Source organism: Liolophura sinensis, chromosome 8, assembly GCF_032854445.1.
Source record: "Liolophura sinensis isolate JHLJ2023 chromosome 8, CUHK_Ljap_v2, whole genome shotgun sequence".
Taxonomy (NCBI): domain Eukaryota; kingdom Metazoa; phylum Mollusca; class Polyplacophora; order Chitonida; family Chitonidae; genus Liolophura; species Liolophura sinensis.
The window spans coordinates 33,842,132-33,905,312 of NC_088302.1; the positions used below are offsets into that span (position 1 = coordinate 33,842,132).

The 63,181-nt window shown below is 39.5% G+C and overlaps 4 protein-coding genes across 4 annotated transcripts; 2 read left to right on the forward strand and 2 right to left on the reverse strand.

Annotated features, from left to right (window-relative positions):
• Positions 1-3,369: 3,369 nt before the first annotated feature.
• On the forward strand, positions 3,370-19,371 carry LOC135473743 (46 kDa FK506-binding nuclear protein-like). Its single transcript, XM_064753621.1, has 13 exons — positions 3,370-3,430; positions 4,912-5,004; positions 5,440-5,577; positions 5,886-5,984; positions 7,429-7,479; positions 10,285-10,388; positions 10,650-10,704; positions 14,992-15,197; positions 15,655-15,777; positions 16,759-16,893; positions 17,857-17,983; positions 18,777-18,825; positions 19,182-19,371. The coding sequence occupies exons 1-13, from the start codon at positions 3,394-3,396 to the stop codon at positions 19,258-19,260; spliced, it is 1,296 nt and encodes a 431-aa protein (XP_064609691.1). The 5' UTR covers positions 3,370-3,393; the 3' UTR covers positions 19,261-19,371.
• Positions 19,372-26,418: 7,047 nt separating this feature from the next.
• Positions 26,419-27,174, reverse strand: LOC135473443 (D(1A) dopamine receptor-like). The gene has a single exon (XM_064753294.1). The coding sequence runs from the start codon at positions 27,172-27,174 to the stop codon at positions 26,419-26,421; it is 756 nt and encodes a 251-aa protein (XP_064609364.1).
• Positions 27,175-30,777: 3,603 nt separating this feature from the next.
• Positions 30,778-42,373, forward strand: LOC135472523 (snurportin-1-like). The gene is made up of 9 exons (XM_064752066.1): positions 30,778-30,866; positions 31,749-31,921; positions 32,309-32,453; positions 33,539-33,643; positions 34,450-34,546; positions 37,209-37,306; positions 39,118-39,195; positions 39,747-39,824; positions 40,136-42,373. Exons 2-9 carry the CDS (start codon positions 31,764-31,766, stop codon positions 40,691-40,693), a joined length of 1,317 nt encoding a protein of 438 aa, XP_064608136.1. The 5' UTR covers positions 30,778-30,866; positions 31,749-31,763; the 3' UTR covers positions 40,694-42,373.
• A 5-nt stretch (positions 42,374-42,378) lies between these two features.
• On the reverse strand, positions 42,379-59,466 carry LOC135473444 (WD repeat-containing protein 41-like). Its single transcript, XM_064753295.1, has 17 exons — positions 59,319-59,466; positions 58,474-58,583; positions 56,469-56,517; positions 56,090-56,218; positions 55,446-55,508; positions 54,838-54,946; positions 51,759-51,824; positions 51,350-51,475; positions 50,266-50,420; positions 49,542-49,666; positions 48,791-48,919; positions 47,849-47,938; positions 47,403-47,565; positions 46,788-46,900; positions 44,832-44,922; positions 43,730-43,798; positions 42,379-42,499 (listed from the first exon to the last, which is right to left on the reverse strand). Exons 1-17 carry the CDS (start codon positions 59,379-59,381, stop codon positions 42,425-42,427), a joined length of 1,725 nt encoding a protein of 574 aa, XP_064609365.1. The 5' UTR covers positions 59,382-59,466; the 3' UTR covers positions 42,379-42,424.
• Positions 59,467-63,181: the final 3,715 nt, after the last annotated feature.

Sequence of the window (63,181 nt, forward strand, 5' to 3'; positions counted from 1 at the left end):
CCGCTTGATTCCATCGCTTTAATGCGTATACATGTAGATCTATAGATGCACTCACCGAATGGACCTTGAAACACAGTATATCAAAGGGAAAAGGCGGATGTGATGTTACTGATACTCTCCGTGTCACTACAGGTCACATTTGATTCTGATGTTTTAAAACCTTTTTACTCTTTTTAAAAATTCGAAAAAAATAATTCGGACTATTTTCATAGACAGTGTTTAATGGTCTTTCACCTGACATACGCTTCACTTTAGTGTTTTCTTTGCCTTTCAAATGTGGAAAGCTGCTCGATACCGATTAGTCAATACATTCTGTGTACAGCTGTGGATGTGATGCATGCCTAAAGACAAAAGGCAGTATATGTACCAACTATGTACGCGCGACATAATGCAAAATTGCATGATAAAAGAAACTGAATTTGAATTTAAAGTATTTTACTTCTTCCATCACCCTAAGAGCATGAGGGTGTGTATGTGATGATCGACCTTAACGATAGCGTGAAATTTATACTTCATTGTGATCTGTTCGGTTAACTGATAACGTTTGGTTGGTTCAGTAACCCGCTGTATAGTTAAGCTTTAACTTCTCGCTGGCAGAAAATGACTGTGCAAAGAAGGGTTACCAAATGCTGAAATTTGGCGAAGCCATGCATGCAGATAGATGACTGACAGCCGCCATCTTGAATCACGTGAAAATGTGTTCTTACAATTAAGCGTATCTCTTACACGCATGATCGAGGTTGAAACCTAGACACCTAGATTAGTTTTCCGGATACCACATGGGTTCACTAAATGGGTAATTCTTTAATGATAGTAAATATGCCAGACAGGGAGTTCAGGGTACAGCTATATAGGAAACTCGATCCAAAACCAGATTCACCATTAAGAAGGAACCACCCAAGTTATATATATGATACAAAAGACTACAGAGTGTGGGGAGTAAAACCAGATCAGCGATGACCGAGTGACATACCTCTTTCGAAAACAGCCACAATAACAAACCGGTAAAATCTGGCCCCTTGTCAATTTGCCTGAGTTCTGGTTTTATTCTAACTGTTCATGTATACATGTCAAAGTAGTCATAACTTATGCAATCATCAAACCACCACGGACTGAGAAGTAGGTTTTTTTTTTTTTTTTAAAATGTTGTGATATTAATTGCAATCTGTTACACTTTACACTTTACAGGTGTAGAATCGCCAAATTCAATAAACAGTATGAAGGAAGCATATAAATATAGGGCTTGGGGATGCTTAGCTAGCCAGTAGAATCCCGGCTTATGCAGGCCAACGATATACAAAATACCACTGAAAATGCTTGAACAGTAGCAACTATACACTGAAACCATCAGTATATAAGTATATGTTTTCACGATATTGCAGCAAGATGGAGAACTGTATAACCACTAGGCTGTTGGGATTATATTTAGCTATCTATAAAACCAGTAATATTCGCTACCAAAATTGCCTTTCTTCAGTGACAGGTGAGAATACAAACTCCACACATTGATATGTTGTACGTCTCTATTATTGCAAGGAAAATACAGTATAATACCTTTTCTCATTCAAAATGCTCAACTCCATAAGCCTTGTTTCGACACCAAGAAGTCATGGCATGGACATCTCCTATAACACATGACACAGGACTGGCCAGATTTGTAGCTACATGACTCTTTGATATGCTTATGTATGATCTGAAGAAAACGCGTTCACGGAAAATCTTTCGAAAGGAAGCCAGCATGATTTGGACTTGAACTCAGAGCAACCACAATTATTGAGAGCCCCCCTGCGCCATTACGCCATTTTAGTCATCTGAAGGCCAGAGGGGCCCCTGTGCATATATAAGCACCGTACAAAATACATATGTGTGGTCGAAAATGTACATACGTTCCTGATCACAACTCATGCATATCATAATGATTATGCGTATATATATACCTGCATCCTCAAGAACAAGCCGAATTAGGAAGACAAATGTATTAGTATTCCCACTTCATGGATGGTTTATCGACCAAGTCGACACAGTCTACTTCGTGCAGACCTCTGGGCGACCTATACTACACATTAACACCATGAAAGGCAAGAACCAACAGCAACGGGGATCATTTAGACCGTGCATAACTCGGCTTAATTAAGTTGCAAACAGCCACGGTCACATCCGGTATATAAATCAAAGTTTCAGTTCAGGCGGTTAGAATGGGTCTCTTGTTCATTGAGATTTAAGCCATTTTGCTTAATTCCTTTCCATTAGAGCATTTTATGCTTCCGCTTTGCTTGGAACCATAAACAAAGGGTCTTGGTTTCTAATGCGACTTAGACCCGTCGTACGGCTGGTTTATATTCGCTCCATCTATATAACCACAGGGGCATATATAGCTCTACCTGGATCGTCCAGATGACGAATGTTCGTCAACTATATAAATACATCCTCAACATGATATATGACATATATGTTCCATGTACACAGAAAGGACACAGTAGCTTTTTTATAGGTTGTGTATATATTGGGCATATTGGCAGATGTAGATATATATTGCACGTATGCATGTGGACAGCTATGAGTATAGGGCTTAATTTACGCCACGTTGTTGATATTATTATGTCGGCCACTGCATTTAAATCTACATGACATTGGTCTTCTTTTGGATATCCCCCCCTCCCATGTATGCACATTTCCCCCTTTGGCATTACACCATGTTAGTCTACGCATAGTAAGTTGACCTGCCAAACTAGCGACCATGAATTTTACGCTGGGCGTGCATGGTATAAGGATAAACTGCAATAATAAAGCTACATCAAATTAAAATACAAAATGTGTATTTGAACAAAACATTTGCTGGTTATATATATATATTAGGGGAAAATGTCCAGAGGAAGAAATGTCGTCTATAAGGAGAATTTTCCAGCGGGAAATGTCCATCTATATGCCTAAAGGGAAATGTCCGTGTACCGAAATAAACAGACAAAGGTAGGGCCTACCCTTTCTCAGAAAAGGGTGACAAATTTAGTATAATGGAATGAGAAGCTCTCTGAAACCTTAGGCGAAGCCTCCTGGGAAGTGGTAGTAATCTATAGCACATAAATATATTCCTGACCTACAGTTAACATACATGTATGTGACTAAATATTTAAAGTTAGATATCAGTGTTCAAAAAAATTTTTGTTTTGTTTTTTTTTCCCTGGTTTTTGTGAGTTGGTGATCATGCCATCACGCTTACAGTGAATATGTGTCCAATCAAATCAAATTTAATTTATATATGAGCTGAACGCGTGTTGGACATTTTGAGATCTCAACAAACATGCAATATGTGTTTTCACTTTACGACAAACACTACTAAGCGGACCACTTTACGGCACAGCTGGATTCAGTGATGAATGCAAGCCGATGAGTTAAATGGTGGTGGTAAGAGAAGTGAGAAACATGTTTTGGGGTAAGATTTAGGTCCCGCATTCACCTGACGTAGCAGCCAGCATCAGTTTGGTATAGTTTTTGAAATGTGCCGTATACATTTTAGTGCCTGTGGTTAAATGCAGACGCTATTTTTAAGTAAGTGCTCGGAGTCGTCTTGCAACAACAACACACGTGGGGTGCCCACCACGTTGTCTGGTTTGTAGGTGTCACCGGAATGTGAATGATCGAGTTATGCATCCTGGCAATTTGATGGTCAAGTTTGGGAATTTTAAATTTAAGATTGCTGTCACGTGGTAGATGGACGCCAATTCATTAAAGAACAAGCTTTTCACAATGAACATCGGAGAAGGGGCTCATTCATTGTCTGACATAAAAATCCACCTAGTCTTTACAACTGCCCCAGCCACATTAAGGTGCACTGTTTGCTTTCTCGGCCAAACAGACCACGTGATTCGCAAATTCCTGTTTACAGCAATGCTCCAATATTACAAATATCACGTGATAATGTGTGAAAAGCAGATAGTGCACATACATGTTGATCCAAGGCTACTGATAATATAGTTTAATTGAATTAAATGTTGAGGTCTATTTTCAACAATTTCTGTTATTTACTAGCCTTAACTTTTAATCATTGAACTGAAAAGTCAAGTCGGTTGATAAGCATGCAACAGAATAAAGTTGGCCTTAAATGCACTCTAAAACTAGCCTTGGATGAGTATTCTGCGCTTCTGTATATTTGTACTGACCAAGCGACAGTACAAATATGAAAGAGCAGAAAATAGTTATCCAGGGCTATCTAAAATGGCAGGACACGCCAATTTCTGGTGTGGATTGAAGAAAATAGAACCTTTATTGCCACCCCTGCAAACATAAATCCATGCCTGGACCACAAAGCAATTCTGAAATGACAAGTTTAGCAACAGTGGTTCACTCAGTGTGGCGGTACAGTAGTATGGAAAGATCTGTCAGCAACCTATTGATGGTCCTCAGTTCCCACGGACCCTGCCCAGTTTCCATCCATAATACTGAGCACATTTGTTTGTTATGAAAATGAATTATTTTTGAGTACAGTGTTAAAACATCAGGTAAATAACATAACTAATAGGAAGCACAACTTGTCCAGTCAGCCAAGCATAATGGCCAAACTTCACTGACATGCGGTTTGCTCCAATCTTGCGGTCTTACTTATGATTTAGTTGTGGTCATATTTGTGACATTATGTTGGAATAAATCACATACTGCCATGTTCAGACTTGGCTAAATAAAGCCTTCGCTTAAGCGGTGCAATTTTTAAAAAAAGTATTAATTTCAGGAGATTTTGTACACTTGGATCAACAAAAATGTTTTTATGAGAAGGCCAGAATTTGAAGGCGAGACAATTTAATTTTCATTTATGGGTGAATCTGTAAGCAAAGTTCTTGAAGACTTGAAGTTGACCCATTGTTGTGCATGTTCGTTGATAAGATCACCATTTACAAGGGTTGTACCGCTCCGTTCCAGGTGTGACAATAGATGGGGGAAAGCGGTACAGCCAGACAGTGGAGAGGTCCTTCCATATCTCCATGGCTGCCTTGGAACCGAGTTCAGCTAAAGGTAAGATCGAGTCTGTTCATTGTAGTATGTCAGGCACATAGTAGGTCCTGACATTATAGCAGGGTTGAAATGTCGCCTGTCTGCCTAGCACCGACTTGTAAATCTTACAAGAGGGAAGTACAAACATTTTAATAGTAGTAGTATCTACAATGTCGACAAGTCACTACAAGAGCAGTTGCAAATGTTAGCAGTTGGCTGTGAAGTTACCTCCCTTGATCGCACGTGCAGCGGTGAAGTGTAAGCTAGGTGACGTATACTGTCAGACCTGAAGAGGTTGTCGTAACCAATGTAAATTACAGGTAGCAAAACATGGGGCAGATTTTTAAAACTAACAGCCTTTCTGAACTTAATGCACTACATTTGATCAAGAATATAGCATGGTGGCAGAGTTTGTACGAGTCAGGAAGGCTAGTTGACATTCGTGTTCTGTTGTAGGATGTGTGTCCCTTATGATACAGCATGAAAAAGCCGAGTTTCTGTTGTGTACGCTTGACACCAAAAACATTTACCAACAGCCTCTGGATCTGAACTTTACTGAGGGAGAGGAAGTGACCTTTTTCTTGACAGGATCAGGTTTGAACACCATATTAAATAAGTGAACAATTTTTAATCAAAGCAATAAGCTCCAGTCAATCTATCAGTCCATGGATCAATTTTTGAAATTCAGTTATTCAGTTCAGCAGTTTTGGTGCATCATTGTACATCAGATTGAAAATTACATATTATAATATTCTTCAACCTAGCAGAGAGTTGATGGAAAGTGTTCTACAAATTTAATTTAAATAGTCCTCTAGGTTTTCACTGAGACTAAGAATTGGCTATTTACTAATATATGGAACTCTTCATTCATCATGCAAATTTGCTGTCTTCTTGGTTTTCAGGAATCATTCATTTAACAGGCTTTTTGGTGGAGGATGAAGAGGAAGGCATGGAGTATTCTCATGACATGGACTCCTCAGATTATGACTCCTCTGATGAAGGTGTGAAGCCACATGTGTAATGAATGATTGAAGCCACATGTGTAATGAATGATTGAAGCCACATGTGTAATGAATGATTGAAGCCACATGTGTAATGAATGATTGAAGCCACATGTGTAATGAATGATTGCAGAGATGTTTTAAGGTGTGATCAATCAGCTTTCAAGGGGCCCCCGTGGCTCATCTGGTTAGCGCACTAGCACAGCGTAATGACCCAGGAGTCTCTCACCAATGCGGTCGCTGTGAGTTCAAGTCTAGCTTATGCTGGCTTCCTCTCGGGCCGTATCTGGCAGTAACCTGCGGATGGTCCTGGCTTTCCCCCAGGCTCTGACCAGTTTCCACCCACCATAATGCTGGCCACCGTCGTGTAAGTGAAATATTCTTGAGTACGGCATAAAACACCAATCAAATAAATAAATAAATAAATAAGTAAATAAATCAATCAGCTACATGTAGAAAAGCCAGACATTCTCTGTGTTGGTTCGTCAAGATCAAGGCTTTTTTTTGTTACATCCTATCTTCCAACTTGGGCTTCCTATCTATTACCATGGACCTGCTATCTTTAAACATGGACCGGCCCGGATAGCACAGTTGGTAGAGCGTCAGCTTCGGGACCGGTAGATCCAGGATCAATCCTTTATCGAGTCACACCTAAGACTTTAAAAGAGGAAGTTGTAACTTCCTCGCTTGACGTTCAGCATGAAGGGGATAGTGCAACAACTGGTTGACCCGTATCAATATAATGGCTCGGGCGGGGCGGCTTACTTGCCTTCGGTAAGTCGTCTCAGTGAAGCCGCACTAAATAAAAGAGCGGTGGAAATCCGTCCTGCAACAAGGAGGCACATTACATGTACATGCACCCTAATGATTCCTTCGTCGTCATATGACTGAAAGATTGTTGAGTGCGACGTTAAACCCCAAGCACTCACTCACTCTTTAAACATGGGACCTCCTTGCACTCCTATCTTTTAACAAGGGTCATTCCCTTAATGAGGGCCCTGTGTGCAAGATGACACCAAAGCCAAGATAGGGCATTTCACTGACTTAACAGCTATTGCCAATTTGTGTATGTTTACATGTAACTAGACAACAAAACTCTTACACTTTACTGTATAAATACACACTTTCACTGTTTAAAAAACAGAAAGAAGCTTCATAAAAACTATTGTTTAATTTTGAGGCATTTGCTGCTCCGCTGGATCTTGACAATGGAAGCTGTAAGGTTTGAACCCAGGTTCTACTACATCTTAGAAGTTAGGATGATTGCCACCTACCAGATGAAGGGAGCAGTGGGTTTTATCAATTTGAAGACAATCTGCTTGTTCAAATAAGAACTGTTCGTAGTAGTATTGAATATAATTAGTGTAGTTGGGAAATGTAGATCGGATTTGCTTGAAATTAATGAGTTACATGTACATTAACACAGATTTATTGACTTTTTCAGAAGCCCCAGAATTGGTAACACCTCCATCTTCTGCAAAAGTCAAAGCATCAGGTATGGTTAGGAATTGTTCATTGAGTCTTTTAGAACTGTGAATATGAAGCATTTACCACTGTTTGAGAACAATGGGCTGCAGGCCTCCCAAGTTCTCAACAGTGCGGCCACTCATTCTCAAACAGTGGACAACTCTCATCTGCTGTGCATTATCTCGGTGATTTGAACATGGCAAACTACATTTTTTTCCATTCTAACATATCGTTATGAAATAATGGAGCCAGGAAAGGAAAAAATAACACCGAAAACTACTGATCTTTACTCTTTGTTAACATGTCACGGTCTAGCTTGTGCTGATATGATTTTGGGCAAGTCCATGCCAGTGGAATGTGTGAGAAATAAATCATCCAATCAGAGCAAGGCACAAGAGAATTATTGATCATTAAATTGACCCCACCCATACCTCTCCATGTCAGTTTGAGCTCTGAATTCGAACATAACAGTTTTGCATCGGCAGAGGAATGATGATTTTAAGTCAGGCTTATAAAAAAAAAACTGTCAGAAGTGAACGATTTATTTTGTGGAGAAACTTGTAGATTGGGTTGAAGCTTAAATGGAAGGTGCTTCCTGAGATGGTAGCATTGCTGAGAATTTGATGACCATGTGGAGCTGATTTCGGCAGACTCACAACTTCTTCATCTTGGGTCATGCTCTGTCTAGGTAACGGTAGGTATGGAGCAGGTGTGTTGACACAAGTCACAGAGGTATCTGACAACTGGGAGGAAACTGCTCAGTCAGCCATATAGCTCTGTGACTCCTCAGGCTGGACTTCCGATGGCCAGTTACGGACACTATCCCCTGTATTACAGCACCAGTGTGGCTCAGAACAGTGGCTGCAGTGGTGCAGAGACAGCAGTTTGTGTACCGCCGACTGAGTCTTGCATCACGGGAGATGTCTGCCATCATCGAGCACAAACTGCCCACTCCCATCACTTGCTTGTAATACCAGCAATCCGCTGTTTTGGAGGGGTTACTAGTAAGAGGACGTTGAAAAACCCCATCGTTTGCCATGTTGTGCTCATGCAGATATAGTACCTAGATGCTTGTTGTTTGATGCGACCTCTTTATATCTCATATACAAGAAAAGTTCCTTTTGGCCACATGATGTTGGTAATGGTAAATATTTCACATTCAAAGTTAACTGCCTGACCAATTATATGTAAATTCATTTTGCCTTTGTCCTCGCAAATGTGAGCTGTGAAATTTTGAAGAAAACAGACGTTTTGACAATACAACCCAGCCCCCTATTTTACTAGCAAAATGGAACCATTCCAGCATCCATGACGAGGATGGCAACTGTGTATAGATTATTAATTCTAGCAGACTTCGCTCACCATTGTGTTTAGTGATAAAGTTTTTGGAGGTATGTTAGAATGTGAATTCAGTCTGGCTCACGCTGGCTTCCTCTCCAGTTGTACATGAGAGCTTCTGTGAGCAATCTGTGTATGGTTGTGGGTTTCCCTGGCCTCTGTCAGGTTTCCTCTTGCCGTAATGCTGACTGCCATTGTATAAGTGAAATAGTCCTGAGTACGGCATAAATGACCAGTCAAATAAATAAATAAATAAATAAAACTGTGAATATCTGTAAAAGTCTACAGTAAATAATAATTAAGAACCTGTTCATCCTAGCTTGATCTGAATAAGAGTGACATGTAACTTGTTGACACTCTTGGACAGAAAATGGTCAAAGCCAGGATCACACCCCAACTGGGTCATACTAAAGTCTTTAAAAATGGTATGTGTTGCTGCCTTGCTTGGCGCTCAGCACTGAGATGTTAGAGCAAGGAAACAGGACTGGTTGGCTTGGTGTCAGTATAATTAAATGTGACTTGGTGAGATGTCCGATCTGGTGTCTTTGGCATGATGCTTCGGTGGCGACAGCACTTTGGCAGCATGGACTGCTCATCGTCATATGGCTGAAAAATTGTCAAGTATGACAAATAAACCCCAAGAATTCATTCATTCGCAAAATTGAACTTCTGTATGTGGCCGAATAAAGATTTTCAGTGTGTTACTGATAATCGAAAGAATCATTATGGAATTTTATTATATTTCATCTTACCATAAACCTGACCTAAATTATGTAAGTGATAAGATAAAAAAGTCAATAAATATCTCTTTTCTGTTTGCTTTTGATAGTTATTGAGAATAGTACAGTTAAAATGATATTTTTTAAGTATTTTTTGTAAGACCGCTCCAATTTAAATTGATGTTTTAAAGGCAGATCATATCTTTTTACAATGTCGTCAGACAAGTCTAGACAACAGAGATCGGGACATTTGCCATTTCACTGACGTCAACACTCTTATTCGCTCACACACAGCGGTGAAATCATTGTTGACGTAACATGGTACATGTAGTTCATACAAAACTCTTCTTCATAGCCTCATAAGTCCAAATTCAGGTTTTGTTGACATTATAATTCACAATTTGTATACGCTGTGCACACAGTAGTGTTGTGTTATATACTTTAATTTCTGATTATCAGCCATGTTCATTTCCCGTACTTTTCCATGTTAGCTTTCACCTCGTCATGTGCTTGAGGCTGCCTTGTACGAGTGATGTGCTTAGATATCTGCAGTCTCCAGTCATAGCCAGTCAAACTTTGACCAGTGAGGTCAAGGCTGGAACCCAGTTTTGGACCAAGCATTATTTTATCTAGCCAGCGAGGGACAGTGGCCTACTTCACATAGTGATGACCGCCATCTTATATGTGAAATACCAGATTAACCACAGCCAGGTGCATTGTAAATAAATAAAACTTCCCAGAATTATGTTGTAATTGATGTTGTATGTTTTCCACAGATATAAAGCGTAAGCTGACCAACACTTATGATGCTGTGCCTGCGAAAAAGACGAAGAATCAGCAGTTTTTAGATGACAGTGACGATGACAGCTCAGACCCAGATGTGAGGCCAAATTAAAAACTTGAGCAGCAAAAATAATCAGATCATGCTCTTTCTAGCATATTGATTTCCAGAAAAAAAAAAGTGCTTTTGTCACTTTCCATTACCCCTTTTGGAGCATAGATTAATATGAATTTGGTGTTAATCACTTTAGTATTCATATTCATTTTAATAATATGATAAATCTCATGGTAAGAGTGACAACTTGATCAGTCCGACTAGTCAAACTAGTGTTACACATATGACTTTCCTCTTTGGTTTCAGTATATGGATGAGAAAGAATCCGATGAAGATTCAGAAAGTGATGAGGAGGATGAAGGTACAATTTGATTAGTCTTCTAGTCCTGTAGTTTTCACTATCCCTTCTGATTTCCTGGAAATGTGTGTAATCTGTGTGGTGTGAAGTTTGTGGGTAAGACAGAGATAGTGTTAAACACTAGCGGAGAATATGCTTATATGCTACATTTCATTTTATACTTGTGATGACGATGTGTACGTTTCGTGTCTGTAAAATTGCCAGTATATATGTTGGAAGGTATGCATAATGCATTTCCATGCTTTGTGGGAAGATAGTTAAGTTGTGTGAATTAACTAAGACTGGTGGAAAGAAACATGTAGATATACTATATGGGAATATAGACAAGACTTGTGTATTTCTGAGACTGATGGGAAGATATTAAGCGATGTGCATTTCCAACACTGGTGGAAAGATACATGTTGACATTCCATGGGCATTTGTAAGACTGGAGGGAAGATATATAAGCCATGTGCATTTCCAACACTCGTGGAAAGATACATGTTGACATACCATGGGCATTTGTAAGACTGGAGGGAAGACATATAAGCCATGTGCATTTTCAAGACTGGTGGAAAGATACATGTTGACATACCATGGGCATTTGTAAGACTGGAGGGAAGATAGATATGCCATGTGCGTTTTCAAGACTGGAGGGAAGATAGATATGCCATGTGCATTTCTAAGACTGGAGGGAAGATATATAAGCCATCTGTATTTTCAAGACTGGTGGAAAGATACATGTTGACATACCATGGGCATTTCTAAGACTGGAGGGAAGATATATAAGCCACGTGCATATCCAAGACTGGTGGGAAGATAGATAAGCCATGTGCATTTCTAAGACTGGAGGGAAGATATATAAGCCATGTGCATTTTCAAGACTGGTGGAAAGATACATGTTGACATACTATGGGCATTTCTAAGACTGGAGGGAAGATATATAAGCCATGTGCATATCCAAGACTGGTGGGAAGATAGATATGCCATGTGTATATCCAAGACTGGTGGGAAGATAGATATGCCATGTGCATTTCTAAGACTGGAGGGAAGATATATAAGCCATCTGTATTTTCAAGACTGGTGGAAAGATACATGTTGACATACCATGGGCATTTCTAAGACTGGAGGGAAGATATATAAGCCACGTGCATATCCAAGACTGGTGAGAAGATAGATATGCCATGTGCATTTCTAAGACTGGAGGGAAGATATATAAGCCATGTGCATTTTCAAGACTGGTGGAAAGATACATGTTGACATACTATGGGCATTTCTAAGACTGGAGGGAAGATATATAAGCCATGTGCATATCCAAGACTGGTGGGAAGATAGATATGCCATGTGCATTTCTAAGACTGGAGGGAAGATATACTAGCCGTGTGCATTTTCAAGACTGGTGGGAAGATAGATATGCTATGTGCATTTCTAAGACTGGAGGGAAGATATATAAGCCATGTGCATATCCAAGACTGGTGGGAAGATAGATATGCCATGTGCATTTCTAAGACTGGAGGGAAGATATATAAGCCATGTGCATATCCAAGACTGGTGGGAAGATATATAAGCCATGTGCATTTCTAAGACTGGAGGGAAGATATATAAGCCATGTGCATTTTCAAGACTGGTGGGAAGATATATAAGCCATGTGCATTTCCAAGACTGGTGAGAAGATAGATATGCCATGTGCATTTCCAAGGCTGATGGGAAGATAGATATGCCATGTGCATTTCCAAGACTGGAGGGAAGATAGATATGCCATGTGCATTTCCAAGGCTGATGGGAAGATAGATATGCCATGTGCGTTTCCAAGACTGGTGGGAAGATAGATAAGCCATGTGCATTTCCAAGACTGGTGGGAAGATATATAAGCCATGTGCATTTTCAAGACTGGTGGGAAGATAGATATGCCAAGTGCATTTCCAAGACTGGTGGGAAGATATATTAGCCATGTGCATTTTCAAGACTGGTGGGAAGATAGATATGCTATGTGCATTTCCAAGACTGGAGGGAAGATATATAAGCCATGTGCATTTCCAAGGCTGATGGGAAGATAGATATGCCATGTGCATTTCCAAGACTGGTGAGAAGATAGATATGCCATGTGCATTTCCAAGGCTGATGGGAAGATAGATATGCCATGTGCATTTCCAAGACTGATGAGAAGATAGATATGCCATGTGCATTTCCAAGACTGGAGGGAAGATAGATAAGCCATGTGCATTTCCAAGGCTGATGGGAAGATAGATATGCCATGTGCGTTTCCAAGACTGGTGGGAAGATAGATAAGCCATGTGCATTTCCAAGACTGGTGGGAAGATATATAAGCCATGTGCATTTTCAAGACTGGTGGGAAGATAGATATGCCAAGTGCATTTCCAAGACTGGTGGGAAGATATATTAGCCATGTGCATTTTCAAGACTGGTGGGAAGATAGATATGCTATGTGCATTTCCAAGACTGGTGGGAAGATATATAAGCCATGTGCATTTCCAAGGCTGATGGGAAGATAGATATGCCATGTGCATTTCCAAGACTGGTGAGAAGATAGATATGTCATGTGCATTTCCAAGGCTGATGGAAAGATAGATATGCCATGTGCATTTCCAAGACTGATGAGAAGATAGATATGCCATGTGCATTTCCAAGACTGGTGGGAAGATAGATATGCCATGTGCATTTCCAAGGCTGATGGGAAGATAGATATGCTATGTGCATTTCCAAGACTGGTGAGAAGATAGATATGCCATGTGCATTTCCAAGACTGGAGGAAAGATAGATAAGCCATGTGCATTTCTAAGACTGGTGGGAAGATATATAAGCCATGTGCATTTTCAAGACTGGTGGGAAGATAGATATGCCATGTGCATTTCCAAGGCTGATGGGAAGATAGATATGCTATGTGCATTTCCAAGACTGGAGGGAAGATAGATATGCCATGTGCATTTCCAAGGCTGATGGGAAGATAGATATGCTATGTGCATTTCCAAGACTGGTGAGAAGATAGATATGCCATGTGCATTTCCAAGACTGGAGGGAAGATAGATAAGCCATGTGCATTTCTAAGACTGGTGGGAAGATATATAAGCCATGTGCATTTTCAAGACTGGTGGGAAGATAGATATGCCATGTGCATTTCCAAGACTGGTGAGAAGATAGATATGCCATGTGCATTTCCAAGACTGGAGGGAAGATATATAAGCCATGTACATTTTCAAGACTGGTGGGAAGATAGATATGCCATGTGCATTTCCAAAACTGATGGGAAGATAGATATGCTATGTGCGTTTCCAAGACTGGTGGGAAGATATATAAGCCATGTGCATTTTCAAGACTGGTGGGAAGATAGATATGCCATGTGCATTTCCAAGACGGGAGGGAAGATAGATAAGCCATGTGCATTTCCAAGACTGGTGAGAAGATAGATATGCCATGTGCATTTCCAAGACTGATGGGAAGATAGATATGCTATGTGCGTTTCCAAGACTGGTGGGAAGATATATAAGCCATGTGCATTTTCAAGACTGGTGGGAAGATAGATATGCCATGTGCATTTCCAAGACGGGAGGGAAGATAGATAAGCCATGTGCATTTCCAAGACTGGTGAGAAGATAGATATGCCATGTGCATTTCCAAGGCTGATGGGAAGATAGATATGCCATGTGCATTTCCAAGACTGGAGGGAAGATAGATAAGCCATGTGCATTTCCAAGGCTAATGGGAAGATAGATATGCCATGTGCATTTTCAAGACTGGTGAGAAGATAGAAATGCCATGTGCATTTCCAAGGCTAATGGGAAGATAGATATGCCATGTGCATTTCCAAGACTGGAGGGAAGATATATAAGCCATGTGCATTTCCAAGACTGGAGGGAAGATAGATATGCCATGTGCATTTCCAACACTGGTGGGAAGATCAGCAATGTGCGTTTCCAAGAAAGGTGAGAATATGGACAAGGCATGTGCATTTCTAGGATAAGTAGGAAGATAATATGCCATGTACATTTCCAACTCTGGTGGGAAGAAAGGCAAGGCATGTGCATTTCCATGAGTGGTAGGATGATAGACAAGGCTTGTGCATTTCCAAGACTGGTGGGAAGAAAGGCAAGGCATGTGCATTTCCAAGAGTGGTAGGATGATAGACAAGGCTTGTGCATTTCCAAGAATGGTGGGAAGATAGACCAGACATGTGCATTTAACACATTAGCAGAAAAATATGCCCTGCACTTGACCCTGTGGCTAGATATGTATATACATAAATTTTCACTCATATGTAGGACTAGTTCATGTGACCTGTTCTATATTTAACAGATGACATCCCAGCTGGGTGGGAGGAAGAGGATGACGATGATGATGACGATGAAGATGATGATGACGATGAAGAAGAAGAAGAAAGAAAAACTCCAACCTCCGCAAAACAAAAGTCCAATAAGGTCACAAAACATGACAAACAGAAACAAACACCCAAAAACATGTCCAAAGTCAGCACTCCAAAATCGGCAGCATCAGCCTCAAAGGTTTGTTCTAAACAATGAGACTGATTTCTTTTAACAATTCAGTTTGGTAATTGGTTTTTGTGCTATAACTACTTCGAATGTTATCCGATTTTCATAAAATTTTGTCTGCTGATTCAATTTGTGCCTCTTCACATGTGGACACCTTGCTTTCTTGAATGTACATGTATTCCTAGGGGGGGCAATTCTCACTACTTCGCCCTAAAGTATGTTTGTTCAGACGCGCATGTAATAAACTGTATAATGAAGGCTACAGTCTCAGATTCCAGGCCACAGCCTCAGATTCTAGGCTACAGCCTCAGATTCCAGGCTACAGTCTCAGACTCCAGGCTACAGCCTCAGATTCCAGGCTACAGCCTCAGATTCCAGGCTACAGCCTCAGATTCCAGGCCACAGCCTCAGATTCCAGGCTACAGTCTCAGATTCCAGGCTACAGTCTCAAATTTGTTGCATGTTTCAGTCTCCTATGCCCAAAACACCTGTAACAGACAGCATGCCTGAAGCGGGTGACACGACGGAGGGGAAGAAAAAAAAGAAGAAGAAGAAGAAAAAGAAGAAGACTGATGGAGAAGGACAGTCTGCTGTAAGGAATTGAATATTGATAAAAAGAGTGGTAAAAACTGAATGTTACAGGCTTGTTACTTGATGGTTTGTGTGTACACATGAAGCTGTTGATTGCACAGCCTAATGTTTCAGTTTGCACAGTCTGCTGTTTCAGTTTGTACAGTCTACTGTTTCAGTTTGAACAGTCTACTGTAACATGCATGACGTGCATATCGGTACATACATGTAACATGAGAGAAAGTTTGTTTCTACATGTTATTAAAATATTGAAAGGTTAATGATTGTTATTAATTCCATGGTATTGTCTAACACTTGAATCCAGAAGTAATACAGGGAAAGATGCTGGAAACTGAAAAGTATAAAAATGTTCTATATTATTAGTAAATACCAGCACTTTCAAAAGGTGAACTTCCTCTCCTGTGGTACATGAGAAGTTGTGCCAGCAACCTGTGGATGGTCAGGAGTTTCCCTGGTTTCCTTCTGTCATAATACTGGCTGCCATTTTAAATAAAGTTTAATATTCTTAAGTATAACCTAAAAGACCATTGAAATAAATAAATCAAACAATCAGAAGGTAAATAAAAGATTGTATTGCCTCCAATAAAGTAAATGAATCTGTAAAAAGAAAGATGAAATAGTCTAGGTTCATGGACACATCCCATGATTTTGCTGGAGACAACAAATACACAATCAAAAGCTTAGTTCCCGTTTTCTGTGGCTTGGTTTCACCTTCACACCAGTAATGTTTTTATCCAGCTAAAATGTGAATATTTAGGCTTCTCTGTGCTCTAATAACAGTGAAACATGATCACCATGTGAAATAGTCAGTCAAAAACACCAGTCACCAATCAAGCTATGAAAAAATATATGTAACTGAGCATCGTGCAGAAAACATAGAAAACATCTTAAGAAAAAAAAGGCTTTGTAAATGTGCATTTTTCGCTATTTGAAATATTTATTAACAAATACTAACCATACTATGCCCACTATATTTCTACAGAATGGACCAGAAGAGGGTGGGAGTAAAGTTAAAGCCCAGGACAAAGCATCTCCACAAAAGAAGGTAGTGGCTGGGGGCACGGTGGTGGAGGAGGTGAGGGTGGGGCATGGACCAGAGGCTAAGCCTGGGAAAATGGTGAGTCTCTTTAAGATGTGGCTCTTAGTTACTAGAGAATAAAGGTACAATAAATCCACTTCCCAATGTTAAACTAATGTATTGTTTTGTGTGGGGGAGGGGATATCCTGACAAAGCCATCGGCCAAATATTTGTATGCTTGGGGTTTTACGTCATACTTAACAGTTCATTCAGTCATGTGACAAAGAGGAAACATTAGATGTGTGGACATTTAATGTGTCTTGTGGCAGGGTGAGTCTATGCCACTGCCGCGACTGAAGTATCATGCCAAAGACACCAGACGTGACACCCCACCTAATCACATTATACTGATACCCGACCAACCTGTGTGTTCTGTTTCCTTGCTCTAACCTCTCAGTGCTGAGCACCAAACGAGGCAACAACAAGTACCATTTCCAAGTCTATGCTATGATCCAACCTGGGTTTGATCCCTGTGTCTCCTGACTTTGAGGTTAACGTTCTAACCAGTAGGCCACCAATGCGGTCCGTAGTTTTGTGTTTTGCTTGATAAATGACGTGTACATTTAGGTTAAAGGACTAATACTAACAGGATATTTCCGTTTTAGTATTGCTCGTTTGTGATTTTCTTTGCTTGGCATTAAATGTCAGTTATTTCAGTATTATTGACCAGTTATACTTCCCTCATGCTGTGCATCAAGCAAGAATGTTTTCATGTTTTCCATGGAACGACCTGACCCCAGGCATGGGAATTTTCCTCCAGTTGGCTAATTTCAAACTCTTGGTAATGTAATTTTGAGATAGGGTGAAGTATTTTCAGACTTTCTTTAGAGTTTTCAGAATTTTTTTCTGACCATCAATTCCAACGATCAATCCATGCCTGTGACCCAGGTTTGAACAAATCTCAGTAAAGGTAGATAACTCTAATCTATCAGCCATCACCTCACAATAACAGGGCTCATAAATTTGTGAACGTTAAGAAAGCTATCCTGCTTTTGTTTATAGGTCCATGTGTATTACTCCGGAAAATTGACATCTGGGAAGCAGTTTGATTCATGTACATCCGGCAAACCATTCCGCTTCAAGCTGGGCAAACAGGAAGTGATCAAGGGCTGGGACAATGGGGTCTCTGGTAAGTCACCTGGTGGTAACTTTAAATATGTGAAGTGGTCTCATTGGCTCTGATAGTTAAAATGCTGGCTTGCTGCTACTATCAGGCCACCTCGCATTGTTTTGGCTGTTGCTTTAAGTTGAAAGGTTTGTTTTGTATCTGACAGATGTTAGTGGAATGTTCTGAGCACCTGGGTTCCCTCCACCCACAATCAGGACTGCCATCATATACATGTACTGTAGGTGAAAAACTTTTAAAAATGGCATTCACTTCTAATCAAATAAATATAGCATTATGATTTAAAAATAACAGTGATGAAAGTATTCCACTAAAAACATATCAGTTGTTGTACAAAGAAGCATTTTTGGTACAGCTAGAAATTTTCAACCATAGTGAAGTGATACGACAAATTTTAAAATTGCTGCGGGTAATATAGTGCTTGTCACTTGCGATGGATAACCTGTTCAAGATGGAGTTTATAAAGAGTGTAGGCTAAAGAATTTATTGACCTTTACGAAATGAGCATAATATGTGTATGATGTACGTTTGATGCTTTTTTCTTTTTTGTGGTAAATTTAAGAGAAGAGTTTGGGATGAAGACATATGAAGATTACAATACGAGTGTACAACTAACCTTATTCCTTACCTTTTTATTTTGTGATCTTAATGGATGATATGCCCAGCGTCATCACTGCTTCCTTCATGAAATATTATCACCGTTGTCATATAAATGAAATATTCTTGGGTAAGGTGTTAAATTCTAGTTTTCCCTGAAGAAAGATGGTGCCTTATTGTCTCTTTGTTTGTCCTGCAGGAATGAAGGTTGGAGGGAAGAGACGACTGACAGTGCCAGCTAATCAGGGGTAGGGCTTTATTATCACCTTACACATTTGTCTTGTGAAGATTACACTCTAGCCACACCATGATTTCCATTCCAGTGGCTCTATACTGATTTATTATACAGTCATATACGTCTCCTTAAGAGAATACTTCAGTCCCGTTTCCGCTTTCATCTTTGTTCCAGAAATCATAATTTGTAGTTTTCTTTGCATTTGGGGAATGCCTTCTTTCAAACAGTACATATGTGCATGTATATAGATTTATATTCAAAATTATTCAAAGCAAATTGGAGCCCTACACTAAAGGGTAAAACACTTGCACATTAGCTTCTTTCGATATTAACTCTATCTGTACTAAATAGATCTGTTTTCTCTTGCAGCTATGGCAACCAACGACAGGGACCCATTCCTGCAAACAGCACGCTGATTTTTGATGTTGAACTTAAGGCTGTTAGCTAATCATGTGAAAAACCAGTAAAATTTTACATTACAGTATTGATGTATTTGATTTCATTCATTTTCTGCTGGCTGTTATAAAATAATGCCATGATGAAATCTGTACACATGTAATACACCATGTATTTTTACCCTATTTCTTCTAAAAATTTGGAAACCCCATGCACTCACTAACTCACTCTAAAATTCAGGACACCTGGTCTGCTCATTTTAGCCAATATATGTGTAACTCTAGCAGTAATATTGAGTTTCCTGGTTAAACCATCTAATGAACAACATACTCATATCTTTACTTTTCCAAAAGGCTGGTAAAGAAATGTAATATTCTACTTTTAACACTACTAATATCTGGCCCAAATTTTAGAAGAATTATGGTATGTGGATTATGTTGGTGTTCTGTCTATATACTGTAATACATTTTGGCATGTTGCAAGGTGTTTATTCAAGCATATTCTGAAGGCATTATTATTTATAGTCTGATAAAATAATACTTTCTTGGTGAAACTCTGAAATTGGCCAATCCAACCAGTGTACTTTTTGTCTCCAAAATGAAATTAAAAATGTGTATAAATTGCACTGAAAGTTGCTCTTTCACATGCAAAAGGGTTGAGGAATTAGTAGTGATCAGTAGAAAATTTACCACGATTCCCACTGGTTAATTAAATCCTTGAAATTTCTTGAATCTTATTAAAGGTTTTCAAGACCTAGGAAGACCTGGTATAATTCATTGAGAGTAATTGATTTTTAATGCCAAGTTTAATATAGCATTATGTTCGAAATGGAATAATCTTCCTATCATGATGTGTTCTTAAACCAAATATTCCTTGAAAATACTGGAAAACATGGGATTTCAAGTTTTTAAAAAGTGTTTAATTTTTTTGGCGTGAAGCCTAACAAATGATGCAAGATAAGGAAGACTGAATATTTCGGTTTTATGTAAGCTGTTTTCGAGGATAATCTTACCTTGCGAGTGCTTTGTCATGGACCATATAAAAAAATATTATTACAGAAGTAATACAGAAGAAGAAGAATAAAAATGCATTTTTACATAAGGAAGTTTGCAGAGTCAAATTTTACACGTATTTGTTCACTTTAAATGATCTAATAGAATGGTGTTACAAGGTACCTGACTATGGGGGTTTTTAATAGCATTTCTTAATGGCAGCTGTGACTGTGTTATTTCTGAAAATTAAGCTACGAGTAATCTGTCTGCCACCATAATGCTGACGGCCGTCGTATTATTGAAATATTCTCGATTATGGCGTAAAACACCAATCAAATAAATCAAATAAAAACCAGTAATTTGATTTTAGTAAGTTTCATGGAAATGTTTTCTGACCTTTACTAGATCCGAATTTAGGCTTTGTGAAAGTAACTGCTGTAGATGCGTTTTTCAGATCCAGTTTATACTTGGGTACGCACTAAAGAGCGCTGGTTTTCTCTGACAAACTTCATGTCAGCCGAATATTGTAGCATAAATAAAAACACTTGACTTTCCCACAGCATCAGGCTTGTCAGTGTTCGAGGCGACATTGTTTTAATGAAATGAAACCGAGAAATGATATACTATCAACAGCGTGTATAAATATCTTGATAATGTGGACAGAAGAATCTGACCCTTCTTGGCTTTAAGGGTTTATTTGGGCAAGTCTTTTGTTATTGACAGATGTCTCGTTATGGACAAATGTCTCGTCATGGAGAAATGTCTCGTTACTGGAAAATTTTCCTCCATAGTCTTACATCAGGTCATTCCCCGCACCGGGAGCTAATAAACACGTTGTAAATGAAGAGAATATAGCATTTTTGGGTTCTAGCGGAGCCGTGTTCTTTGGATCAGCATTATTTACAAAACAACCAGATAATTACATTATGATCACAAGATAACGTATAGGCGACTGGAATATTACAAACACTTAAGTGTGTCGACTAAACTATTTTTGCACTAAGCCATACACGACATAAGCCTAATATGTACATATGGGATGTACGTTTCTCGCTTTTTTTTTCTTTATTTGTAGTTAATTTAAGAAAAGAATTTTTGCGCTAAGATATACAATTATTTTTCATATATAGATTCGCTTTATAGCTAATAAATTTTTGGACTATATTTGGTCGACGGTACATTGGCTTTTACAGGGTTGGGTTTAATGTCTGTGGTGATAAGGTTCCTTTGCAGTACGGTTAGAAATTCTTGTGAACAAGATTCTCCAATCATGTAGATGAGGTCTTTCGGATGGTTCCTCACTTTGAAGTCACCACTCGATCAGCAGCACTCATAAAAAATAATCTGTTAAATATAACCAAGTCTTTTGTCAGTGATTCTTCAATGCATTCTGTTATTATAACTTAATTCTGTGTCATATTTAACATAATGTCCCATAAGGCTAATGTAATCTGTTATGTTGAATTGATAAAATAGTTGTGCTATATATGTAACAAAAATAATCTGCTGCAATAACGGGTTACATTCGAACATCATTATTTCAGACATAATACTTTTTTATTACATTTAACATTATTTTTGGAAGAAGCCTGTCAAAATATAAAATAGCTAATGGGTAGACTATACGGCGAGAGATGTCCTTTAGAAAGTGAGTTTTAAGTATTATTGTTTGTAGGGTTTAGACTTTCTGGATATTAAAGTCCACTTTCATAAAAGTCTTCTGATGCAATCAGCTATAGGGTTCTATTTTTTGTGGAAGGACTGTTAACTGAGTGGTCTACACGGTTGACACATTACTGCCGATGAACTGGAGCATTACTGGGGTTGCCGTATACGCGAAACGTTGAAATACAAAACACTTGAATTTTTCTAGAGGTCTAGCTGGTTCACCTGAAGGTGGACTCTCAGAAGTAGGATACATATCGACGCTTGACCGATAGTGTCGCGTTCTGGAGTATAGCTCCCGATAGTTTGGGAAATACCTCGGAGTACCGTATTCAACCAGAGCCCTCGGACAGTGAATTTGTAGATTTCCTCGTTTTCACTATTTTTATAGTGTTGGTGACAATAAACGATCAAAGGCACACGTGGGGCCGTTTCCACAGTGTATTGTGTCTTCCACCCATAAGATATGCACATGTGTGCATAAGATTAGAAATAAAAAGAGTGCCTCAGTAATTGGGAGGTTGACCCCGGGCTTTCGGGTTTCCTCAATCCATAAAGGGGGGCCTCCGTGGCTCAGTCGGTTAGCGCGCTAGCGCAGCGTAATGACCCAGGAGCCTCTCACCAATGCGGTGGCTGTGAGTTCAAGACCAGCTTATGCTGGCTTCCTCTCCCGCCGTAAGTGGGAAGGTCTGCAGTAACCTGCGGATGGTCGTGGGTTTCCCCACACCACAATGCTGGCCGCCGTCGTATAAGTGAAATATTCTTGAGTACGGCGTAAAACACCAATCAAGTAAATAAATCAATCCATAAAGCTGACAGCTATCGTAAAAATGAAAAATTCTTTAGTATGGCATTAAACAACAGTTAAACAAATATACGCCGTGAAATAAGTAGCATCGCAGTAATCGCAATAACAGGATTGTACTAAGACTGAGTTTTTGCTTGGATATTTATCAATAATCATTGAGATAGAAATGGAAGAAACCAACTCTGGGATTTTGTTGATCGGTGAATATGGTATGTTTCCTTTTAGCACTACATAGCCATCTTAATGCTTTTACTAAATAAGTAGTTTGTTGTGATAAGTGAAATTAAAAGCAAAAAATGAAGAAAAAAAAACAATTTTTTAGAATTTTTTATTTTAACAAAGTGAGATAACACAATGATAACAGTTTGTATGAATACTCTGTCTTGTGAACTGAGTTGTTAATTGGGGGAATGTGTCTCCCGACGTCCACATACCCTAATAGTTAAAAGTTTTATGCTAGATCCTTGATGACACGAGGAGCGAAGGAACACGGTGTAAATAGGCCTACAGACCGGAAGCTTCGTCCACAGGCTCGGAGGGAAGCTCCTACACGGTGGAAACCGGTCGGTGTCTTTTCATTGTTCCCAGCATTGTCCACATCACGACGCGCTTTCCATAACCTTGATGACTTTGGGCGTGCACTTTTCACTCTTCCCCTTTTGACATTTTTGATTTTGAAATGGGTTGGCTTCATTGCTACATTTCCTGTACCGAGTCTCCATGCCACCCGTGTTGATGGGCTCTTCTCGCATGTCGTTCATTTGGTATTCCTTCTTCAGCGGCTCTTCCAACGTGTCCTTTTTCAACAGCTCTTCCCGCATTTCCGTCTTCAGCTGCTCTTCCTCGGTGAAAACTGCCCCCTTGGACAGCTGTGTGGAGATGACCTCCGGGAAATAAGGCATTTGGGGCGCTTTCTGGTGGTGCAGGAAGCGGGGGGCAGTGGTGTAGGATGTAGTACCTGAGTAATCTCCCAGGTGAAAGAACTTTGATCTCTTAACATGGTCGGCGTTACCCGGAAAATAATCATTAATTGTCATAAACATATATAATAGCGTTCGGTCATGACGATGGATGAATTGTTTATACACTCAAAGTAGCAACTGAAACCAGGCTGCATTATAACACATAACAAAGCCCTATCTTTAGAATTAAGTTTTTCTGCTTTTATATAGATTCGCTTACCTGAATTATTTAGCCTATCATTGTCTGACAGGATCAGGGAATTGTAGGTTTGGGTTTAATGTCTGTGTTAATAAGGTTCTTCTCGGGCACTCTACGTGTGGTGTATGAAGAAGATACTCCGGTCAGTGTCCGATGAGGTGGACGGGTCTTCTCCGTGACAGTGGTGGTTCCCGGCCTTTTTTTATGTTCATAGCTGGATATCGGAAGGCAGACTGTTCTCGGGGAGTCTGGCAGCGCACTGGAAATGGTTCCGGGGCCTTTTTGAAAAAGGTTTCCTGTGTTTGTCTCTCTTCAGGCCATATGAGGCTATCTATCTCTTCCCAGAGGTTTCTGGATCCAGTGGCCATGTGGTAGTACCCTCCGGCCAAGCTACATTCAGAGGCCAGGAGTATGTCACAGGCGAGGAATGAGCTGAACATAATGTAAAGAATAAGTAAGCTATCAAACAGGTAACATATAGATGGTAAGAGGCACACTATATATAGCCTTTATAATTATATACTCGACCTATTGGCATGTTATAATACAACATATGGTTTTGTCGTCTCTGACTCATTATTATTAAACATGTTGCGCGACAATGTCATAGTGCATATAGGAATATGTGTGCACGTGGTAAATTTCAGAAAATAATGATGAGCCGTGATGTCTAAATAAATGAGCTGCGTCATTTCAGTGTATTTTATCAGTGGTTATCACTTTCACCAAGAACTTTAATACGTATATTTGCCAAATCTGCCTGTTTGTCTGTCAGCAACTTTCAGGAAAAAGCTATACATGTGTGCATTTGGATGACATTTTGTGCTGAGTTTGGTCCTGGGTTAAAGATCAGTTCATTGTATTTTGGTTTTGATCTGAACCTGAAATTCTTCACCATTGCAAGATGGGAATAAATGTAGAGTATTGTCCTTTTGTCTGTGGTGTGGGGATTTGTATATTTAGCCGTTTTAATAGGTGATGCGAAGAGACTGGAAAATGTCTTATTCTCTAACATATTTCAATGGACAGGCCCTGATTTCGACACCGATTCCTGCAACTTCACCGTGATACGGTGGATGAGGAGTTTAGTTCTTTAAGATCTGCTTCGAATATAAAACTTGAATGAAAAGTCTATATAAAGATAAAGCTTTCTCCTGAGGTATGGTGTATAATAAGACTGTATTATACACCATACCCCATAACTCTATGTGGTTTACATACCTATGTCCGTTCCCCATGCGTTACATGAATATTCATCAATGTTCATGTTCTAGCGGAAGCGACTTAAAGTGTAAAACAGTTACTGTATAAAATGTCTGACATTCCGATACTTTTTATTACAACTAAGTACATCTACCCTCATACGATTTCATAAAGAAGATGAAACAAGACTAAAGATTAACTTTAATGATAAATACATGCACGTTGTAGTCAGTGAGATGTTTTGTACAAAAACCCTACCTCCAGTCATCAGTGATTTCTAAACGACTTTGTGTGCTGACACAAATATTGATACCACTGCACTGAATTTGTTTGTTACGTTATAACCACCATCACATGTGATTACATAATGTGTTGACATTATAATAATTGACACGTCCCAGTTGTTCGCCTGCTGAAAATATTCTCATTGTTACGGAAGTTGAACTATCCTAATAAAGCATACATAAACCCTTGCCTCGTGCCTGAAATAAGAGTGTCTCAGATTAGTGCTGTTCAGATATGAGATTTTGTTCAACAATTTTGAGGAGAAGTAATGTTGGTCGTTTCTTCATTTTACTTTTTTACTTTCTGAAACAATGCATAGACCTGCGATTCCATCTCGTCATCAAGACACGTACGTCATACAATATATGTTAGATTTAAAAGCTTTTGACATAAAATCTTACCTCTGCTTCTGCTTTTGGTAAACTTTTGATTCGTCTTATTTCCATTCGAAACAAAAGAAAACATCAAACAGATGAAGACGTCACAAAAGTCATGCGTCATGAAACGTCACCAAGTATTTGTTCAAATAAAGCTTGCGGATTCATGTCGACAAATTTGTCAGGTATTTTTAGCAGCTGTGATGATTACATGCAGTAATAAATGTCAAGCATTTACAAAACTGTACTGTCCAACGGGTGATATTCGTAGCAGGATTTTCACGAGTGTGACATATCATGTGCTCTTTGGCGTTAAAAATTCTTGTTCACAACATTTGTAATCAATATATATGCATGACCTTCACCCCAATAAAGAACTCATTTTGTTCTAGAGAAGGTTCAACTTTTCCAATCTGAGCAACAGGTCACGTAGCTTTGACGAATTGGTCTGTAGCCCAGACCGTAAATCAACGGATTCAGGTCAGAATTTAGGAATGCTAAAAAGCTAAACACCTTTTCGTCGTTAAAACGTCGTTAACATGATGCTGAAGGGTAGATAAAAAATAGTGAAGACATCCGCCGTTCGCGCTATCGTCCATAAACACTTGTTATATTCTTGGAAGGTTTTTTACGAATATAGCCCATAATGTTCGGATTCTTTGGCGTTCGAAATTCTTGATCACGACGTTGATGAACAATAGATATCCATCACCTAAATGCTAAACTCTCCTTGTTCTGGAGAAAGTTCGTCGTTTCCAATCTGAGCAACAGGTAACAAAGCCTTGTCGAATGGGTCTGTTGCCCAGACCGTAGATCAACGGATTGAGACCAGAATTCAGAAAGGCCAAGAAGCTAAACACCTTGAAGATTTTGTAATCTCGCAGTTCACCAGTATCGGTGCACAGCGTTGATAGGCTGATACTCAGGGGTAGATAAGAGATGGTGAAGACACCTGCCGTCATGAACATCAGAAACGCCACCTTAACCTGACTCCGTATTATCTTAGCCCGATGACCATTTTCGGACGTTGTCGTCATCGTCTGGCTTGCCACACGCCGCACCTGTTTTATGGCAACACGGAAAATCCTCACGTATAAGACGACGGCTAAGCCGTAAAACACGACCACGCCGGCTGATAGGAAATACAGAACAGAACAAGGCGTAACGAGATCCAAAGAACAGACAAAATTGGTAGAGTTCTCCGTGTTTCTCTCGATTTTGTGCCAAACTGTTCCTGCAATGCTAAATCCCAGAAGAGGTGATACCCAACAAAGGACGACCGCAAGTACGAGATTGCGGCGGGAGAGAATAACGAAGTGCCGAAGAGGGTACATGATGGTTACATATCTTTCCAAGGCTACGACTGTCATGTGCAGAACGGAGACACAAGGAAATGCCAGAAGAACAACGACGATGAAAGTGCATTCATTGATTTTCCCGGGATCTAGCTTTTTGGGATTCAAAAGGCCGGCCATAAACGTGGACGAAAAACATCCGACACACATGTCACTGAGTGAGAGAGAGACGAGAAGCCAGTTCGTTGCAGTCCGGAGAGACCTGTTGGCCAGGATGACGGCGATGAAGCAGGAATTAGTCCAAGATGTTAACACACCGAGCAGAAGGAAAAAAACAGATTGAAGATGCATCCTCGCGAAAGGCTCAGATTTCTCAGTCAATTATAATGTTTTACAAGACTTATTAGCAGCCGCATGTATTCTCAGTTCAGTGTCAGTTTCACTGGAAGCATAATTGGGATTTCGACCCATTGATCAATCGTAATGGCTATCCACATGGATTGTGTACTCAGTGATAAGCTTCCTTGGTTGCTACAGTGAATGTACAAAAAACCTCCTCCATTAGCTGGACAAGATAAGGCCACATAATCGTGGACCAAGACAGGATGGTATGGTTGTAGGGGGACTCGTGTATTTACCAGAATCTGCAGTCTTCAGCTGCTGAGGCCACTTATCTCTTGCCGAAATACCGAAATTTTGATATATATATCATTGTTCGTGAAGTTCTAAAGACTGCGAAAGTATCCAGCTGCATCATAAGGAGTTAATCGAGACTAGAATAGGTTCCTTTGTGGTAAAAAATCCTACATAGGCCTATACAGTAGTTCCACAAGCATGCTTTGTCAAGATGCTTTCAACAAGAGTGCTGATTTGCAAGCATGGTTAAACGCTCTGAAAATAGTTTTATGTATAGGATAACGTTGTCTAATTGTTGAAAACTAATTTTGAAATTGGCCATGAGTAAAAACCTGTATTCCTAAAGAGCATCCGCAGCAATGTTGCCGTGAATTAACGTCTGGTTCACTCATGTATCTAAATTCACTTTACCAAGTCAGATCTGGTAGCTGCTCCCACAATAGTGACACATCCCCAGCTGTATACAGATTCCCAATCCAGTCTCTTGCGATGACCAGTGGCGACTTATCCTTAATCCATGTACATGTACAATCACAATCGTCCTTATAGATACATAAATAAAAGAGCCCATTTCACGTCCCAAAATAAGGAAGCAAGAGTTTGACTGACGGTACAGACAGAGAGTAAGTGTTGTATAAATTTTAGCTGACAAAAAATCAGGCTTCTAGAGCCGACTTCTATGAGATTGGTTCACACCCTCCATTTCCTTATCATTCAACTTCGCCAAGCATTCTCGGTGATATTCTCATTTGGAATTGATCACAAGTAGATCTATATTTATTTATTTGGTGTTTTACGCTGTACTCAAGGATATTTCACTTATAGGGTGGGAGGAAATCGATCATAGCCCAGCGGAAACCCACAACCATCTACAGGGTGCTGGTAGACCTTCCCGCTTACCGCCTGAGAGGAAAGCCAGCATGAACTGGACTTGAACTCATAGCAACCGCAGAAACAAAAAGTTAACAAATATCGTTACTGATGCATATTTTATATCTCTTAATAGCCCTCTTTTTATTTATACTTTTCCGTCAATGGTCGGGAATATTCTGAAATGGACGTCATCGATGAACATACTGGGAACGCGGGGCCAGTTTAGTGATCCCACTTCGGGCTCTCACCCGAACAAAGTTGTTTTGACAAGTATCACCGTTGACTTCACCACAGCCGGTTATTTAATTTCTAGACTGACCGCTGGTGCCTTAATTTATAGGACAACAGTAGACCTAGCTTAAAACCACTTTTACGAACTACGTAGAAAGCTGTCAAGCTTTTCTGTACTTGTATATATACTAGAACACATCCTAAACTGTACATAAAGTAAAAACCAAATGTTTCAACTAAGGTATGCCTTAACCTTCTTGAAATGAATGTTGTGTTAACCTCTGAAGTTCTCAGCGATTTGAACACCATGCACTTAATTCTGGAAAGAACAACGTGTGTTTCTAAACAACAACTGTGTCAAATTTGAAGTGAAGGTGCAGTCTGCTAACTTCTTGACTGTTCTTGAATTCCAAAGTCCTATGAAATTTGGGCACAACTTTTGTGTTGCCAAAGTCCAGATTACATGCATTAAATCACCGATAAAAGGTTTCCTTTTGATCTTCTCATGAACCACAGTATATTAGTGTATATATATATAACAAACTCGAAAAAAAGTTTTTGGTTTTGCTGCACTGTGACCTAAATATAAAGCTTATATATGTGTGTTATAATTAAAAGACCATCAAGAAACAAATTGTTGTTTCTGAAGGATAAAAATTTGGAGCATATAGAGTGCAAAGATACGTTTTTGCAATATGTCTTGACCATGCAAAGCTTACACAGATCTACATAGGGGTTACCATTCTACAGAATGGTTAACACACAGAACACCAATCAAATAAATGAATAAATAAAGAAGTACTAACTTCTAATGAAATACTGATTTAGTATGATTTACGGACCATTGCGCGGAATGCAGCATTATGGTGACAGGAAACCGGGCAGAGCCCGGGGAAACCCAGGACCATTCACAGGTTGTTGGCAGACTTCCCACATCCAAGGGCCGCCTAGGCCCCAGAAGCTGCGCGACTTTATTGCGGCATAAGAGATCTCGGCCATTTTGGGGCATCGTTAGATGGAGGTCTGACTGAATGTAAACGTGACATTCAGACAATGAAAATTTTAACATGTTACCCCAGCACGTTAGGTGAGGGTCCATGGGCCGCGACCATAAATTGCCATAGATTTAGGCTACTACTTGAGCAGACATTCAAAGTTGGGGCACCAACATGGGGGAAGAGTAGAGAATCGTAAAAGTCACATGGTCAAAATTTTTTATGAGCCTAAAACTTAGGCCCGGATGGGAGATGGCAGCTTAAAAACCTATCCAAGCACATTAGGCGAGGACGTAGATTCTGTCTAGGCTCCGGAAGCTCCTCTACCCTAGAGTGTCGTAGAGACGAGCGTTCAGTCATTCATTGTTAATGGGTGACCCGAGAAGCACATGTATAGGGTCTAAAAGAGTACGGAGCCGAAAAGCAGAGCACCGAGATTAGATGTCGTGGTTCCTAGGGTAACTATGGGGATCCGACTTTTATGACAGCCTCAGATAGGCTTCTGGCGAACATTTTTTGAATAATTAAAAAGTCTTCGTAGAAGAGCCCGATTTGATGGACAGAAAATAAAGAATTGCAAAATTCTGTACATGTACTTCACGTTTTTCTGTGAAAACCCAAGAGCCTCTTGCTCTCTAAATTGTACTTATAGTAGACAAAATTGTGTATATATTTAACCAGACGCAGTGACAGATAGATAAGAATCAATCTTGTGTGCAATTAATCCGTTTGATTATCAAATTAATAATGACCTATCTAGTCCTTACTGTTCGTTTTAGCACAATAAATCTGGAGGATCTGAAATTTGATTGATTTATTTTATTCGTTGCTGTGAGTTCTAGTCGAGCTCATACTGACTTCCTCTCCGGCCTTACTTGGGCTCTGCCCGGTTTCTTCCCATCATAATGCCGGCCGCCCTTGCATCAGTGAAATGTTCTTGAGTTAGGCGTGAAATACCAATAAAAAAAATTCATTCATGAAAGTCCGTGTTCGTTTTTATATAACGCACGTACTCACGCTCACTTGTATCTCCCCGTCATACGTTCACCTAACATCAACAAGACACCATGTGCCGATGAATAGTGTAATGTCGGTTGATGCCAGTTAAATATCTTTTGATAACAACGATTTCCAAAGGTGTGAAGAGAAGCAAAGCAAGCGTATACTGCAGGCGGGAAGGGTAATATAGCTGTTGCTATGTGCTTAGTAAAACTTTTTTTCCATGTAGGGTACCGGTACAGTAAAGTGTTTGGTACAACAACAACATGCCATCACTATGAGTTGCACGATCAGCCTTGTCACAGCATGACAAGCATGTCCTCTACTTGAAGCTGCTGTTTTTGTGTAGTTGAAGTAGGCGAGGATGTCGTATCTAACTCGTGTGACAGCACAGACTGTGTAACACGTCCATACAACTTATAAGCGTTGATTTAACGTTGCATGTAAACCTAATATTGTGAAAAGTAGGCCCACAATAAAACAGAAGTAAAGTCTCTTTTTTTCAGATGTTGTATAATGCGTTTTAAAGCTTGTCATTGAGGAAACCAACCTGTATTAGAAAAAAATGGAGAGAAATAAAACCTACATCATGGATGGCCCCATAGGGACAATAAGCTGTTGTGGGTGCTTTGCCATCTTCATGAAGTCTTACATGAATTTTGCTGCTGTCCACCAGTATGACATGTTATTACTCCACAAACATTTCCTGGTGTAATGCAGTGAAGTGGATTGCTTATGTAATATATATGTAAAGATGCAACTCAAAATGATGCTTTCTGAGAGCTTTTAACCGATATGGCCCATAACAGATTACAATACTGAAGATTATTCTTGCAATGTTTTTCACCACAAACTGACTCCAATCAGGTTGCTGGCTCTGATCCAGCCCTCGCAGGTTCGGCTTTGTCAGGAGGCTGGTCTTTTACTCTGGGATTCAGTCATATTGGTGGAGAATTCATCAGTATAGAATGAAACAAATAAAATGATAAATAGCCAGCTAAGGTTTCTGTTCTATCTCAGTCAAGCGTGACAAAGATGGAGGACCTAACAGCGGCTCTTGCCACAAGCTTTCACGTGACTTACGAACCAAACACCACAGCAGCCCAACATCCAAGATTTGCAGAATACAAGAAGAAAAGTGATAAGCACAGCCAGGATGAAAGACGAAGGAGATACCTTGATCTTCAAAAAAAGTGAGTTCATTGCTTCATGGCATGTAGTTTCATCTGATTCGATGAAGAAACAAGCTACATCTGTTGCTCATCAAATTTTCTGCTTGGCGTGTAGACTGTGTTCTGAGAGGATGTACTAGTATGATGTGTAGCCTGTTTTAAGTTAATATTTATATGAGTGAAAGAATGAAAACCCATTTTGCTCATATTTCTTAGTTTGATTATCTTGTTGTGATGAATTTCCTGGAAAAATTCTACAGTATACATGTAGGCTGTGCTTGTGTTTCTATCCAATACTTTTCCTTGTATATGTACGTTTTATAATTATAAAGACAGTATAATTTGTCATTAGAAGGATTAATATTGCTTTATGTGATGTGAATGTGTCACCGGTGGTTAAAATTTCAGGAGAAGATTTGATTGCAATGCATTGGTTAGAAATCTGTCAGTTGGATCATGGGATAGTCAGCATCACAAGATTTCAGACAGAGATGAGGAGGACATGGAGTATGATGTGGTGTTGCGAAAACCAGGAAGATATTATAAAAATCAGGTAATACATCACATGAGAGAAACAGGAAACCTGTCGCATCAATCAAACCCTATGCTTGTCAGAATATATGTCAAAAAGGCCGTACGTGGGAAGGTCTTTCAGCAACCTGCGGATGGTTGTGGGTTTCCATGGGGCTCTGCCCGGTTTTCTCTCACCATAATGTTGGAAACTGTCGTATAAGTGAAATATTCTTGAGTACGGCGAAAACACCAATCAAATAAATAAATAAATAAATATGGCGAAAAGGCAATAGAGAATTCCTGTAACATTAGAGTGGAGCAGGTACGTTCTTTGGTAATAGAAATAACTCACTTCTGATTGATCTAAACTTATATCATGGTGGAGGTTTTGATTTTTTTGATGAACACATGTCTGCTTACTTTGAACTGTGATATCTTCGTTATGTAACATCACAATAAATGTGTACCAAGTAGACAGATAGAAATCAAAAGGGGTGAACTGGGCTAGTCTCAGACAGCTTCCTTAAGAAAAAAGAAAAAAAAAAAATAGGTTACATATTTTGGAGCAGGGCGCAGCTCCTGTCTGAAAAAAGCCTAGCTAGGTGTATGGTTGTTGTTCCTACAGATGATTCACAATCATCACTCTTTTGTTCAGAAGTCTGGAGAAATTAATTTGGCTAATTGCTGTTGTGAAATTAGTCAATTATACAAAGTTGCAAGTTGAAGCATTGTAGCAAACTACATTCCATTTCAGACATGCATCACATTTTTTTCGTCGCAAAGTTTAATTAAACTGTTGCGAGATCTCATAGTATACAGGGTCTGGGTGCTAGTTTTCATTTGAGGGCCCATAACTTAGCATGCTTACTTTACATTGCAAATCTTGTTCCTGTCCACATGAACTTAAACAATCGAGAAATTGAAAGTTCCATGATTAAACTGATACTTTTAAATCTTTGTCATTTTACTAGCCGTTGAAAATGTCAAACTTTAAAAGCTGATTGGTGCTGATTGACCACAGCTGCTCTGTCATGTCAAGTTGTGGCGAATGCAATAGCGTTTTAATGATGTGAAATGCGAATGTGGTTTATTACATTAAGGACAATACTGTGTTTGCCTCCACAGCTGATGTTTTCAGAGTGGCTAGTCGAGGTGCCAGATGACTTTGAGAAGGAATGGACAATGGTCATCTGTCCTACAGGGAAGCGGTCTCTCATCGTTGCGTCACAGGTAGTACCTATGCAATACATTATTATGTTACAGATTCTTACAGCAGTACATGTTTTTTTTTTTTTTTGGTTTTTTTTTTACCTTAAAGCTTACTCTTTGATGACGTCTTGATGCCTTGTTTTACCTTAAAAGCTTACTCCTTGATGATGTCTTGATGCCTTGTTTTACCTTAAAAGCTTACTCCTTGATGATGTCTTGATACCTTGTTTTACCTTAAAAGTTTACTCCTTGATGATGTCTTGATGCCTTGTTTTACCTTAAAAGTTTACTCCTTGATGATGTATTGACACATTTTATGGGCTTATCCTACATTTAAACATTTTTCTGCAATACTTGTAAACTTTTAAGAGTTAACATAGAATCACCAAGTTTGTGTATATAATGTAATTAGTAAGGTGTAACAAAATGTAATATAAATACCCTGGAGTGTAATTATTGGAGTTGTATCTTGTTCCAAATAGTATATGAGCATAGGCTGATCAATGAGTTTTTGCAGGTTCAAAAGGTATAGATTTTAAGGGATAAAGGATGAACACTGATTGGATGACAGTGAAGATACTGTGTTAATGTATCGCACTCAGGCTCCACTTGAGTGGACACAGAATAAATCCACAGCATGTAAGATTCTGTTTAGCTTAGGTTTGCCTCCTTTTATAAAGAGCAGCCAATCATTGGCTAATTTGTATCCCTTTTAATTTTGTGTCTGTTGGCTAATTTGTATCCCTTTTAATTGTGTGTCTGTTGGCTAATTTGTATCCCTTTAATTGTGTTCCATCATTTGTCATTCTACATTTGTCATCTTGCAGAACTCCACATCAGCCTATGCCAAGAATGGTTTTAAGATGAACACATTCCAGTCCCTTCTACCAGGAGGCAATAGAAATTACAGAAGTAAAATGGGTGGTGAGTTTAATAGTGTTAACTTTGTTAAAGCTGCTATGGTATTCTGAGTGTGAAATTCTCTGTCTTGAGATAAGAGAAGCTTATTACAGCTAAACTCAATGCTATTCTGTGATATGTTAGCCTGAATAGTCCTTTGTTGATCATAACCTCATCCTGTGAGGAAAAATAGGGTACATCAGGAGGAATTTATTATTTATTATTAGTTATTATTTCAACTAATAAAAGAGATATGGATGTTAAAAAAAAAAAAGAACAGTGAGCAAAACAAAAGAGTATCCTCTTCTTTGAATGTCAGTCAGGTTGAAACATGTACTTCTGTGCTAGGCACTTGGATCTGGTTGCAGTAAACTGTGATGGGAAGGACACCATATGTGTGACACCATAACCACATCAGAATGGCATTCCAGTGAGGCAGCACTACAGATACGTTTTAAAGTGATGTTAAAATCCAAGCAGTTAAACAAACATTCAAATCATATTCCTTTTAATCCTTATTAATCAAAATCAACCGACATGTGTATTGTTTAGAATGAGCAGTCTTGTGAATTGTTTCTTCCCTTTTTTCATGATCTTATTGTTTTATCTCATTTGTTGAAATTCAAAATTCCTTAAAGTACATGCAGATGTGATCATGCTTCTTAAGAAAAAGACTATCGTCTGTCATTGATACCATATACATGTATGTCATCTGCTACATTACATTGGAAATTGAGTGCTCTAACATAAATCAGTCATGACGAAGCATTCTTCAATACATGTAACCACAAACCATCACTAGTATACACGTGAGGTGGGGGTTCAAACCTGGCCTTAAACATGGAATTTGTACTGTTCATAGGGCTTTGGTGACAGAATTAACAGGTCAGTAATGCTTATGTGGCTGTGTTCATTTAAAGATAAATTGTCTTCCAACAGTGTCTACATATGGTGTGCATATTTGTATATCATTTTGTGGGAGAGTTCACCAGTAACTCTCTAAAGGTAGCTGGTTTTCCTCAGGCTCTCCAGTTTCCTATAAAACTCAATGCCATTGTATCAGTGAAAAACTCATGAGTATGGCATTTAAACAACAGTTAAATTAAGTAAACAAACAAATAACCAGGCCAGAAGTAGCTAGCTCTGAAATGATGTCACTGGCTTCTGCTTGTCTACTGTGACATATATATGTAACCAGAAGTCCATTACCCAGAAGTATGCAACTTCCCTATAGCTAGTCTGCATTTGGAACCTACCATGCATCATCCGTTTCTCAAACATTTGATGCGCAATAGAGAGAAAAAAAAATACATGGCTGCGCATATACGTCACGTAATGTGTTATAGATTGAAGAAAAGTGTAAAGTGCCGTGGAGACTAGCTATACTCATGCTACCGTATCACAGTGACTCACCAGTGCGATTGCTGTGGGTCCAGCCCATGCTGGCTTCCTCTTCGGTTGTATGTGGGAAGGTGTGTCACCAACCTGTGAGTGGATATGCCCACTTTCATCCCACCATAATATTAGGTGAAACAGTCTTGAGTATGGCATTAAATACTGGTCAGATAAATAGATACATGTAACACTCATCTGTATGTAGTTGATGGAATTTCATTGTAGAACATGCAGACTGAACAATTCCGATGACTGCACTATCATGTTGTAGACTGCACTATTATGTTGTAGGCTGCACTGTCATGTTGTAGACTGCACTGCCATATTGTAGACCACACTATCATGTTGTAGTCTGCACTATCATGTTGTAGACTGCACGGTCATGTTGTAGACTGCCCTGTCATGTTGTAGACTGCACTATCATGTTGTAGTCTGCACTGTAATGTTGTAGACTGCACTGTCATGTTGTAGTCTGCACTATCATGTTGTAGACAGCACTGTCATGTTGCAGACTGCACTATCATGTTGTAGACTGCACTATCATGTTGTAGTCTGGACTATCATGTTGTGGACTGGACTATCATGTTGTAGACTGCACGGTCATGTTGTAGACTGCACGGTCATGTTGTAGACTGTACTGCCATGTTGTAGACTGCACTGTCATGTTGTAGTCTGCACGGTCATGTTGTGGACTGCACTGTCATGTTGTGGACTGCACTGTCATGTTGTAGTCTGCAGGGTCATGTTGTAGACTGTACTGCCATGTTGTAGACTGCTTTGTCATGTTGTAGACTGCCCTGTCATGTTGTAAACTGCACTGTCATGTTGTAGTCTGCACTGTCATGTTGTAGACTGCACGGTCATGTTGTAGACTGTGCTGCCATGTTGTAGACTGCTTTGTGATGTTGTAGACTGCCCTGTCATGTTGTAGACTGCACTGTCATGTTGTAGACTGCTTTGTGATGTTGTAGACTGCCCTGTCATGTTGTAGACTGCACTGTCATGCTGTAGACTGCACTGTCATGTTGTAGACTGCCCTGCCATGTTGTTGTCTGCACTGTCATGTTGTGGACTGCACTGTCATGTTGTAGACTGCACTGTCATGTTGTAGGCTGCACTGTCATATTGTAGACTGCACTGTCGTGTTGTAGACTGCACTGTCGTGTTGTAGACTGCACTGTCGTGTTGTAGAGTGCACTATCATGTTGTAGACTGGACTATCATGTTGTAGACTGCACTATCATGTTGTAGGCTGCACTATCATGTTGTAGACTGCCCTGTCATGTTGCAGACTGCACTATCATGGACTGTATCCTGGATGAAGCTAACAAGACCTACTTTGTCCTGGACCTGATGTACTGGAAGCAGCACCCCCTGTATGAGAGTGAGGTACATGTAGATACAGCACATTAAAACCTGTAACACTGTATGAAAGTGGGGTAAATACAGCACATTGAAACCTGTCACACTGTACGAGAGTGAGGTAGATACAGCACATTAAAACCTGTCACACTGTATGAGAATGAGGTAAATACAGCACATTAAAACCTGTAACACTGTATGAAAGTGGGGTAAATACAGCACATTAAAACCTGTCACACTGTTTGAGAGTGAGGTAAATACAGCACATTGAAACCTGTCACACTGTTTGAGAGTGAGGTGGGTACAGCACATTGAAACCTGTCACACTGTATGAGAGTGAGGTGGATACAGCACATTGAAAAACATCCACTCTGAAAGAAAGTGAGGAGAGTAAAGCACATTAAAATCATGCACACTATGAAAATAAGGTAGATACAGCACATTAAAACCATTCACACTGTATGAAAGTAAGGTAGATATAGCACATTAAAACCATTTACACTGTATGAAAGTGAGGAGAGTAAAGCACATTAAAATCATGCACACTGTATTAAAATGAGGTAGACACAGCACATTAAAACCATTCACACTATGAAAATAAGGTAGATACAGCACATTAAAACCATTCACACTGTACGAGAGTGAGGTAGATACAGCACATTAAAACCTGTCACACTGTATGAGAATGAGGTAAATACAGCACATTAAAACCTGTAACACTGTATGAAAGTGGGGTAAATACAGCACATTAAAACCTGTCACACTGTTTGAGAGTGAGGTAAATACAGCACATTGAAACCTGTCACACTGTTTGAGAGTGAGGTGGGTACAGCACATTGAAACCTGTCACACTGTATGAGAGTGAGGTGGATACAGCACATTGAAAAACATCCACTCTGAAAGAAAGTGAGGAGAGTAAAGCACATTAAAATCATGCACACTATGAAAATAAGGTAGATACAGCACATTAAAACCATTCACACTGTATGAAAGTAAGGTAGATATAGCACATTAAAACCATTTACACTGTATGAAAGTGAGGAGAGTAAAGCACATTAAAATCATGCACACTGTATTAAAATGAGGTAGACACAGCACATTAAAACCATTCACACTATGAAAATAAGGTAGATACAGCACATTAAAACCATTCACACTGTATGAAAGTAAGGTAGATATAGCAAATTAAAACCATTTACACTGTATGAAAGTGAGGAGAGTAAAGCACATTAAAACCATTCATACTGTATGAAAATAAGGTAGCTACAGCACATTAAAACCATTCATACTGTATGAAAATAAGGTACATACAGCACATTAAAACCATTCACACTGTATGAAAGTGAGGTAGATACAGCACATTAAAACCATTCACACTGTATGAAAGTAAGGTAGCTACAGCACATTAAAACCATTCATACTGTATGAAAATAAGGTAGCCGCCATCGTATAGGTGAAATATCCTTGAGTACGGCATACAACACAAATTAAATAAATAAATAAATTTACCTTTGTGATGTCTGCATTAACAATCCAAACTCAAATTGAAAAGTACAAGTGTTTACTGGTAATGTCAGAATTTCAAGGTTTGGACTAAATTAAAGATCAGAAGAATAGTATCAAAAGCTGATCGTGTGAAAGTTTTTTTTATCTATGAAGTCATTTTTCATGGCTCTTTCATGTACACTTTACATGTACAGAAGTTTCAGGTGGCTTGATTGTCTGTTACCTTGGTGAGGGACTGTGTTGTTGCTGTTTGCCAAACTTGGTGAATTTTGCTGTTTGTAGCGTTTGTAGTGATTACTGTTGTTACGGTGATTAATTACTTTTCTTTGCAGACAGAATTCCGCTTCTACTGGTTGAGTACAAAATTCTCAGAGCATCCAGAGATTGGATGCTTTTCTAAATTAAATCCGGTTTGTATTTTTTTCACATTTATTTAACAAACATGAATAAGATAAATATAAAATGTTTTAATACTTCTGCCAGCTTAATTGCGATGATATTGCCGAAATTCATTCATTCTTTAAGTTGGGTGAGCAAGTGTGACACACTCCAGCTTGTTTCAATGGTGTCTGGATGGTGCTTTAGGTCAGAAAATTTGTATATTTGCAGTGTATTGGTTTCCTTCACTTGTATTAAAGCCAGACTGCCATCCTGTAAATGAAATACTCTTCAAAATGCCATTTATTTATTACCATTTAAACAAAATCACAAAATCTGTCAACTGGGCCCAAGTCGACAAAGTCAACCTATGTGTAACACTTATTTCATTGCCGTAAGACACATCATGTGTGATACATTGAGCACGTATTTATAAAGATTTTGTCTCTTTAACAGCACAAGATGGAATAAGAAATTTTTGCCGGCTTGTTCCTCCTTCAATATTTATTTTGGAAACAATGGTGCATTGTTACCTGCTACAGTTAGTGATTATTTTTCTCTTGCTCTTATTTCACCACCACAGTACAAGTTCTTACCCCTGCCCTCTTTTCCCTGTAACAAGGAAGTTATTCCTTCAGCTCTGTCAGCAGCTCAGTTTCCGGTGAGTTCTCCCCTTCAACTGTCCAAATCCTGTTCTTTTTCAGTGTGTCTTATTTGTTTGATTCTACCAGTTGTCATGTTTATACTGCTTTAGTATTGTATCTGGCTCTACATAAATGTTTTTGGATGACATAATATCTAAATATCCATACTGCAGTTGCAGAGTTTTATTTGTCTCACTCTATCAGTTGCCATGTTTTATATTATATTATTTATTATCATAATTATTATAATATCATTAACAAAGGTCTTGTGATTTCTGTATTATGTTTGCTATAAATATTATGTGTACACACATTTGTATGGTTTCAGATTGATGGATTACTGTTTTACCACAAGAGAACACACTACACATTCGGTGCAACTCCGCTGGTAGTCTGGCTCAAACCGTACATGCTACCCGAGATACTGAACATTCACGAGCCAGCTCATCTTCTGAGCCAGGCACCAGCCGGATATTCTAACTACGCTAAACACATGGAGAAGGAAAAAGAGAAAGAGCCGTATGGCCCGTACTACGGGAGAAAGCGCAAAGGGAAGCGCAAGGGAAAACAAGAAGGCATGGAGGTGGGTCAAAGCGATTCCGCAGACATGTCACTGAGCACGGTCTCGGGAGACTCTCCCAACACGTCGATAAACATGGATCATGGAGCTGCTGGGGACTTAGCCATGGAGCAGGAGAGTTCAAAACTGGAACAAGACTGTTCAAAACCGGAACAAGACTTTTGTACACTGGAACAAGAGAATTCCAATCAAGAACAAAATAGTTCCAAACCTGACAATGTAAACTCAGAAGGTTTGGAGCAGAATTCTGAACAGACTGAAGAAGAGAGCATGATGTCCACAAAAATCACAAGGGATGTTTCTTAAAATAGAGGCAATGTTACAGAACAGGGCATTGTCTGATAAGTTATGCTGGATATAATGGAAGGGGTATCATTTTAGATTTCTGCAAGGTGTGCAGATGTCACTGCTGTTTTCTTTTTAGCTGAAAGTGCGGGTATTAGAGAGCGGTGCAGCATATTAATTTGGACACCGGACGCGGGAATGGTTTTCAATTTCTTGTGCGCTGGATTTGATTACAACTTAAATACTGAACCCGTATGCCTAAAACCCAGGTGTGGTATTACTAGCTGAATAAACACTGTACATTTTGAATTTTGTTTCATTTTAAGAAACTTTGGCGGTCACCAAAATGGGATGAAATATTTGTTGGGTGTTTTCAGAGTGAAATATTTACTGCACCTTGAATGTTTTTGTTCTCTGTTGGTACTACATTGTGTGAATTTTTCCACTGCATCTTGTTTGTACATGTTCTTCTAACTACAAGGGTAAGTTTTATTTGTCATTTTTAATGGATGATTTTAATAACCAAGGACAGGTCTTTTAGCTTGTAACTTTCATGTATTAAAGAAAGACAAATGACTGTTAAACCATTCAGTCTGTTAAATTTGACTTGTGTAATCCCATGTGAAAACGAAATGTTACTGCTATGTACACCAAGTTCAAAACTATGTGATCTTTGCAGAACTCATCCACCTGTTTTTGGCCTGGTGCGTTAAGATAATCTCAGTTGTTTTCTTAAATTATCCAGTTATCTTCATATTGATTCTCTTGAAGTGCTTCTTGGTTTTAACTCATTTCTTAACAGCTCTCCAGCCATATGTAGGGTCTGACAGTAACCTGCAGATGATGGTATGTTTTCCGCATCTACATTTAATTTGTGGAACCCGCAATGTTCTCAGATTTTTTCACATACAACATGGCAATTTGGCTTGGGAGATTACATTTCTCTTTATATGTTGTCTCAGTTTGTTTTCTTTTTTTTTCAATTGAACATTACAATGAAACATAATTGATTTCAATAACATCTTTTATTTATTTATGTGCAAGGTATGTGTACACTGGTATGGACATACCAGAAGAATTAAGCTATGATCACAAACAAAATACAGCATTATTCCAGCATCAACAGTGTTTTCTGTTATTTACAGTTCAGTCTTAAAGGTAAAGACCTCTAAAAATCAAGCAGGCATTAGTAAATAGACTACTTTGAACTATGCATAAATATACTTTCATTTATTTTTTGAAGAGGTTTTGTGAAAAGAGTTAAAAGCGTTCAAATCTTTGAATTCTATGGTGGGCTAATATGGACCATACTATCAGAATTTAAGAACTATGACGTAACATCAACTGTTTCCAACTCTAATCATGACACTGAATATTGGAATAACTCTTTTTTTTTTACGTATGAGTAAAGGATTTCTGAAATGATGCTCTCAAAAATTCCTTTCTTCTAGTGAACATCAGAAAAAAAGGTGATGTGACACCAGAGTTCCTGGATACCGTCAGTATGGCTCATAAAGCCCTCCATAGTATTCAAATATTTGAATGCCTTTCAACACTCTTAAAAAATCTAAAAAAATAAATGAAAGTATTTTTACGCATAGTTTTCAGTTGTCTACATGATGTACTGTACTTCATATTGTAGCTTTCTTTTACTTTAATGTATACATCTTCTGGAATGAAACCTCTTAATGAGGTGAAGAGTATATATGTACAACAATGACTAGATCTGTCTGTGGTCCACTGGTATCCACACTAGACAATTCCTGCTGCTCCCATCAGCATTTCTCGCAGAAGGTCGGTTCTGTTCAAGCTCTGAATTTCTGCATTCTGAAAGCAGAGAGAAATCGCAACATAATCATATGTGATATGACACAGGACATGCTTCTACCTGATTAGCAATAGTCACTACTGAACCATGCTATTTAAAGGCAAAGAAAAACATGACTACCCTGAGTCTTCCATTTTTTGGGACAGATATTAGTAGTGTTAAAAGCAGAATATTACATTTCTTTACAAGCCTTTTGGAAAAGTACAGATATGAGTATGTTGTTCATTAAATGGTCTAACCATGTGAGAAAAATGAGCAGACCAGGTGTCCCAAAAATTAGAAGAAATAAGGTACTGATGTTGTAAAAAGGTCCAGGAAAATAGCTTGATTTATTTTTATTGAAACCATGTAAAATTCATGCGAGACAATGGACCAGACATCACACCAATTTTGAGCAATTTAAAACACAGAAGAACACTAGATTTCTACCTTCAAAGAGCATACCTGCATACATTTATTTATTTATTTGATTGGTGTTTTACGCCGTACTCAAGAGTGTTTCACTTATACGACGGCGGCCAGCAATATGGTGGGAGGAAACCGGGCAGAGGAAACCCACGACCATCCACAGGTTGCTGACAGACCTTCCCACTCAACCTGCATAAAGAGCTACAAGTACATGTGTAAGTGCATTTGCCAAATGGACCATGCAATTATTGCAAACAAGAAATGCATGTGACATCACTAACACCCATTTGATCCCAACATACCACTGCAAACTTTGACGTTTTAGTAGCATTTCACTCTGTTGGAAAAATGTTAAACTTTTCATTTTTCCTGTGCAGAGTATTGTCTCATTATTAGAGTATTATTAGAGCATTAGCTGCGAGTTGAACGCACACACCTACACCTAACGCACACACACACACACACACCTAACACACACACACCTAACACACACGCGCACGCACACACACACACCTAACACACACACACACACACACACACCTAATACACACAAACACACACCTAATACACACACACACGCACACACCTAACACACACACACCTACCTAACGCACACACACACACACACACGTGCGCACACACACCTAATGCACGCACGCACACACACACACACACACCTAACACACATGCACACAAACACACACACACCTAACACACACGCACACACACACACACACCTAACACACACACACACACACACACACGCCTCTACCTAACACGCACACTGTGGAATGACCCACACAGTAATATGTCAGTCTTACCTTCCAGGCAATAATCAAACTGTCCACGCCGCAGGAGACCACTCCATGAGTGCCATAATCCAAAAACATCTTCAACAGAGGAAAAATGACAGAAATCTATCATTTCCAGCCCAATGAAAGTGCACTATTAAAGATTTGCATAAACATTAAAGAAAGTATCTTGAGTTACACGTTGGTAAGATCTGCCTACACCTTTCCATGTTTTTTGGGTCTACACATTTATGTTCAAACTGTTCAAGGTGAAGCGCTTTTTTCTTGCACTGCTCACTACTGTGTAATTACCCTAAAGAGAGAAATCACGTCAGGGCCCACAAAGTGCGCATGAAGGTAATAAGATGAAACTACATGTAGCTTCATGTACCTATCAGTCTTTATACACATAGGATTATGTTATGACAAAGCTTCCTGGTGCCTCTGTTTCTCGGTTAGTCCGCTAGCGCAGCGTAATCACCCAGGAGCCTCACACCAACGCGATCACTGTGAGTTCATGGTCGTGGGTTTCCCCCAGGCTTTGCCTGGTTTCCTCACAACATAATGATGGCTGCCGTTGTATAAGTGAAATATTCTTGAGTACGGCGTAAAACACAAATCAAATATATAAATTAATTAACTTGCTTCCCTGTTGTTCATATGCATGTAGATGCACTTTCAGATGAACAGTTGCAATTAGCTGTTTCCGTGTTGCATGACACAGAGCACAGAAACTCATAGTGTAGTCTGCCCTGAGCTGCTGTTTGTAGTCCAACTGCCTTAGGTCAAATTTTCACATACAACAAAACTGGTTTGAAACAGATTTCAAGTCTGTGGTATGGCATATCATATTTCCTGAATGTATTCAGTTGCAATATGTGATTTATTGTGGTATTTGATGCAAAGTTTGAAGATTAAAAAAAAATTATTGCAAAATGCAGTGCTGCATTTGTGATACACCCAGAAATTTGTAGAAACAAAACAAATTGCAAAAATGAAAGTATGTATCTGCTTTGCTTTGGTGTAACCTCACCCAAATTTGGAAAGAAATCTAATTTAACCAGTCAAGGTGTAATGTGACTGTGGTAGTATTCAGTTGTGTCAGACTGCAGTGTGATGGTGAGACATTTACCTGTACTGCCCCTGAATGCCCCAGACACTCCCCCATCAGCTGTAACTCCATCAGGTAATCCTCTGCTCTACAGTGGCGAAGGTAGTCAATGCTGAAATGAGATGTTTCAAAGTTTGTTTATTATGTCAGTGGCGTGCTGGCGCAGCATAATGACCCAAAGGCCTCTCACCAATGTGGTCGCTATGAGTTCAAGTCCAGCTCATGCTGGCTTCCTCTGCGGCCGTATGTGGGAAGGTCTGCAAGCAACCTGCGGATGATCGTGGGCTTCCCCCGGGCTTTGTCCGTTTTCCCCCACCATAATGCTGGCCACCACCACATAAGTGAAATATTCTTGAGTACGGAGTAAAACACCAATCAAATAAATAAATAATATGTCAGTGTTTGAAACTGTATTGTGCAATCATTCACACCTGGAGTGTCTGGAGACATGGAGTAACCACGGCTATCATCACACACACATATCTGACAAACATCCAGTCGTCGTAAGTTAAACAATCTAGAGAATGGCTTAACACACCAATCAAATGAACAAATAAATTAAAGCTGCCGTCAATCCAGTGACAGACCAATTAATGTCTGCGCTCTCATTTGTCAAAGGCTAATAAACAGTGACGTGAACAAAAATATAAGCTGAATGAAAATCAGTTTTCATAACAGCAAACACAAGCATCACATTTTTTTCTCACCAATCATAAGAATATCTGTGATATCTGAATAATATATCTGACACATTTATGTTTCTATTTTTTTAACTACTCCCACTTATTCATCTCACGCATTCATAACTGTTTTAAGTTCATTGTAAAATAGCAATAAAAATGTTTCCATCTGTCCTTAAACTGTGTCTCTTTCCCTGAGATTTTTTTTAAATATATTTTTCAACTTTACAGCATTCTTGCAATTTATTAAGAAACCCAGTGATATGTAGGGCCTGATTTATTTTTCTACAATTAAATATCTTTGCCAGCATTGTTAGTATATTAGCATCACTTGGTCAGTATACAAATGCTACTTGTCTGTAAAAAGATTTCAGAATTCCAGGTGTCCCAACATACACGTACATGTACAGTCACTTGTGTGTACAAAACAAGTGTACATGTACTGTCACGTCTGTTTACAAGACAAGTGTACATGTACTGTCAGGTGGGTGTACAAAACAAGTGTACATGTACTGTCATGTGTGTGTACAAAACGAGTGTACATGTACTGTCAGGTGGGTGTATAAAACAAGTGTACATGTACTGTCACATGTGTGTATAAAACAAGTGTACACGTACTGTCACGTCTGTTTACAAGACAAGTATACATGTACTGTCAGGTGGGTATACAAGGCAAGTGTACATGTACTGTCATGTGTGTGTACAAAACAAGTGTACATGTACTGTCAGGTGGGTGTATAAAACAAGTGTACATGTACTGTCATGTGTGTTTACAAGACAAGTGTACATGTACTGTCAGGCGGGTGTACAAAACAAGTGTACATATACTGTCACGTGTGTTTACAAGACAAGTGTACATGTACTGTCAGGTGGGTATACAAGGCAAGTGTACATGTACTGTCATGTGTGTTTACAAGACAAGTGTACATGTACTGTCAGGTGGGTGTATAAAACAAGTGTACATGTACTGTCGTGTGTGTACAAAACAAGTGTACATGTACTGTCAGGTGAGTGTATAAAACAAGTGTACATGTACTGTCACGTGTGTGTATGAAACAAGTGTACATGTACATGTATGTGGAGCTATTTTTCCTCCAGTTACAGATCTGACACTAGTTTTTCAGTGAAATATTCTTGAATATGGTATAGCAGCACTGAGTAAAAAAAAGAAATAATTGGCATAAACATAAATATATAATGTACTTAATCTATTGCTTCCACCAACGCTTGTCTGAGCTGACCTACATGTAGAGTCTGTGTCCCCACAGATTGAGACAGCCATCCTCAGAGCCCTAACCTGTAGCCAGTAAATCGTGAGAGGACATTGTCCCCGTGTTTATTGGTGTCAAGCGGAGCCAGCTGTAGTGTCTGGCTGTGTCCCCACAGACTGAGACAGCCATCCCCAGAGCCCTAACCTGTAGCCAGTAAATCGTGAGAGGACACGTCCTCATGTTTACAGGTGTCAAGCTGAGCCAGCTGTAGCATCTGGCTGTGTCCCCACAGACTGAGACAGCCATCCCCAGAGCCCTTACCTGTAGCCAGTAAATCGTGAGAGGACATTGTCCCCGTGTTTACTGGTGTCAAGCTGAGCCAGCTGTAGCATCTGGCTGTGTCCCCACAGACTGAGACAGCCATCCCCAGAGCCCTTACCTGTAGCCAGTAAATCGTGAGAGGACATTGTCCCTGTGTTTACTGGTGTCAAGCTGAGCCAGCTGTAGCGTCTGGCTGTGTCCCCACAGACTGAGACAACCATCCCCAGAGCCCTTACCTGTAGCCAGTAAATCGTGAGAGGACATTGTCCCCGTGTTTACTGGTGTCAAGCTGAGCCAGCTGTAGTGTCTGGCTGTGTCCCTACAGACTGAGACAGCCATCCCCAGAGCCCTTACCTGTAGCCAGTAAATCGTGAGAGGACATTGTCCCCGTGTTTACTGGTGTCAAGCTGAGCCAGCTGTAGTGTCTGGCTGTGTCCCCACAGACTGAGACAGCCATCCTCAGAGCCCTTACCTGTAGCCAGTAAATCGTGAGAGGACATTGTCCCCGTGTTTACTGGTGTCAAGCTGAGCCAGCTGTAGTATCTGGCTGTGTCCCCACAGACTGAGACAGCCATCCTCAGAGCCCTTACCTGTAGCCAGTAAATCGTGAGAGGACATTGTCCCCGTGTTTACTGGTGTCAAGCTGAGCCAGCTGTAGTGTCTGGCTGTGTCCCCACAGACTGAGACAGCCATCCTCAGAGCCCTTACCTGTAGCCAGTAAATCGTGAGAGGACATTGTCCCCGTGTTTACTGGTGTCAAGCTGAGCCAGCTGTAGTGTCTGGCTGTGTCCCCACAGACTGAGACAGCCATCCTCAGAGCCCTTACCTGTAGCCAGTAAATCGTGAGAGGACATTGTCCCTGTGTTTACTGGTGTCAAGCTGAGCCAGCTGTAGTGTCTGGCTGTGTCCCCACAGACTGAAACAGCCATTCTCAGAGCCCTTACCTGTAGCCAGTAAATCGTGAGAGGACATTGTCCTCGTGTTTACTGGTGTCAAGCTGAGCCAGCTGTAGTGTCTGGCTGTCCCCACAGACTGAAACAGCCATCCTCAGAGCCCTTACCTGTAGCTAGTAAATCGTGAGAGGACATTGTCCCCGTGTTTACTGGTGTCAAGCTGAGCCAGCTGTAGTGTCTGGCTGTGTCCCCACAGACTGAGAGAGCCATCCCCAGAGCCCTTACCTGTAGCCAGTAAATCATGAGAGGACATTGTCCCTGTGTTTACTGGTGTCAAGTTGAGCCAGCTGTAGTGTCTGGCTGTGTCCCCACAGTTGGAAAGAGCCATCCTCAGAGCCCTTACCTGTAGCCAGTAAATCGTGAGAGGACATTGTCCCTGTGTTTACTGGTGTCAAGCTGAGCCAGCTGTAGTGTCTGGCTGTGTCCCCACAGTCCGAGACAGCGATCCCCAGAGCCCTTACCTGTAGCCAGTAAATCGTGAGAGGACATTGTCCCCGTGTTTACTGGTGTCAAGCTGAGCCAGCTGTAGTGTCTGGCTGTGTCCCCACAGACTGAGACAGCCATCCCCAGAGCCTTTACCTGTAGCCAGTAAATCGTGAGAGGACATTGTCCCCGTGTTTACTGGTGTCAAGCTGAGCCAGCTGTATTGTCTGGTTGTGTCCCCACAGACTGAGACAGCCATCCTCAGAGCCCTTACCTGTAGCCAGTAAATCGTGAGAGGACATTGTCCCCGTGTTTATTGGTGTCAAGCTGAGCCAGCTGTATTGTCTGGTTGTGGCCCCACAGACTGAGACAGCCATCCTCAGAGCCCTTACCTGTAGCCAGTAAATCGTGAGAGGACATTGTCCCCGTGTTTACTGGTGTCAAGCTGAGCCAGCTGTAGTGTCTGGCTGTGTCCCCACAGTCGGAGAGAGCCATCCTCTGAACATGTCACCAAGAAGGTACTAAAAATAAAATATATGCAACAAAAATTACTTAACTGACGTTTATATGTATATGTAGTTAACACATCTATATTTGATGCATAGGACCACAGGGATTATTTCCTTCATTTCACAACAGCGATATTGTTTACAATTCTCTCTGTATTAGGAGGAGACCATGCATGTGCATATCAATCTATAGTGAAGGTAGGGTGTCAGCAGAAATGGAAGTAAGTCTGCCAAAGGTGTACAAATGGCAAGCTTAATTAATTAATTCCTTAATTTCTTAATCCCTTAATTCCTTAATCTTTACACATATTTAAGACAAACTTTTAGTGCAATTTATATGGTTTATTAATTTGATTGTGGAGACAAAAATACATAGCTAGCGTTGTTCGATTACAGGCCTTCATAAAAAAAGTATAGTTTCATCAATCTACACAGAGAAAAAGCCTAAGAATATACTTGAATATACATCGTGCAATCATGCTAAAAGGCTACAGTAAAAGTACTCTCGCTCTTACTTCCCACGGTCAAAAAATACAGTAAGTGTTTAAATCACTAGCCCTAAAAATTCGACAATTAAAATTGGTTTTTTTGAATCAAGACTTTAATACAGCATTAAGAAACCAGGTAAACTTACTTGTCCCAGACAAAGCCCACGAAGAGTATTTTAGAGTAATGTGCCTTTGCTTTGGTCATCAGCACTGATCCACACACTGTGTCATACACACAGAAGCCTGAACCTATTCCTGCCACAATGTACCTCTGTAAAAGAAAGAGTATTTTAGAGTAATGTGCCTTTGCTTTGGTCATCAGCACTGATCCACACACTGTGTCATACACACAGAAGCCTGAACCTATTCCTGCCACAATGTACCTCTGTAAACAGAAAGAGTATTTTAGAGTAATGTGCCTTTGCTTTGGTCATCAGCACTGATCCACACACTGTGTCATACACACAGAAGCCTGAACCTATTCCTGCCACAATGTACCTCTGTAAACAGAAAGAGTATTTTAGAGTAAAGTGTCTTTGCTTTGGTCATCAGCACTGATCCACACACTGTGCCATACACACAGAAGCCTGAACCTATTCCTGCCACAATGTACCTCTGTAAACAGAAAGAGTATTTTAGAGTAAAGTGTCTTTGCTTTGGTCATCAGCACTGATCCACACACTGTGCCATACACACAGAAGCCTGAACCTATTCCTGCCACAATGTACCTCTGTAAACAGAAAGAGTATTTTAACCTATTGCATTTGGTGCACTATGCTCACTGTTCATGTGCATCATGAACTTAAAATTGAAACAAGAGATTAAGGGAGATCAGTATGAATTTAGACGGTACATTAGACAAAAACTCACCTCATCAATACATATCATGTGCTGGATGCTGTATGGATACAGGTGTTCCCTCCCTTGATAGTCTGGGATGGAGTTGAAGTACCTAGAGGGCGCTAGTGTTTGTGTTGTCCACAAAATGATGGTGCCATCTATGGAGCCACTTGCAAAGGAAGCATCTTTAACAGAAAACACAAGAGGAAAGATGAAGGACTCCAAATTAAAGGCAATATTACAGCAAGGTTCATGTAGACATTAAAACAGACTGTATTATTTGCTGATTTATTTGACTGGTGTTTTACGGTGTACTCAAGAATATTTGACTTATACGACAACAGCAGCATTATGGTGGGAGGAAACCCGGCATAGCCCGGGGGAAACCCAAAAACATCTGCAATTCGCTGGGAAACTTTCCAACATACACTCAGAGAGGAAGCTAGCATTAGCTGGACTTTAACTCACTGTTACCGCACTGGTGAGAGGCTCTTGGGTCACTGTGCCATGTTGGCACGCTAACCACCTCTGCCACAGGGCCCCCTATAATATATTAAGTGCTGTCTAAACACAGCTCTCCTGTACATTACATTTGAAGAGGAACCCGAACTTGACAAAGAGTTATTTTATGTCTACAGCTCAAGTTTGCAATAGCTGCGGTATCACACAAAAATTCTGTTACTTAAGGTTTCATGTCTTCTAGCACAAAGGCCACAGCAAGTCAATGACCAATTTTAAAAGATTGGATGTCAAGATTTTAATAACCAGCCAAACCACTGACTGAATGATTGAATGAAAAAGCGACTAACGGCCAAAATGTTGCTTCAATGAATGAGATAGACAGTACAGGGCAAGAGTTTGTACAGCTGTTCAGTGACCAGTTCCACAATGCAACTGTAAAGTTGATTGTAACTACGTCATTGATTATACATGTTTATAAAGACATACATGAATAGATAGTTAAAACTCTATCATAGCTTTGTGGCACAGAGCACTGGCTCAGATGTAGTTACAGACCAAAGGTTGACTAATCAACTCATGAAAACAGTGCTTGTATTATTTTTGTTTTTGTTTTGATCACAAGTGCAAATATCAAACTGAATAAAGCACTAACCTGACACGTTAATCAGACAACGAATGGCTTCACGGTGAGGAGGCAGCTTCTTCACCAGAGTTACCTCGTATGAACAGTCCGTATTGGACGTCAGTGAGGTGATTATTTTCACAACAGAATAGACACCTGTGAGGTATGCAATGGAATCATACAATTAATGCACTGGCTGAAAGAGAAAAAATGCTATCACTAAATGTATTTTTACCTCAAATTAGACAGAAGAATGAAACTGATAAAATACACAGTAAGTATCATTTGTGTGATGTTCAATTTTGCTCAGGTCTGTCAGAATAATGCAGCCTCATTTTGAACACCAGACTGAAGAAAACCAGAAAGAATGTAATGATAAATTAGTGCAGTTATTACAAATAATGAATTAAATGATTCTGATGAGTACATGAGTACTTACACAACTGCTTGTCTGCCGCTGTCACTACTCGATTGTTCTTTGTGGCTATCATCAAATTAATATCCTCTACAAGAAACCACAAAAATCATATACAGTTTAGCCGGATCCTAACCATCAATCCTGTGCCCAGTGTGGCCAGAGGATACACTGTGGCTATCATCAAATTAATACCCTCTACAAGAAAGCACAAAAATCATATACAGTTTAGCCGGATCCTAACCATCAATCCTGTGCCCACTGTGGCCAGAGGATACACTGTGGCTATCATCAAATTAATATCCTCTACAAGAAACCACAAAAATCATATACAGTTTAGCCGGACCCTAACCATCAATCCTGTGCCCACTGTGTCCAGAGGATACACTGTGGCTATCATCAAATTAATATCCTCTACAAGAAAGCACAAAAATCATATACAGTTTAGCCGGACCCTAACCATCAATCCTGTGCCCACTGTGGCCAGAGGATACACTGTGGCTACCATCAAATTAATATCCTCTACAAGAAACCACAAAAATCATATACAGTTTAGCCGGACCCTAACCATCAATCCTGTGCCCACTGTGGCCAGAGGATACACTGTGGCTATCATCAAATTAATACCCTTTACAAGAAAGCACAAAAATCATATACAGTTTAGCCGGACCCTAACCATCAATCCTGTGCCCACTGTGGCCAGAGGATACACTGTGGCTATCATCAAATTAATATCCTCTACAAGAAACCACAAAAATCATATACAGTTTAGCCGGACCCTAACCATCAATCCTGTGCCCACTGTGGCCAGAGGATACACTGTGGTTATCATCAAATTAATACCCTCTACAAGAAACCACAAAAATCATATACAGTTTAGCCGGACCCTAACCATCAATCCTGTGCCCACTGTGGCCAGAGGATACACTGTGGCTATCATCAAATTAATATCCTCTACAAGAAAGCACAAAAATCATATACAGTTTAGCCGGACCCTAACCATCAATCCTGTGCCCAGTGTGGCCAGAGGATACACTGTGGCTATCATCAAATTAATACCCTCTACAAGAAACCACAAAAATCATATACAGTTTAGCCGGATCCTAACCATCAATCCTGTGCCCACTGTGGCCAGAGGATACACTGTGGCTATCATCAAATTAATATCCTCTACAAGAAACCACAAAAATCATATACAGTTTAGCTGGATCCTAACCATCAATCCTGTGCCCACTGTGGCCAGAGGATACACTAACGATCGGCCTATGGTTAGCGTACAATACACTTCGTACGTCTACTGTGACATGATTCTCTGGCAATTGAACGCAGACCCTCGGCTGACCCCTGGCCGACCTTCAGCAGACCCTCGGCCTATGATGATCAAATGCTTTAATGCTAAATACGGACCGATTTGCTGTAAACCGTCATGCCTCTTGAACACCATGATAGCTTGCAGTACATTTATTTGCGCACAAATTTTGCACAAAATTCGAGTTTTATTAGCTTACTGTTTGGGACCCCTCCTGTTTAGGTCCGTCACCTGTATACACCATTCCCATGAGGACAGAGGATTCAAGTTTGTACTGGGCGTCTCGAGTATATGAAATTTTGTGTATAACATAAACTACTTCACTAATTATTAAAGAACAAGCCTACTTAGAGGCATTTATGGCAGAGTTATCTGCCTATGAACATATGTATATGCAACATATTGCTTTCTCTGAAGTCCGCACTGTACATGGCAGCTGTATACAACCGTGGCTGTGTTTCAGAATTTGGAAACAGACTAAAGTTCTTTGGTTTATTAGTAAATTTATCACCCGTTACCTGTAGGACCAAAATTACGCAGGAATATTTGACTTTACTGTGCGATGTGTGTCAGCCTGTGTGCTTATATAAGCTTAAAAAATGTCTATTGAAAATGTATATGTATTGAGTCATATCGGTACATCACTCAAGGCCTACAATTTATAAAATTGGAATTCCTGATAGGTAAGGTCAGCGTGTTACTGTTTTCCCTTTAATCTAAAGTCCCTAAATTGTGTACCCAATTTCACAACTGTCAACACTATTGTTTATTAATTTTTATAAGCACAAAAATGTGTTTATTATAAGATGAGAACAATCATATTTATCCTTTATATACGCTTGCAGACATGCGATGTACGTCCCATGCCTATATATATATATATATATATATATATATATATATATATATATATATATAGATATATGTGCATCCTAAAGTTGGCATTAAATCAATCTATAAAATGCTATATTTTGAAAATATCCCTCTACCTATTCATGTATAAATTATGAAAATACACCAAAGAAAGTATAGATCAAAACCGGAGAGTTTGGTACTGGTAAAACGAAATCTATTGGCCCAATTCCAATCCAATTTTTGCCGCCCAAATAATTACCTACCACAAAGTATCAGTCTCGTCCGTGCATGTGTTATGTTTAATATCAATCATAAAGTTCCAAAAATATACAGAGATAGTCACGCGAACAATACAAGGCCTACAGAGTATGTCCCATGTCATTACGTCAAACTCCAGTAAGTGAATAAATGTCGTAAAACGATACGCTGACCATGGCGGCATCATACACAGACTGTCGTTAGACCGTGGGCTGACCCTTAGCCGACCCTACACGGATGGGAGGCGGAGGACAACGGCGTGTTTGATCAAAGTTCGGCCGTGGTCTGCGTGTAGTGGACGTATGATACACGTGCCATCCAACCACAATGGACGTAGGATGGATGGTTAGGATCAAAAGTATTATCTACAAAATGTAATAATACAATCACAATCCCACTCCCTCTGTTTGCGACCCTTTCACCCCTTCCTAGTGTTAATACTTATAGTCAACAAGCACCACCTTGGTGTATTTTCAATTTTCTATGCTCCTTGTAAATCATACATTTCTACTTCCGTTCTAAATTTTCGCTTACGTGGAAATACCCAGGCTCCATTCACACATTAATACATGTAACTACTGAAAACCAGAAATATAAATATATATATTCTCCTTGAATGGGTTCTTCACATCTCTACAGGTATTAAAGTCTTTCCCATTGCAGTAAAATACATGTTCTTACCATCATTAAGCGACAATGTCGAACTTAGCAACTGCCCTTTTCTCGTCCAAACACACAACTTTTTCCCTCCCGAACAGAAAAGTGATCCATTTTCCAGTGACAACAGACTCTGCAAAGGAAAAGAAACATTAGCAGGCTGTGAGCAGTAAACATCGTTTCCTTAATCATTAGTGTTTATCTAACATGTACCTTAGCATACAGTCCATTGTTTTATCGATGTATTCAGACAGCTATCCCTAATCTACATTTGTAGATTGCTACTGCCAAGGTTACGAGTTCAAATCCAGCATCCACCTTAAGGCGCCGGCTTTGTCAGGCACTGATAAAGTGTGGCAGTTGTCTTCATGGCCAGCCAAATTTATTTACCTACCATGATCATATACGTTGTGCACATGGCATAAAACATCAATGAAATAATTAATCCACACACACACACACACACACACACACACACACACACATATATATATATATATATATATATATATATATGCATCAACTTATATATATCATTCTTTAAGTACATTATTCCCTAGTCAAGCTGTATTATTTCAAACACAAGTAAATACAATTCCAACAAACAAACTTAAACAGGAAGTAGTGCCTACCCTGACAGAGCTGCTGTGGTCTAACACAGTCTGTACACATTCCCCTGTCTCTATGTCCCATACCTGAAATCAAGTGGTAAACTTTTGTCATGGTTTATCAGTTGAGTTTAAGACGGAGTGACATCAAGGAAACTCCACAGGTAGTCTTTTTCGGTGTTGTTTATCATTAATTAATGCTTGCAATTAAGACAGAATACAAACATGCTTATAATACAAATATGTTAGTTATTCACTACTGTGCATTATTTTTTTTCTTTATTTGATAGTTTTCATGTCTTCTTGATGTGGTTTATTTAACAAAACTTTCAACAAAGTTATTTTGCTCAAATAACAAAACTTTATACTAGTAGCTGGACAGCCCCAATATCATTATTAAGTGCTGCCTCACTGAATAACCATGTTGAAGACAACAGACACAACACTCAACCAAGTCAGAGTTAAATATACAGAAACCTGTCCAATCGGTACTTGACTTGTCACAGACATTACCAATTATTAAGTCTAGAAATGAGGTAGTTCAATTAAAAGTTCTTAAACATTTCACTAGAATAGTAAATTTAGATTTTTGATGCAATTAAAAACATATCCCACTCTGAAGACAACCCATAACACCTTAATGTTAATGAGAATGCTGTTGTATTTACTTTGATCTGCTTATCTGATGAACCCGTCACTAACATGGGATCCTCAAATCCCTCACTAGATGGCGCTAGCAGTAGCATGCAAGCCACAGGTCGAGTGTGGCCATAGAGAACACAAGACTTCTGAGCAGTCTGCAAGATCAATTGACATATTTGAAATAATTCACACATTTGTAATCATTCACACAATTGAAATCATTCACATATTTGAAATCATTCACACATTTGCAATAATTCACATGTTTGTAATGATTCACACATTTGTGTAATATCAGATAAATAACATAAATAAGTCTGTAGTGGATGATTACAGCTTGTATTATTCTGTCCAATAAAACTAGATCTGAGATTGAAATATTTTGATAAATGGCTGCGACCCTACCTTAATATTCCATATTACAGCTGTATTGTCATCAGCAGCAGACGCAAATCTGTGAACAGAAGACATAATTTACATGTACAGTATTGGGCAGTAAACATTGTTTTAATTTCTGTTCACCTAGGCATTTTAGTGATGTGGACGTGAAAAAAATATTTAAAGGAGAACCCTAACCACTATATTTTCACACTAAATGTTCCCTAAAGACAAAATTTATGCTATGTTAGTCCATAAACTGCATTTAAAGAATATTTTGTTGGCTAGATCCATTAAAAAAAACACGTTGAAGTTTGATCTTCTGCCCCTATCTTATCGACTGAAGAGCCCTGGCCATGTGACGTCATGCCGTGAGTACCTGCCGGGATTATGTATTGAAAAGCCCTACAAAGCACAGCCAAATCCATTCATTAGGCCTACCCACAGTGTGCTTTTCCAGAAGCTATCGTTTGATTTAATCTATAATTACCCTACATGTACACCTCTTAATCAGCACCCTGAAAATCATATAAGTTAAACAGTTTTACAACAATACTTTGAAAAATAGGCTACTGGAGTATTAGAAAAGCATGTACAGCATAGTGACTGGGTGATATGATGGCTGATTATCACTTACATATCAGCCATGTAGATGATAGAAATTGTGCTCCCGTCTGGTTTGTGTGACACAAATTGGACGTTTAACCGAATTATCGTAGTAACCGTGTACAATTTGGCACGGTTTCACAGTTAACAGACTGTAAATTTTTATAGCTATGTTGAGCGACAACGGCCGCAATACGACGATCCATTCAGTTTGGCCAGCCGATTGTGAGTTGCACTGACGACAACAGTCTGTCACTCAACGCCGGTGAAATTAACAATCGAGCTGATCTCTTGTGTTCTCATACAACTACGATCAAGTCCCCCTTAACCAAAGGCGTTTTTCATGAGATCTGGCCCATATTTTGTAAATGTGTGCCATTTTTAGCCCATGTATGTAAATTTACAGTATCCTGCGTTGTGTTACTGCAGCTGCAAGCTACACTTGGGCATAGAATAATGTCGTAATTATCTGTGAAAGTATAATGATTGTTTCTTGCTGTCTGTGATACACACATAAAGAAGTTTCAGACACTTTGACGTCACAAGGTCAACGGTGGCTTGATCGAAGCGGAGTAGATTTTCTGATGTTTGATGACCAAATTCTGCTGTTTTTCTCACGATTTCAAGGTTTTAATCAATCAGAACGGATTCAGGGGACATCAAACTATCCATCTGCAGTTTGGAAGGCTAAGTGCTGGGGATCTACTTTAACGACACTTAAGGAAAAATTATGTCAAATTATATTTATTTCAGCTGTATGGAGTTGTAATTTAGATAATCTGTCAGTAAAGAGGTAACACAACATCCTCACACTACAACAAGTGTCCGCTCTCAACCATGATTTACATGTAATTTAGGGTCATACACATGATCTGCTTTTCTTTTTAATTTAGATATTTAACTTTAATACATCAGCCATTAAAATTTCACAGTTTAGCATAATCATAACAATGCATTAAATTTTTCTTGACACTCTATAATGGAACTGAGTGGAGCATTGCTTGCCAAAAGAAATCTGTCCTAACATGTGCATTTTCGTCATCTGTTTGTTTGTGTGAGTGGTATTAATATCACTTCTGCCAACATTTTAATCACAACAAACAGTTTCTTGCAATACCATCTGGATTCTGGGATTTATTGTATTAAGAGTTTTGTAGGGTTACTGTGAATGGCCTAAAATGTCTCCCTCCCCACCGAAATGAATTATTACAGGCAAATATATGTAATACAATATTACTTTTGCTGAAGTTACATTTTTCTAGTAGGATATTACATATCTCATAAACAAACCATAACACACATGGTTCTAAAGTCAATAGAATATTGAGAATCGGGAAAACTTACCATTTTAGACGTGGATGAAATTTTCCGTCATTTACAGCACCTGTATTTTACATACCTGTACTATACAAATCAACCTGATTACCTTGTGTTATCAATTTTGAGCAGAAGGCGGACAATGTCACCATGACCCTGAAGGACTTGTAGCTCTGTGTATGGGTTGAACACCTGCTCTGACAAGCTCTCCACTTCATCCTGTGTAAAACCAATTATATAAAGAGACAGCAATATGAACATACATAGATGCATGATGAAAATATCCAAAACAGTATTAAGACCAGATCTGATCAGATTTAAGCCACAACTTCAGTTTTGTACTTGGCCCCAAAATAATTGTGTACCAGTATATTAAATATGAACTATTAAACTGTGCTGTCATTCCATTAAGTTGTTTGGAATCTCAACATGTTGTTTTACTGACTACAATTACATATTCCTGCTACATTTACATGTACATTGGTTAAAAAGGGCACACCTGGTGTCGCGGAGGAATCAGGGTACGCATACAGACCTCTAACACTCAAAGAAATTGACTTCGCCTACATTTTATGGAACCTGTCCCAAGACACTCATTCTTTGGAAGATGAGAAGGCAGAAGGTTCAGCGACATCATAATTTTATTTACACTCCCTTGCAGTTGTTACATGACGAACAGGGGCACACTAGCTATGATATCACAACTGTAGCCTTGTAAAGTTACAAAATAGAAATCCCCTTGCACCCATTAATCATAAACCTATGTTAACTAAATAACTTGGATGTAATTTTACTGGAATGAATAATGTAACTATTCCTATAAAATATGAATCTGTGTTCTCTGGACTGGTTCTCACATGGATATGAGACAAATCAGTGTGCAGACCCCATGCGCGTTACGCTGCCCTCCCAATCCCAGTCCCAGTCAATCTTCTTCCCAAAATGCATGCATACCTTTTGTTTGGTGCTCCGATTTGTTGTTTCTGTGTTGTTCCATAATCTCTGTAGAACTGACATATTTAAATCGTCCTAATTACCTAAAGTATAACCTAAATTCGACAAAAACATCACATCGTTTTTGGGATCTCACTGTCGTCCATCCTTCCGTGGTTTCCCAATGTCCAATGACGTCATTAGTCTGAAAACGAGGGTACAGGGATTTCCTCTATCACGTGAATCTGGTGTGCACAAATAGCTGAGTGTAAGTGTGTAAATCGCTATATTTAACGGTAGATATTATATAATGGAATCTAAAGCTTGCTTGTGTGAATAACAAGAGATTACGAGAGAAATCTCCAGAGCTGATGTACGAATTCCTAGTCTGATATGTAGGCCTACATAGGAATTAAAAAACCTGAATTCTACACTGGCTTACCCTCTACATACATGTATATCGATTTCTGACTTAAATACAAATTTGACATATTTTAGTGTTAATTTTTGGGTCATAGAAAAAGCATTTCGCCACATTATGAAAATCTTCTTAAGACAGACAATTGTTTTCATTTTTGACAACGAATACTAGGCATTATGGCGAGCTTTTGAATTTTTGACGTACATGGCAGACAGACATGACTTTGTAGAATACACGCGCGCTCCATGACAATATCCGTTGTCAGAAGTTATGAAACACATCTGATTAGTAGGCGTACATTAAGCTCACTATCAGACAAAAACAACTATCTGTTTTTGATCATGAAAGTATGTCACTAGGCTGTATTGGTGTAGACGAGTCTCAATGCGGTTATAAATTTATTCGTTTATACCATCGGTGTTTCATATCTTGTGCAAGAACATTTCACTTCTACGACGCCGTCAGATTATGGGTGAAGGAAATGGGTCATAGCTCCGCTGGTAGATAAGACTATTAAACCTCTCAGCTACATTGTTACTTCATGAGTGAAGACACGAAATCAGCAGACACGGCTAGGATTTGAACCTGCGACCTAGTTGGCCCAGGTCTCGTGGATTTTAAGAAGGAACCACTATATCGTAGGACCAGCGAGGGCCTTCCCACAAATTTATAACTTTCCCAATATAAAACCTCATTGACAGAAAACATCCTATAATAATGGGACTCGATGAAGAACTATTCAGAAGATTCAAGATGAGAGTAAAACACATCCTTTTCTTCTGTGACGTTACAGTGCGTGTGTACTTCGATATATATGTTTTATGAGAATACATACACCGATAATTGTGACATAATAAAGGAAAGAATAAATGATTTCCCAGCTTTGAACTGTCTTTATACAGGCGGGAAGGAGTTTTACGAGTTCCCCGTGATAGTCTCCACATAAGTTGTTTCACTGTCGGGCGTTCCATATTCGGACTTGCGTTCACTTATTTGCTCCTATATCAAGCTCTTGTTTCAGGCTCAATGGGATGACCAGACAACCAACAAACTGCATGATATTCGTCAGTTTGTTGGTCCAGCGCCTTCCCTTTCACGGCATCGTCTCCGCTCTTGCATTTTGAGGAGGTGTCGTATCGGTCACACACGTGCTACGCATGGGTATTTGTTAAAAGGAGAAGATGCTCCTCATTGCTTTGCTTGTGATCAACGGTTCACAGTCAAGCACATATTGCTTGACTGTGGCGACTTTGCTCCTGTACGAGAATCCTTTTATCACGTGAGCTCTCTTTCAGAACTTTTCAATTCTGTAGAAAGTGATACTATTTTTGACTTTCTCTCTGCCATTGGTATGGCAGGAAAGCTGTAATTTTAAACTACCGTCTGTGTTTGTTATGTGACTTCTGGTGTCCTTTTTGACTGAATAGTAAATGAATTATCCGTAGTAGATCGACTACTTGACGTTTTATTGTCGCGATAAAACTGAAATATTGTTGAAAGCGACGTTAAAACTTTCACTCACTCACTCACTCTGTTTCACTGTCGGGAATTATAGCAGCTGGCATTGATTTTGGTAGATACTTCCATAAATAAATACTGATCAATGTTCATAAAATATTTAAAACAAAGAAAGAAAAGAAAGGTGCTCGTTTTATCACATTCACCCGTCAAATACGCCGTGCTGTTCGTAACCGCGTTTGCGCGAGCACGCCACAGCGTCGGTCACAATGATGGTGACGTCATACAGCTGAGTGGACGTCATAGTCGATATGTCACAATCAGGTTGCCCGCTCGAGCGCACAACATCAAACGTTGTAGACGGATAAGCTGTAAGACTTTTTGTTGCAAACTTAAGCGATAGTATACTTTCTTGAATGTAATCGGGGGGTCGATATAGATGAAGCGACTTGTGGTCGCCCTCTTGACTCTGGTTGCCCCCTCTCTTTTACCCGTGTCTTGCCACCCTCGGATAGAGAATGTTCAAAGGTCAGTGCATTGTATTAAATATCATAATATGGAATATTGGTTTCACAGATACAAACATTTTGACCTTTCATAGCAAATATATATCAAGGCAGTGTGCATGAAGAGTGATAACAACTTTACTTGTTGAAAAATTTCATTTTTTTCTGTAATGCAAGACATTTTTTTAAAAATCAAACAATGCTTTTGATTTTAAAGGCAACTTATAATTCATATATAGTTCCCAGTTCTAAAATGTGATGTTTATCATGTAGGCGAACTTAACATAATAATTCTTTAATTTTACAATCTATCGAAGTTTTACAATATTCCTACATACATTTATATATATCCATGGACAGCATTAGTAACAATGCTTTGCAAACGTCTACATTTTCTACTATTTCAGGTCTCAACCTTTGCATTATGGTCGCCACATCAGGGTTGCAGAAGAAATCTCACTGCCCCCATGTGGTATCAACTCAGACTGTCTTAAGCTGAAATTAATGTTAAGAGAGATAGATCGCGAACATCGGGATCACCGGAGGAATGGACATCACCGGACGGACGGGCATCAACACAGACCCATCAGAGCGGCTAAACTGAGCGATCTCCCACCGCATCCGGGAGAAGGTGACACGGCTGACGACAATTCCTACTCTGAATATTTCAAACATGAAGTTAATTCTTCATCAATGAAAGTAGATGCCAATCTAATCAAAGAGGAGCACGGACAACAAGGGAAATCTACAGTATTCAAAAAGGAAGGAGCCCTAAACCCAAAATTAAGACAGCGCGTTTCTGAAGGCGAACAAAATATTGCAGCGGCGCCTCTAGCATTCCAGAGGAAAGGCAACCATAGACAAATAAGGACGATCGACGCATCGTATTACGGGGGAGGAATGTTTGGTGGTAATGATGAATTTTATGACTATGACTACGATTATGATTTTTTGGCTGACCCCTCTGACAAAGCAACTCTTGAAGAATATTACGAAGAAGAACTGGCGAAAGAAGAAAGGAACATTGCTCGTGTAGGGTACGATGAGGCAACGTTACAAACCTTAACAAAGAATGACGAAACAAGGGTAAAAGGTAACCAGAGGAAATATTCGGCAGAAACCAAAAACAAAGGCTCAAAGAAAACTGAGACGAAAGCTCCTAAAAAAAGCAATGACAAGGAAAGTCCCAAAACAAAAAGCTCTAAGGATGTGAAAGACAAAGACACAAAGACGTCCAAAAAGTCCTCTAATAAAACAAAAGGAAAGGGAAAGAAGAAAGGCTCCAAAAGCAAAGGAAAAGGCAAATCATCCAAGAAAAAGAACAAGAGCGGCAAAAGCAACCCATCGAACAAGGAAGACTCCGATGAATCAGAAGCGACAGCGGAGCTTAGAGAGTGGAGCCGACAAAACGCGGGCCAGATAGAACACTTACTCTCGAAACTGAACACTCTGATTGGAGACATCGAAGAGTCTGAATCTCACGGGGCCGTCGGAGTCGT

Excerpts from the sequence above, each read along its gene's own strand:
- LOC135473743 (XM_064753621.1), top strand. The coding sequence starts at position 3,394 with ATGGTGGTGGTAAGAGAAGTGAGAAACATGTTTTGGG. Across the intron at positions 5,578-5,885 it reads CTTTTTCTTGACAGGATCAG|GAATCATTCATTTAACAGGC; the intron begins GTTTGAACACCA and ends CTTGGTTTTCAG. Across the intron at positions 17,984-18,776 it reads CTGGGACAATGGGGTCTCTG|GAATGAAGGTTGGAGGGAAG; the intron begins GTAAGTCACCTG and ends TTTGTCCTGCAG.
- LOC135473443 (XM_064753294.1), bottom strand. The coding sequence starts at position 27,174 with ATGGCCGGCCTTTTGAATCCCAAAAAGCTAGATCCCGGGAAAATCAAT.
- LOC135472523 (XM_064752066.1), top strand. The coding sequence starts at position 31,764 with ATGGAGGACCTAACAGCGGCTCTTGCCACAAGCTTTCACGTGACTTAC. Across the intron at positions 33,644-34,449 it reads CTCTCATCGTTGCGTCACAG|AACTCCACATCAGCCTATGC; the intron begins GTAGTACCTATG and ends GTCATCTTGCAG. Across the intron at positions 39,196-39,746 it reads GCTTTTCTAAATTAAATCCG|TACAAGTTCTTACCCCTGCC; the intron begins GTTTGTATTTTT and ends TCACCACCACAG.
- LOC135473444 (XM_064753295.1), bottom strand. The coding sequence starts at position 59,381 with ATGTCAGTTCTACAGAGATTATGGAACAACACAGAAACAACAAATCGG. Across the intron at positions 56,219-56,468 it reads CTGTAATATGGAATATTAAG|ACTGCTCAGAAGTCTTGTGT; the intron begins GTAGGGTCGCAG and ends TTGATCTTGCAG. Across the intron at positions 42,500-43,729 it reads GTTTGATTATTGCCTGGAAG|AATGCAGAAATTCAGAGCTT; the intron begins GTAAGACTGACA and ends CTCTGCTTTCAG.